The sequence below is a fragment of the Leuresthes tenuis genome, unplaced genomic scaffold, assembly GCF_036924035.1.
Source record: "Leuresthes tenuis unplaced genomic scaffold, fLeuTen1.0.hap1 SCAF_17, whole genome shotgun sequence".
In the NCBI taxonomy this organism is placed as follows: Eukaryota; Metazoa; Chordata; class Actinopteri; order Atheriniformes; family Atherinopsidae; genus Leuresthes; species Leuresthes tenuis.
The window spans coordinates 4,150,009-4,213,103 of NW_027325371.1; the positions used below are offsets into that span (position 1 = coordinate 4,150,009).

The 63,095-nt window shown below is 40.2% G+C and overlaps 2 protein-coding genes across 2 annotated transcripts; one reads left to right on the top strand and one right to left on the bottom strand.

Annotated features, from left to right (window-relative positions):
* Positions 1 to 24,504: 24,504 nt before the first annotated feature.
* pctp (phosphatidylcholine transfer protein) lies at positions 24,505 to 32,679 on the bottom strand. The gene is made up of 6 exons (XM_072368749.1): positions 32,495 to 32,679; positions 30,709 to 30,826; positions 28,907 to 28,986; positions 28,587 to 28,758; positions 27,086 to 27,153; positions 24,505 to 25,496 (listed from the first exon to the last, which is right to left on the bottom strand). Exons 1-6 carry the CDS (start codon positions 32,621 to 32,623, stop codon positions 25,422 to 25,424), a joined length of 642 nt encoding a protein of 213 aa, XP_072224850.1. The 5' UTR covers positions 32,624 to 32,679; the 3' UTR covers positions 24,505 to 25,421.
* Positions 32,680 to 36,988: 4,309 nt separating this feature from the next.
* tmem100a (transmembrane protein 100a) lies at positions 36,989 to 40,993 on the top strand. The gene is made up of 2 exons (XM_072368627.1): positions 36,989 to 37,174; positions 39,835 to 40,993. The coding sequence occupies exon 2, from the start codon at positions 39,924 to 39,926 to the stop codon at positions 40,326 to 40,328; it is 405 nt and encodes a 134-aa protein (XP_072224728.1). The 5' UTR covers positions 36,989 to 37,174; positions 39,835 to 39,923; the 3' UTR covers positions 40,329 to 40,993.
* The last annotated feature ends 22,102 nt before the right edge of the window (positions 40,994 to 63,095 follow it).

Consider the following 63,095-nt stretch of genomic DNA (forward strand, 5'->3'; position numbering starts at 1 on the left):
TGTTGTCTAGTAGCCTCGGTTGGGCCATCGGAAATCAATCAGGGGCTGTGAATGGGCGGTCACTCCCCTCTCTGAAACCACTTGTTGGTTTGACTCAGTGGGCGGTCCTCTCACTAAAGCAAGAGCTTTAAAAACTCACTACAGCACATTGAAAGTATTGGAACTATACGGAAAGAGCCTTGTGTGTCTGCTAGTGTACGGTTTTCTAAGCTTCTTCGCTAAAATCAACATCTGCTTTTGAGCAAGTGTTCGAAACCCATCCTTGGGTAAAACCTGTTGTCTAGTAGCCTCGGTTGGGCCATCGGAAATCAATCAGGGGCTGTGAATGGGCGGTCACTCCCCTCTCTGAAACCACTTCTTGGTTTGACTCAGTGGGCGGTCCTCTCACTAAAGCAAGAGCTTTAAAAACTCACTGCAGCACACTGAAAGTATTGGAACGGCAGGAAAAGAGCCTTGTGTGTCTTCTAGTGTACGGTTTTCTAAGCTTCTTTGCTAAAGTCAACATCTGCTGTTGTGCAAGTGTTCGAAACCCATCCGTGGGTAAAACCTGTTGTCTAGTAGCCTCGGTTGGGCCATCGGAAATCAATAAGGGGCTGTGAATGGGCGGTCACTCCCCTCTCTGAAACCACTTCTTGGTTTAACACAAGGCTTTCAGCTATTACCAAATGCTTTAGCTTTTTCAAATATTAATCTAATTTTAAAATATGACAGTTTCAAAAACATGAACAAATTTCAAACGTTACTCCTCTTTTCAACCCAACTACTTCTACATACTTTCAACTAAAGACACCATTCAAACTTTAAACTGGTCACAAGACATTCAGCTTATTACCAAATGGTGCAGCTTTTTAAAATATTAATCCAGTTTTAAAATATGACAGTTTCCAAAACATGAAACAATTTAAAACGTTACTCCTCTTTTCAACCCAAATACTTCTACATACTATCAGCTCAAGACACCATTCAAACTTTAAACGGGTCACAAGACATTCAGCTATTACCAAATGGTGCAGCTTTTTAAAATATTAATCCAGTTTTAAAATATGACAGTTTCCAAAACATGAAACAATTTCAACCGTTTCTCCTCTTTTCAACCCAAATACTTCTACATACTATCAGCTCAAGACACCATTCATACTTTAAACGGGTCACAAGACATTCAGCTATTACCAAATGGTGCAGCTTTTTCAAATATCAAGCCAATTTCAAAATATGACAGTTTTCAAAACATGAACAAATTTCAAACGTTACTCCTCTTTTCAACCCAACTACTTCTACATACTTTCAACTAAAGACACCATTCAAACTTTGAACGGGTCACAAGACATTCAGCTTATTACCAAATGGTGCAGCTTTTTAAAATATTAATCCAGTTTTAAAATATGACAGTTTCCAAAACATGAAACAATTTCAAACGTTACTCCTCTTTTCAACCCAAATACTTCTACATACTATCAGCTCAAGACACCATTCAAACTTTAAACTGGTCACAAGACATTCAGCTATTACCAAATGGTGCAGCTTTTTAAAATATTAATCCAGTTTTAAAATATGACAGTTTCCAAAACATGAAACAATTTCAAACGTTACTCCTCTTTTCAACCCAAATACGTCTACATACTATCAGCTCAAGACACCATTCAAACTTTAAACGGGTCACAAGACATTCAGCTATTACCAAATGGTGCAGCTTTTTCAAATATCAAGCCAATTTCAAAATATGACAGTTTTCAAAACATGAAACAATTTCAAACGTTACTCCTCTTTTCAACCCAACTACTTCTACATACTTTCAACTAAAGACACCATTCAAACTTTAAACGGGTCACAAGACATTCAGCTTATTACCAAATGGTGCAGCTTTTTAAAATATTAATCCAGTTTTAAAATATGACAGTTTCCAAAACATGAAACAATTTCAAACGTTACTCCTCTTTTCAACCCAAATACTTCTACATACTATCAGCTCAAGATACCATTCAAACTTTAAACTGGTCACAAGACATTCAGCTATTACCAAATGGTGCAGCTTTTTAAAATATTAATCCAGTTTTAAAATATGACAGTTTCCAAAACATGAAACAATTTAAAACGTTACTCCTCTTTTCAACCCAAATACTTCTACATACTATCAGCTCAAGATACCATTCAAACTTTAAACGGGTCACAAGACATTCAGCTATTACCAAATGGTGCAGCTTTTTAAAATATTAATCCAGTTTTAAAATATGACAGTTTCCAAAACATGAAACAATTTCAACCGTTTCTCCTCTTTTCAACCCAAATACTTCTACATACTATCAGCTCAAGACACCATTCAAACTTTAAACGGGTCACAAGACATTCAGCTATTACCAAATGGTGCAGCTTTTTAAAATATTAATCCAGTTTTAAAATATGACAGTTTCCAAAACATGAAACAATTTCAAACGTTACTCCTCTTTTCAACCCAAATACTTCTACATACTATCAGCTCAAGACACCATTCAAACTTTAAACTGGTCACAAGACATTCAGCTATTACCAAATGGTGCAGCTTTTTAAAATATTAATCCAGTTTTAAAATATGACAGTTTCCAAAACATGAAACAATTTAAAACGTTACTCCTCTTTTCAACCCAAATACTTCTACATACTATCAGCTCAAGATACCATTCAAACTTTAAACGGGTCACAAGACATTCAGCTATTACCAAATGGTGCAGCTTTTTAAAATATTAATCCAGTTTTAAAATATGACAGTTTCCAAAACATGAAACAATTTCAACCGTTTCTCCTCTTTTCAACCCAAATACTTCTACATACTATCAGCTCAAGACACCATTCAAACTTTAAACGGGTCACAAGACATTCAGCTATTACCAAATGGTGCAGCTTTTTAAAATATTAATCCAGTTTTAAAATATGACAGTTTCCAAAACATGAAACAATTTCAAACGTTACTCCTCTTTTCAACCCAAATACTTCTACATACTATCAGCTCAAGACACCATTCAAACTTTAAACTGGTCACAAGACATTCAGCTATTACCAAATGGTGCAGCTTTTTAAAATATTAATCCAGTTTTAAAATATGACAGTTTCCAAAACATGAAACAATTTCAAACGTTACTCCTCTTTTCAACCCAAATACTTCTACATACTATCAGCTCAAGACACCATTCAAACTTTAAACTGGTCACAAGACATTCAGCTATTACCAAATGGTGCAGCTTTTTAAAATATTAATCCAGTTTTATGATGGGAAAAAGGAAGCTGTATGGGCCTTTTAACAGACCTACAGCCAGTAAGACGACTTTAACGTCTTCTTTTAAAACTTAGTCTTCACAAAGAAATAGGAAGCTGTATGGGCCTTTTAACAGACCTACAGCCAGTAAGACAACGCAACTATGTCGTCCTTAAAATGTATCTTCATGAAGCGATAGGAGCCTTGTGTGTTTGCTCGTGTACGGTTTTCTAAGCTTCTTTGCTAAAATCAACATCTGCTTTTCAGCAAGTGATCGAAACCCAAACTTTAAACGGGTCACAAGACATTCAGCTTATTACCAAAGGGTGCAGCTTTTTAGAATATTAAGCCAATTTTAAAATATGACAGTTTCCAAAACATGAACAAATTTCAACCGTTTCTCCTCTTTTCAACCCAACTACTTCTACATACTTTCAACTAAAGACACCATTCAAACTTTAAACTGGTCACAAGACATTCAGTAATTACCAAATGGTGCAGCTTTTTAAAATATTAATCCAGTTTTAAAATATGACAGTTTCCAAAACATGAAACAATTTCAAACGTTACTCCTCTTTTCAACCCAAATACTTCTACATACTATCAGCTCAAGACACCATTCAAACTTTAAACTGGTCACAAGACATTCAGCTTATTACCAAATGGTGCAGCTTTTTTAAATTAATCCAATTTTAAAATATGACAGTTTGAAAAACATGTACAAATTTCAAATGTTTGTCCTCTTTTCAACCCAACTACTTCTACATACTTTCTGCTCAAGACACCATTCAAACTTTAAACGGGTCACAAGACATTCAGCTTATTACCAAATGGTGCAGCTTTTTAAAATTAATCCAATTTTAAAATATGACAGTTTGAAAAACATGTACAAATTTCAAATGTTTGTCCTCTTTTCAACCCAACTACTTCTACATACTATCAGCTCAAGACACCATTCAAACTTTAAACTGGTCACAAGACATTCAGCTATTACCAAATGGTGCAGCTTTTAAAAATATTAATCCAATTTTAAAATATGACAGTTTGAAAAACATGTACAAATTTAAAATGTTTGTCCTCTTTTCAACCCAACTACTTCTACATACTTTCTGCTCAAGACACCATTCAAACTTTAAACGGGTCACAAGACATTCAGCTTATTACCAAATGGTGCAGCTTTTTCAAATATTAAGTCGATTTCAAATATGGCAGTTTCCAAAACCTGAACAAATTTAAACTTTTTATCTGCTTTTCAACCTAACTACTTCTACATAATTACACAGATTTCAATATTTTGGTCTCAAAACATTCAGCTCTTTCTGGAGATTACAGCTTTAAATAGTTGTTTCTGACTTTTATACTTATTTAAAATATTGAACATTTTATTAAAATTTTCTGCAATTTTTATGCAAATTTCACATTTCAATTGTTTCTCCTCATTCCAACCGAACTACTTTTATATAGTTTCAGCTAGAGACACCATTTAAACTTTTAAAGGGGTCAAGACATTCGGCTATTACCAAATTAAATATTAAGCCAATTTTAAAATATGAGTTTCAAAAACATGAACACATTTAAACAGTTTCTCCTCTTTCCAACCTACTTCTAGAGACACCTTTCAAATTTTAAACGGGTCACAAGACATTCAGCTATTACCAAATGACTCAGCTTTTTCAAATTTGGGTACGCCAGGTTCAATGTTGATGAACGTAAATTGTCCGCTAAGGCTTTATATAATATAATATATATTATATAGTTTTCGTGTGTGTTTGTATGTGTATGTATATGTATACTTACAGGGTTTTCCCTAATTTTCTAGTGTGAATTTCTTTTTTTCAATTTGAGATGGTTTGTACAATGTAATATAATAGTTTGTGCAATGTGGTTTTTGTATTACTAAAAGACTCATTGTATGTTATTTATACATGTTGTAATACAGTTGTGTATAGGTTGCATTTGAGTTAGAGATGCAAGAAATATAATTCTGTACAGAAATTGATTGATAACTTTATATTCTGCTATGCAGATTATTTTTTTTTAAGAAAACATTATTTATTGAGTCAAAGAGGATGCACAATCCTCCATCCTCCTCATCTTTGTGAAAATCTACCACACACAAACTGGGGAGCATATACATTGAATGGACTTTGATGGACATGGACAATAACTGACTTTTGACTGAACTTTTTTGAACTTTGCTATCAGAACAGCTATCAGCTGAAAAGGACACTTTGTTTTGTTTGTTGTTGTCAAACCTGTTTTGTTGTTTATTATGGGGACTTTTGAGTCTGAATGGATTTCACTTTTTGTTGTGTAGATAAATATTTGTTTGCCTTGAACATTTGCCTTCCCTCGCTGCTTGAGTTTAACCACGGTACAGTATTTATCCAACTATCTAACTTACTTGGTTATACACTCCAGGTTACACTTCTATTTCAGGAGCTCGGTAAGTAAAGGTTTGAGCCTCACAGCTGATATGAATCAATGAAACATTTACATGTTGTTGTTTTTTTTAGAGCTGGATGAACTGATGCAGCTGCTGCTACATCTCAGATGTTGATGAACCAAAAACAAACTTATTTCTACAGTCCGATGCTTCTAAAATGGTAAAGGTGCCCCGCCGATCAGCTGCCGATCATCCAGACTTCTTCAGGGTAAAGATGCTTTCAGCAGGGCTGGACTCCCGTTGATGCTGTCGTGGTTGTGAGGACGCCGCTGCTGCTGGGTGTAAGTTTTCTACCGCTCTCAAGAGCTTAATTTCTATTGAAGAACAAATAATCAGCGTCAACCTTTTTAATTAGCTGGGTTAGTACCATATGAAATTAGCTAAATGGGATCTGGCCCACATACCTCAAAGAATGACGGCCCATTACTGACCCAGATCCTGTTTGCCAGAGTTGGTCCACACATGGGCCAGCTGCAGGCCACCATTGCCCGATCTTGCCACATCCGGTTCACTTACCACTTGCCATGCCAGCAGTAAGCCAGAAGCGCCGGCTTGATCCCAGATCTGGCCCAGACCCGTCGGCTATGTGGGGTCCACAACACAAAACTTTGCAGTTTCACTAAAAAGGCTTCAAATCTTTAAAATTACTCCTTTGGAGTTACAAATCCAATGCATATGTCTGCCTTTCAGAATTGTAACCTTTTACTTTTTTTGTACTATGTAAATGCAAACATGCTAAAAACTTTTGTAAAATGTTAATGCTTACGTCATTTTGCTTCTTTTCTTAAGCAATTCATATTATTTGCAGAATTCATCATCCTGGTGTTAAAAAAAATGGTGGAGAAGCAACTCTGGACATGTCTGTTCATCCTGAAGTGTTCTCGCGCTGGCAGACTGAAACCATACCAACGATTACAGACGCACTGATTTTGCTGAAGCAGGTGAGCAGGGCTCTAGCCAATCATGTGAAGCGTGAGGTGGTGGGTCAGTTTGATTTATACAGCACTCATTAACAACAAAAGCCATTTGAGGGAAATTTATAGAGAAAGTAGTCCTTTAATTTTTTTCCTCATTGATTTAATGACACTTTGGGGATGGTATAATTTCCTTTGCATTCATACTGGCCAGTTCAATGTATCCTTTATTAACAATTATAACAAAGACAGCAGTGAAGCTTTTTTTTTTATACGTTGGGCTCTTATCAGAGTGATCACTAACATCCTTTCAGTCAGTAAGAAACTTTGCTCAGTAACTTGCCCAAGAACACTTCAACACATGTACCGAGTTTCATTTAAGTCCCGTCCTGCTGGTATACGGCATACTGATGGTTTTTGTTTGTCTGTCAGGTGATGATCGTAACCTGGCTGGTGCAGAGGCCGTTTAGGTCCGCCTACCCCGATGCCAGTTTTCTCCTTGGCTTCCACCGCAGCTTCTTTGCTGTTTTCTTTCCCGTTTCTTACCTTTGACATGTGCAGACAAGACAAGATCCTTCATGGACCATTGCAGCCACACATTTACACACACCACTGATACTGACACTTCATTATTTTCCCAATATTTGATTTAATAAAATAAGTCTGAACTTTAATCAGTGTGTGTGCATCTCCCTTTTTATTGTGGCTCTTGAGCCGGTCGTAACAGAAGTCGACATCAATTATTATTTTACATTCAATTTACTTGAAGGATTTCGCAGTAAACATGCTGTGTGTCTTTAATCCTCTTTGTATTTTTAACGCTATTAGGTCTTGTGTTTTCATATGTGTTGTAGTTATTATCTTGACTTTATCCATCTTATTCTGCAACTAAGTTTGAGAAAAAACTCTAAACAGACAGTGAATAAACTAAGCTGCTCATTTTGAACCTACTTTATTCAATTAAACCATTCTGACAGATTCAGGCACCTTTGGGTGTCTGTACTTTTTGGTGTAAACACAGATCGTCTTTAAACTGGAATTAGTGCATTTTAAACAAGTCAGTCTAATTATAATTGAACGCGTTTCTCATCACCTTTTTTAAGAGGCAAATTAATTCTTGCTGTGTTTACAGTCGTATACAGAATCGATGTAACTGAATCACAAAGAAATCTCAAATGCTGCCTAATTTTAATTCTTTATGTATGTGTATATATATATATAAATAAATTGGTCTACTAAGATAATACATTGTGAATGGTTTTCTTTAGAATTTAATCATCTTTGTTCGATTATAGTTTTATGAAATCTTCCAACAGTCTTTTCCAAATTCTAATTTTATTCTTAATCACTAAATGTTTGGTTTTTTTTTGTATCACTAAAGTGGTAAAGTCAGAGTTACAGGAATTTCTTGCAGAAATGTACAACTACTGGAGTTTTGTTAATAACTTCCCTTTATAAAGCTTCAACTAATTTATCAAAATTCACACTAAATACTTAGTCATTAGTAAAAAGTATATTTTTGGTATCCAGAGGAGTTCATGGTGGACTCAATGACTGCAAGGTGCCCAGGTCCTGTGGCTGCAGAACCAGCCCAGATCATCAGCCCTCCACCACCGTGCTTGACAGCTGGTATGAGGTGTTTGTGCTGATATGCTGTGTTTGGTTTCCTCCAAACGTGCTGCTGTGCATTAGGACCAAACATCTCCACTTTGCTCTGGTCTGTCCAAAGGACATTGTTCCAGAAGTCTTGAGCTTTGTTCAGATGCAGCTTTGCAAACCTAAGCTGTGCTGCCATGTTCTTTTTAGAGAGAAGAGGCTTTCCATCTGTCCATATTGTCTGAAAGTTGAATAGATGACTCTCAGTTCACGACTTAAATCAGAAACAGCCACATCGGTCAAGCTTTTGCATTCAGATTAGACTTATTTGACATAAATAATGATGGAACCATAGTTTCACATGACATAATGCCTCAGGAAAGATGGTAAAGGTTCATCAGACAGATTAAATCGGCTTCCATTAAAATAAAAAAATAGCAGGAATAACAAATTAAATGGTTGTGGTTAGAATTTCTGGGTTTGAATTACAGATGCTGTCCTTTTTATCATGTCATAACTGATAAATCACCAGGACTCACACGAGCTAAAAGTAACGAATCTTCATTTGAATACGGGCATGATAAAGTGTACTTTTTACAGTGTCCAATGATGACCGAACACTAAGGCCTCCTTTAAGCAACAGAATTAAAATAATGCACCAAAGTTTTGTCTAAATTCCTGCAGAAAGTCACCTCACAATAGGTTGATGGTATTTTAATGTTCTCTGGTCATATAAAATGATGGAGCGCCTGGAGAGTACTTAAATTGACTGGAACAACGATGTGTCTTTATGATAAATATGACATCCATCCCTTTCCATCAGCTGCATCTGTTTTTACACTCAACCCACCGTCACTATGCTGTGTCCAGCTGCTCTGACCGATCCTTAACAGTGCCGTGAAAATCCATCATACCGTCTACGAACATTTATTGCTCCAAATCAGCTTCCCAGACACTGAAGTATGAAAACAGTGGCTCAGAGACAGAGGCCCGGTACCCGACCCTGAGAATGACTCACAATTTTCTTTTTCCTCGCCTTCTTTGAATTTCAGTCCGACGCCAACTAAAGTCTGCAAGTGAAGGCAGGGGACTCCTATTTGCCATGCTGTACCAATTAATTAGGAGACACTCAAATTACCTGGATGATCTCGAGACATTCAACTGAGAAGCTCCCACGAAGAGAAAAGAAACTCGGACCACCCAGATCCACATTTTTAAAATAACAGTTAATAGAAATGACCGTGTCGACAGAAGGTGAAGCAAAGCTAAAATCCCCTAAAGCAGAAAAGAATTAGACACCAGCTGATTGGGGCATCAGAATTAAAGTTTCAGAGCCCTGACGGGGCAAAATGTTTAAAAGTAAGAGTCATGAATCCCGATATCCATTATTTTCCCTGTGGAGTTTTTTTTTTTTTAAATAACGCCGGTACTCGGTGTGCAGAAGCAGACAGCAGACCAGAGTTATGGCAGTCACAGCTTGACAGGCAGCAGGTCGACATCCTGTACCCCCGCACAGCTGATTTATTTAATATTTCAACCCATTTCACAGAATTCTCTGCAGAAACAAAACGACTGAGCTGGTGAGGACAGACAGGAGACTGTTGACTGTGAAAGCCGAGGAGTCTGTGGTCAGCTTGTTTTTATTGTGTTTCTGATCCAGTTTGGCAGGAAGCCTGCGTCTGCACCGCTTCATACATCTTCCACAGTACGGTCCACGCTTACTGCTGAACTGCGACACCGATGACAAATCTTACAGAAGCTACAAGCTGAGGCTCGGCTGCTTTTCGCTCCAGCAGATAAGGTATCAATCATTCGCTGCTGCATGTCAGCACTGCTTGCTTCGGGACCTCAATAAGTGTGAGAAAAATGCTATGCACATACTTTAAATATGCACTTATCTGACAGGGTTTATGAAGGATGATTCCACACAACTATTCTCCCTCTATTACCTCATGAGTCCAGGTCAGCCTTTAAAGATTATGGGGCTAAACCCTCATCCACATCAAAACTATGTTCTATTCAAAGCCTCTGCATTGGTCTGCAACTGAATAATCTACAATATATGCCAATTATCTTTGAGTTATTACACAGATAAGCCTGTTCCGAGAGGAAGCAACCGTTGGACTTTTGATGAAATTATTTACTTCGAAGGTGAGAATTCATCCTACTTTGTTGCCATCAGTTTCACTAAGAACCTTCTGTGGAGTAAAAAGGTATTTAGTTCGGCTGCGTTACAACATTTACTTTAAAATAAAAAGACTGAGGCAGTTACTGAGAAGCTGAGGTTACACTGTAAAAGAAGGACATTCAATTTGTTCCTTTTAACATAATTTGTAAACGAACTGAACTCAAAATATTCAACTGCATCAGAAACAAACTTTAATAACTTCTTTGTGTTGGTCTCAGTATATAATTTAAGTTATAATTAGCCTTCAGTCAACCCCAGAAGAGGCTGGGATAAACACTTTTTAACCTTTTTTTGTTTTATTTCCACCTATTATGGGATTCAATTTCATTCTAAAAAGAAAAGAAAGAAAAGAAAATGACAAAAAAAAACCTGATTTTATGCTTTAAATCATTTACTTTGCCTTCGTGTTCATGAATAATTTAAAAATGTGTAATTGTAGGTCTTGAAAGTGTTGATGTGACACAAAACACCAGGTTTAATTAAAAATAATACATATTATAGATCAGATCATACTGGGGTGACTTAATGTGTCGTATTGTTATATCAAAACATTTTATTTGTCTTTACAACTAAAAGCCTGAATGTGGAGCTCCAGAATATGAAGAATCTGGCACAAAAACTAGAATGCTGCTTGTTGTAAGGTTTTACGGGGATGTAACTGATTCTGGACTTTATCTAATTAAGTAATAGTTGCTTTTTTTGCAGTTTCCCATCCACTGATGGATGTCGTCTCCATCTTTCCTAAACTGAGCGCCAGAATCCAGCAACATAATGAAGGATTTCCAAATAAAAATTAGGTGCAATGCTCTGGAATAACTCTAATATTTTTTTTCCACATCTGCTTTACTGATAAATAGTTTTAAAATAAACCAAAAATTTACAAAAAAATGACAAACTTCTGATTTATAACAAATAGGCACAACTGAGCCCTGAGCTGCTGCTAAACTAAACCTGTAGTAGATCATGTTAAATCATATTATTGCTGATATTTGACAGAAAATACATCTTAAGTCGAATCAAAATGTTGAGTTTTTCACTTGTGTAAAGGAAAACTTCTACGATCCAGCCTCAGACGGTGGAAGACCAATTCAGGAGGCTCCATAACTGATCAGGACACAATACGAGGACTTGAGTGAGCGGCTGACTCAGGCAAAGAGGATGAAGCCCACATCTCAAAGCCTCACAACAACCAAGGACCAGATTTACACTGAGAAGAACATGGATTCCAGCACGATCTCCTCCGCTGACCGAGATATTTCAGATATTTTCCTGGTCATTCTTGATGCTAATCTCCGGTAATTCATCCTAACACAGTTCTCCGTCCACCTCCTTTTTATGCAGTCCCATGACAGGCATAATATAACCAGCTGAGCTTTTTTCTTTTGACATTTTGACACAATGACAACAATATGTTATTTTCTTTAAAACTTTGGAGCTCCAGTTGGCCTCAAGACTCAAACTTGTGCAGTAATTTGCCTTTTTGAGTTTTCCAAACCTCTTCTTTTCTCTTTTACTGTGTATGGGTAGTAGGTGAAGCTGAGAACTGACAGTGACTGATGTGCTGCTGGACATTCAGACACTCAGATTGGCGTCTCCAGAGGCTTTGGGGAGCAGAGGAAGCATGCTGAGGGCAGACTAAACAAAGACCCTGTCCATCCTGGACTACAAAGGGCAAAGCTGCTCTTCTCAATCCACTCTGTAGCCTGACCACAGCTCAAAGTAAGCAGCAGGTAAACTACTTAGAGATCAAACACCACGGCGCACATACTGACAATGGTCCAAAGTGCAGACCTCAGCCTGATTGAGAGCTGTGCATAAACAAATGCAGCAAACCTTAAACCGGCCAAAAGTCCTCCACAACCATGTGGGAGACTGATAGCATCACACAGAAAACAATTATTCCAACTTAGCGCTGCTAAAGATGGCTCCAGAGGCTGTTGGATCGGACTTAGTTTTTCCCACAGTTCTTTGTTCAATAAATAATAAAACAGCAAAATATGTCAGGTTCTGTGATTCCACTGAGGTTGGATTTACCTCCTTTTAAGATCTTGTAAAATTACGTCTATGTGATTGTTGTGAATGAAGAGATTTCATGTCCACAATATTATTTGGACAGATATACAATATTGTCAAGTGAATGGAAAGTATATACAGATGTGGGTGAAAGATTCTTCAGCATACAGCATAAAGTAAAGTCTTTACATTGGAATATCTAAAGCTTCTGACAAGATCATGTTCACTTCAACTCTGAGCTGGCAGGTCCCGATTTAAATACAATTTTCAGCTAACTTGTGGATTTGTTTGTGTTTCAGTGATTGAAAACATGGCCAACTTGGCAGGAATTAAAAAAAAAAAAGCAGGTTCATTCCTCTTGCATAAATCAACACTTGTTTGGCTGAAGAAAGGAGCATGTGGAAATAAATGGGCTGGTCTGGATCTGTGTTATAACACGCAACAGAGAACATGGAAGGGCCTGGTTCTATTACACTTCAGTGCAGAGGGCCCAAACCAAAGCCTGCATACATGTGACAGTTTAGAGCAAAAACAAACCACAACATGTGGAATCATCCCACCTAAGAACGACGGCACCAGACTCATCCAGTTGAGACTGAGTGGCAGCGCTCTGTGAGAATCTAGTCTGCAGCTCGAATTCCTGCCAGTATTTTTAGGCAGCTTAATGACTGTATAAAATTAAACTAATTACAAACACAAAGTTAACTGCGGTACAGTTGATACGTGCAAAGCTCAGGAAACCCTAAGAGTCTGGACCTCAGCCTATCTCCTGCTTCCAAAAACACGCTGACAAAATAACCAAATTAAATTGAGAAAGATTGAATAATTCGTATATACATATCCAACTCTGTTAAGCGCTTTGTTTGTGGATGCAGGAGGTTCCGGTTCTTTGCTGAGAAAATGCAAAATCAGTAAGAAAAACAGAAGATCGAGGGGATATAATTCTACTCTGGCTACAACATTAAACTCCAATGTGCAGTGCAGTCGATAAAGATCAATTTTTCCTGGAAAAAGCTACAGCAACGGAGTCTCTGTTGCCATGGCTGCAGCCATGAAACACTTTCGATTACTGCCGGCGTGTGTGGATCCAAGGACGAAGCCATAATAAGCAGTGGCATTAATGTTACTGCAAGATGTGCTCCCGCCACGGCGCGGATTACCGCAGCTAACTGGGCTTCTAATGGGGTAGTTTTTCAGGCACGTGTCTAAAAGGAGCCGACGAAGAGCAGGATTCAATCACATCCAAGTGCATTACTGGAAATCAGGGAGAGGATGTGCAGTCATTACTTCACATATTGAGAATGAAATCGGTTCAGGCGAGGTGGAGGACAGGTTCATTTTTCAAATTTTCTGGCTTTTACTTGGACGAATCTCCGACATTCCCCCTTGGCTTCTCCCATAAAACATTGTTATGTCCATAATGAGACAACTTAAAGAGGGATTTCCACAGCAACTTTGCAGCAGAACAAGAATTACATCCATTACCAGTGATTTGATAGCGTGGAGTGAACAACAGCGGAATGATAATAACAGTAATATGGCCTTAGCCATTGTGCGTGCTCCCACGACTCCCAATGTGGCTGTGAAAAGGGACATTATAAGGGTGACTGGTCTTTGATTGTGGAAACTAGTAAATCAGTCTGCAGACTACAATCAGACATCCCATTTGAGGTATTTGTGTATTTTGGATTTATTGCTCCCACATCACCCCCCTACCCATCTCTGACCAACTCTGCATTTTCTTTACTGGGGAATACACTGTTGAGAAGTTTATAGAGGAGCACTTAAGTCCACAGACGGGTTTACTGCTGGCTCCATGAGCTCGGTGTGAAATAACAAACACTTCTCTTAAAACACTTTCACTGCTCTATAGAAAATGAGGGGTTATTGAAACCTAAAGAGGAGTGGAGACAGATTCATATCTGCACAAAAATCCCTCCTTCTTTGGGACCGTAGAGGTAAGTTAATGCGTACACCATCACCTTGGAGCAAGGTCGGCCGCAGAATGCTAACTTGCAGAAGCATCAGTTTGTGGGATTCTAGCCATAAAAAGCTCATTTACTACCATGGATGTGAGATTATTAAAGGTTGGTTAATGGAAATAAACAGTGCTTTGAGCCATTTTTAAAGTTATAAGTATTCGAAGAAGAGGCTGAGGTAATTAAAAGGAAGGATGCACCTCGAACAGCCTTTTGAACCACTGATATTACAGCTATATGTTGTTTAATGAGTTCTGGTAACATTTCTGTTCACTGCGGTACAGTTTATCCATGCAAAACGTATCCAATTCATTGGATTATGACTCCAATGAATTGAATTCCAATTGGCTTGAATTGGACTATATTATTTAAGTGCCTTGAGAGGACAATTGTTGTAATTTGGCGCTTTATAAATAAAACTGAATTGAATCGAATAGAAGATTCTGGCTATTGAAAATCTAAATAAGACCACTCAGATTACAGCCTTTATTCTATATTCCTATAACACAGTTTGACTCATGCCCACGTTACGTCCCCCGAAGCAGGTGCACGTTTGATTATATCCATCCAATATAAAGCATTAGCCTGCTCCTCCCAAAAGCGTGCCGTCTTTCAACCACAGCGTTCCTGTTCCTGACTGAACTCCACCGGAGCCTGTGTTGCCAGGTCCTGTGACAGAAATCAGCAACGCGATTGATAAAAACAAGTCTAAAAATCAAAATAAGCAAACCTGGCAACACAGGGGGCCAGGATAGTGCAGCAAAGCAGCAGCGTCTGTTGCAAGATGCCGTGAAAACTCGCCTACATAGAGTAAGATCAGCATAATTCACATAGTTTAATCCCATTTCCCCCCCCCCGACTCTGAATATGACTTCTTTTCACTTGGGCAGTGTCTCATTCAGAGTAGGTTCTTCACCAGGTTGCTGTCCATGTAAATATCAGTGCAACTGCCATCTTCGAGCCACTGTCGCAATCTGATGTAAAGGAGAGACAATGAAAGATTTCCTTTTGATCATTTCAAAATGGTCCCATCTGAGCTGGTTTTGGGTTTTTTATTTTTATTTATTATTATTCAGAAATGAGGGCAGAGAAGAAAAATCAAGACATGCACTAAAGGGTCAGAACCGGGACTGCTGCAATGAGAACTTTCACCCTCTTTAAATGGGGCCCCCGCTGGACCAGTTAAGCTTCCCTGCACCCCAGAATTTAAGTGTCTAACTGGCTTATGGTTAAAGTATTCGATTATCACAGTTCACTTAAAATAAAATAGAGGTTGTAGAGTTTTTCTTTGTCTTTTTTTGATGGAAATAAATGGATGAAACGCGTGAGAAACCTATTTTTCATGGATTAATTTAAATGTGATCATGCACGACCGTTTGAGTGTTACAGTTAATTCGCTGGAAAATCTATGACCTGATTTCTAAACTACGTGAATGAACTTCGTCCTTCTCCGTGTTCTGAACAGGAAAAACACTGATGCAGATCAGTCCGGAATAATCCAATATGGGCCGATAGCATCATCCAATAAATCGGCCATGAATAGCAAATAATTGTTTAGTAACAGCTGCAACTTCTGCTTAGTAAACCTGCTAAAATAAAGCAAAATAATAGAAAATAAGTCTCAAGTTCTCCTGCATGTTTCATATTTCTCTGCCATTTACTGACTGGCATTCGTATGATTTAGTCTGATCCAAATAATCGCTGAAGGTAAAACGCAGCTCCAAGAAAAGCACTCGGATGGTGCCAACACAAATCACACTACTTATCATTCCACAGCAAACATGTCTCTGCATTACATGCATTTTTAACCAACACCCTCATTTTCTGCATGCTTTACATCCTCTGCCATTTAAATAACATATTTTGCATATCAGCACATACATAGTTAGAGGTAATGACATAATTTAAAGAGTGGGATCCTGGAAGTCAGAGTGATGGCTGTAGACAAACAGCTCGTGAAAAAAGAAATCCTGACATTTTAAAGATAGAGTTAAAACACACTATAATTATGATGCATTAACTTTCCTTACTGAGATGCATGACCCAGTTTGGCTTATCATAAAACAGAGCAATAATTCTCTAGTGAGGAAGAGTGGAAACCTGACAGAGCTGAGAGAAAACAGATTCTAACCTTCAGCATCCAAAAAGAAACGCTTCACCTATTTTATGTTCAGTCGTTCATGCTGCTTTGTTTCAAGCTGCTTGGCTGACTGTGGGTCTGGCCTGCTGATTGCACTGATAGACATGGAGGAATCTGACGCTGGCTGCCAGAAACCACAGAAGAAAGAGGATAGGACCCTCAGTCTGTTGCTGGTCTGTGTCGGTAGGGAGAGGTAGACACGAGTAGTCCCGCTCCTTGGTATGCAGGGCTTATGTTGGCCTGGAGAAGAACTGCAGCTCAAAAGGAGGTGCCAGTCTGTGGTCGGCTCGGTAGAAAACACAATTATTTTTAATGAACACCCAGGAAAACAAATAGCTGGCATTAGCCATGCAGTCTGCAACGCAGCCCATGAGCATTAGTTATGCAATCAAATCTCCACCAGCACAGACAAGCAGCAAATGTCAGTATTTAGAAAAGCATTCAGTGCAAGCGTACGATAAAGAGGTGGTTGTCTTTAATTGCAAGGTGTATCTCCATCTCCAGTTTTCAAACCTAAAGAAAAACAGCGGCTGCTCCCTTACATTCCTGGTGATAAGCGATGAAAACATGCACAAAGAATTCTCTCGTTCAGGCTATTTTTTTTAAATACACACCAGAAAAATTGGCTTTAGGAAAGGAAACGACTCCTGTAAAAGCGAAACCTACAACAAAGAAGAGCGGTAGTCGGTGGTTTGATCCCCGAGATGTCCTTGGGCAAGATCCTGAACCCCACAAAGCCTCATCGGTGTGTGCTATGAAGCGCTGCACATTTACCAATGTTAGAAATGCAGAGAAACGGGGATAAAGGTCTCTATTTCTGCTCAGTTGTCTGATAATATCAGAATAACACTTTATGAACAGCACCAGTAAAAGTTTGGATGCTTCTAATCTTCTGGAAATCTTTTGAAAACTTCCCATTTGAAGAATAAAGTCCAAGCATTGAGTGTAAAATTCTTTAGTTTTTGCAGGCCAACTTCCTGCCAGCTGCCAACATCTGCACATCCACATGATGTGTGCATGTTTAGTTTACAACACCACCGTCGACCAATGCTTTCCATGCCTTCAGAATCCATAGAAAGCAGAGCATCAGGGCATTTTTTGTGGGTATATCCGTCTCAGACGCTGAGCTCCACACCTTCAATCAACCATCTCACCTTTTCTTGTGGTGCAACATATATTCTCTGGATTATGGGCAGATGCAACCTTCATTAATCCATGAACGACGACTTCAGCTTGCAGGAATATCACCATATCTTCCATGCACTAATGCTGCTTTTTTCCAGTTTCAACTTGATCCCAACTTTGCTGTCGAAGTCAAATTAACATTCTTTATTTGGCAGTCTATGTTTGAAAGTTGGGACCAATTTATGTGGCGCTAATACTTTTTGCTGCAGTACACAGAACCAAACATACCCAAAATTAACCGAAACAGTGCATAAAAAGCCTCCAGTTGTACGAGTCTCTCAAAGCAGTCAATTTTCTATGTTTGTTATTCAAACGAGAAGAAAATAGGAGTAAAATTCAGAGGTTTAAAAGGAGGTTTGTCAGCTTTAAGGTTTAAGAACGGCCATTTAGAAATGTAAACACCAGCTGGATCCCCTAAGCAACAGATCATCGTTTGCATCTTTTAAAGAAACAAAAATTAAGCAGAATCCAAAGTTATTTCATGTAGTTTCCTAAATGCACACATAGATCACATCTAAATTACAGCACCTAAGGGCAACTTCCTCTTTTATAGGAAACTAGTCATCTGAGTAATGCACTTAAGCGTAGTACAGTTTGATGGATTATCATTCACTGAGGTAGAGTTACCTCAAAATGTTCAGTGTTTGATTTACTCGACTGAAAATTGGCAGGAGAAACACAGCTGCGCTCGAGTTAAAAATGGAGAGTATTATGTAACTCACAGCCTGAAGGTGAGCGTTATCAGCCGATCTATCGGATCCGGGCCCTTTCTGTTTGTAAAAACAGCGCTTTATCAAATCAGTGCTGATCTCTGGGCAGTCTGAGTATTTAGCATTTTCACAGAGCTGGACACAATCTGCAGCTCATGGAAGCAAAAGGCTGAAGGTTTTCACAAGCTCATTTAGTCAGAAATACCCCCGAAATGACCCGAATACCGTAAAGACGCTTCAGGTTTCAATCTGCAGGATTCTCATCGACACCTCTCGGTGTTTGGATGGTTGACAGCTCGTGCGGTTCTTCTGCGGAATCCATTCCTCACACACCTACCTTCATGGGTTCATCCCAAAACACTCGCTCTTCATTGCATGAGAGCGTCACTTATGTACTGGGCACAAATGTTAGTTATTTCTGTCAGGATTAAAGGAGGCAGCTGCAGAATTAAACAGAAAGCCTCACAAATGAGTACATCTGCCTTTTCCACTGAATGCATATGAAGAATAGACGCGTGTAAAAGCCCGTTCAACATTAAGAATGTCCTCGAGTGCACCAATATCTCTAATAGCTGTATAAATAAAGAAAGATATTCGCAAAAAAAAGCAGGACGTTGAAAAATAAGCTTCCGAGTGGAGCCATTATTTCGTTACCTCTGGCAGACAGCGAGGCACCTGGGAAATCTGAGCTGATTTTAACGGGCAGCAGCAGCAGGCCAGCAGAAAAACTAGATCACTTTCTTTAGCTAATTAGCCCTTTATAATACCAATCAAAAGAACCCCACTCTGAAACACAATGGCCGGCCAAGAAATATATTTGTCTTCCATTTGTAAGAAACTGGCAGCGGAGAGACTCCAGGACTGAATATTATTCAACTAAGACATTCCAGGGGATAAAATGTTGCATTAAACCAAGATCTAAGAGTCTGGTTTAGTCAGTGCAACCGATTTTATTCCCAAACAAACAGATGAGAAGATGAAACTCTTCAGATGCTTCAGACTGACTCAGTCAGTTAGCATCAAAAGCTGAAATGAGGTCATTAGGACACTTTTTTAACGTTTCAGAGGCACTGTGTCGAATATGTCTGATCTTCGGTATACTTAAATGTTCCTGCTGTGTTCTGATCATACTGCATCGTTCTTTGTCCCGTCTTGTGGTTTAAAAACCACGTTTAGTCGTTCCGCTTAATATACGTGATGTAATCCATGTTCCATTTGTGTTTAGTGAGTTGTGATATGCTGAGGTTCAATGATCGCATTACCGCATCTACCGTTTGCTTTTTATTCGCTCACATAAAACCACGCGAGCCAAAAATAGATTGAAACCTTATTTAAAATGTTATTAAAGCATAGTTTTTCAGTGTAAAATCACAGCGTTTGCAGATTGTAATCATCTTAGAGGTCCTCAACGAAAGCTGAGCCAGCTTCACTCCAGCTGTGCGGCGTGTGCGCGGTCGTGCGCGGCCGTGCGCTTTGAACTGCTGCGGTGTCGGCTGCTTCTGTGGATTTTCACCACTTTCTGCTGCTGCAGAGCAGCTCCGATATAATGGGCATGAACACAGTTTTGTATAATCCACGATTCACGTGATTTGTAAAATGAAGACGTAAATGTTTGCTTAGCTGTAATTTGAGACCAGTCGCATGCAAATGCTGTAATTAAAGTAAAATCATAATCATTACATGCAATAACATATTCTTTATGTCTGTAACACACTGCCCACACACTAAAACTACAGTGAGATGTGTACCGTTGCTAAAAATTAGGTCACGGTGATGACCAGTAAATGTTTCAGCTGTGTTTTTAAGCTGAAAATCGCACCGCAGCTAAATTCTAGATGGCAAAAGGCTGCAATCCGGGCGATAAATCAATTTTCTCTTTAACTTCTGGGCTACTTTTACATGCCAAAATGGGAAATTTGATGATATTCATGTTAGCAAATGAGAAGATTGTCGATTTCTGTAATTGCATCTAATCTCGCATGTTAACTTTGTTTTTTCTCCCCTTTGATTCCATCTTGAAACGGGTTATTGTGTCACATCTCTAGAAAATATGGGAGAGATTATCTGAGGTATGTTTTCAGGGTTGTTTGCAATCACATGGCTTGTGTAGTTCCTTTGCTTTTCTTTCTTAAAAAGCATATACTCTGGGTTTATGTGTAGCTTTTTACTACTAAACTGTCAAAATAAAAGCAAGCGAGCTGCGCAGCTGCAGTAGAGAGCTGTGTTTTAATCCAAAAACATGGAAGATTACATAAAAAACATGCATTTCCACACTCAGAACACAGCTAGTGTGAACCCAGCTTTGAAACTCTACCGTGGAAAGAAAAAACACGACAAAGAAAATCAAAATCCAGACTCTCTGAGTCCGAGTTCCTTTGGAGGTGAAGAGGAGAGGAACCATCAGCTTGTTATCATCACAGTTTAAAAGCCAGCCTCTGCAACTGCATGGAGGTGCACGTGGTCAGGTTAACCTGCATATATAAAGCAACTTTAATGCAGACTGATAAGGTGTGAGAGCAACATATCGCTGACATCTCAGGGCCCGTTTATGCTTGGAAGGTTTTTTCCAGCGTCGCTCTCAGCCCCTGCAAAGTAAAAGTTTTGGGGCTTTTCTTTTCAATGCAGACAAACAGCGTTTGGGCTTCTGATTGGCTGGAAGTTAGCTCCATCAGCATATAAACATCTGTGTTCTCTGCAGCAGAGCAGGGCTAATGAACCAGCAACACAAGCAATTGATAGCTCAGATATTTCTTCATATCTCTGAGAGCGCCCCCGAGTGGTCAGAAAACGCCACGAGGAATTATATCCACAGCATTAACAACATTAACTTAGGCATTTTTCACAGAAGTCATCGTGTTGTTTGTAGCTAGATTCACTCCCTCTGGTCAGTGTAATGGTGGTCTTTATGAAAATAAGCCTTAAATTCTTAATATTCATGTTTTTGTCCAATCAGCATCACTGAATGTCTCACTTACCACCTTCTTGTCCAAATATGGTGACCACTGATGGGAGGCTTTAAAAAGGGAAGTTCACAACGCAATGAGCAATCTATAAAACAATCAATCTATAAAACAATCAATCTATAAGAGTCCAGAGTCGTTTTGTTGCACTGGAAACTGTTGAGCAGCAGGCTTACAGAGTGTTAAAAGAGAAAATTAAAGAAAAATTAGCATATTCATCGTAAATCATGACTAATCATTTACACGGATGACACATACTTTAAATAATATTTCCATGTTTGTGTATTAAAACGACCAGAAGAGCCAAAATATTGCCTGCAAACAGCTGCATGGCTTTCAGTCAGTGTTCCTGTTTCAACAGCAGAGGGAGTAAAGGCATCAGATATGGGACAGAGCTGATCGAAGGATGCACACAGAGCAGCTTTGGGCTTCAGAGATAAACAGCATCAAATTCACAAAATATGACTGCAATATAAACTGTGAAAGACAACAAACCTGGGCTTTGTCATGTGGCTTTTTGCTTCTTTCAACTAGCTCAGCAGCAAAGCCAGGCCCGTAAAAGAGCTCTTAAGACAAGTTAGTGCCAAAAATATTCCATTTGGAGATTAATTTAACATCATAGAGCCGAGATGTCTTTAGTAAATATAATTATAATACAGCTTGAATCAAAACATGGAGCCATTATCGATTTGGTCTGATTTTAAACAGTATTTATAAGTAATAAAACCAAGAATCCCACTAAAAGCATCCCTGCATCACCAGCTGAGTGACCTCATAGGAAACCACAACCATCTTCTTCCTTCAGGAAACATCTGGGCCAACACTTCACAACTCATCCACAAAGAAAGAATCAGGGGTGGGGAAGCAGGGGGATGAAGGCTCTTAGCTTGGTTTCGCTTTCAACTGAGGGGCAATAAGAAGAATTATAGGGGTCAATACAAGTCATTGTTTCCACTGACCCAGCACGGCGTGGGCTTACGTTTTTTATCTTTCTGCAATAATAAGTCGCAGCTTTTAGAGATTGCTGCAAACATTGATGAAGAATAATGCAAAATTTAATTCTAAAAAGCACATTTATATATCTAACAGTGTTTCTGGGTTCTCATACAACAGCAGCCTTTACCAACCTTCTGAGGATCCAGACTTAGTTTCAGTGGAGAAAACATCGAAAGAACCCCTGATGGAAAATGAAGCCACATCTCGGCGCACTTATCAGGGAGATATTTCCTTCAGAGACTCCTATGAGAGAAGACAACACTGAGGAAGGTCTGCAGAACTCTGGTTTGGGAACAGAAGAGTTATGACGATGCATTCAGGCCTGACACTTCTTCTTTTGTCCAGTTTCCTCAAATGTTTTAAGGACACACTGCACACCATGCTGAGATATGCCAAGTTTTCAGCTAATAGCTCTTTGGGAATCACCTTGTTGCTGCAGAAATCCTATTTTCTGTCTGTCAAACTGTGTTTTCTTTGCTGTTTTTCATAGATGCAACTAAAGAAATGGGAACAAATTAGGTATTTTGAAAGCTTGGAGAACTGGTGTGATATTTCAAGAAAGTCTGGTTGCTTGCAAGCAAAATGTAAAGAAATTAGGGTGATCAAGACTTTTGAATAAATTAAAATCAGCGGCACACATCTGTTCGACCCCCTGTGGTTTTCTCACTGATAGATTTTTTTTGTTGTTGTCAGAGACGCAAACAAATCTCACCTGAAGCAGCCAGGGAGAGTCACGTGGCTTTAGCCAACTTTAGTTTTATAACAAGAATCAGAAACGCAAATCCTACTCGAACTTTTAACGCAATTAATTTAAATATCCTAAATAAAAGTTCTTACCGACTGCAGCGCCGCTAGTTTAAACGCCCGGGCAGTGCGCATGCGCGAGCGCAATTCAGCTTGACACGGCTGAAACCAATTCGCAACTGATTAGATAGACATATATATTTATATACATAGATATATATATATGTATATATGTAGAGAGAGAGAGAGACAGATAAACAGACAGATGGAGAGAGCTCGATAGAGGGCTGACCGGTGGTCTGGTGGTTCGCACCGTCGCCTTCCTTTCTGTGTGGAGTTTGCATGTTTGCATACATCTCCCCGTGCATGCGTGGGTTCTCTCCGGGTACTCCGGCTTCCTCCCACCGTCCAACATAATTGGGGTCTCTAAAATAGTCCTGAAGCAGAGTAGTGAGTGTTAAGTCGTTTGTTATGACCTCCATCTGACCCGACCCGACGGATTAAGCGGGTATAGAAAATGGATGGATGGAGATAGATAGAGAGATAAACAAACAAACAGACAGACAGATATAATCCATCCATTCTTCCATGTTCTATTCTCACGTGATCTAAAACGTAGAATGTGACATAAGGTGTTGGTTGCTCCCATCGGAAGGTTTTAAAAGGGAAACACACAGTTTGACCAAGTAAAGCATCATAAGTACATCAAAGTCTTTGGGCAGAAATATAGAAAGCACAACAAAAGCAAAACAGATGGGCAGAAAGGGAGATTCAGAGATGAATCACCACTCCAATAAAACAAAGAAAGTTGACTGGCTGAAGAAAACAAGCACATTTCCACAGGGGTTGACATCAGGTAAAGGACCAGTGGAGATGGCAGCCATTAACTCTGCAGTGAATCCACAGGTGGACACCAACATTTAAGGATGATACAGCATCTTGCCACAGAGCAAAGAGCACACAGTCCAATCTTCAATCTGATAGAAAACTGCTCCTTTACAAAAAAAAGTTGGAACCTAATCCATAAAGAATACGAACACTTAGGCATGCATTAAGTCCTTAATTCAAGTAGTCAGAAAAGCCAGAGGATGGAGATTTTTCTGGTCCATGATCCTTTTATTTCTCTCTCTGCTTGACTTAAAATAAATGGTCTATTTGTAGGTGTGTTTGCCTGTTAAATTAAATAGTTTAAATAGACTTGTTTAGTTTTCTACAAGATAAAACCATCATTGTACTCCATAATTTTTGCCTGGAGTACACCCCCCACATACACACCCAGCAGGACAGCAGTGGGCCCCGCTAAAAAGGTCCAAAAATGTACCAATATTCAAGCTAAAATGCTTCCAATCTTCTACACTACAGCTGGAGCGACAAAGCATATATAAAATAAAGACATTAGTGCACGAGTGTCAATCAAGATCTGAGTTTATTTGTGTCATTAACACAATTATATTACACGGTAATAGTCCATTCGTGGTCAGAGCAAACCACAATCACCAGAGGTACTGAGGTACGGCCTATATCAATACATCATCCGTGACATTATTGTAAATTTCACTTTATGCACCCCTTGCATACGTTTTGAACCCATAAATCCTAGCAAAATTTCGTAATGTTCACTTCATTGTGACAAATGAGAGAATTCCCGAGATTCTAGTGCAGGGATGTCAAACTCCGGTCCTCGAGGGCCGTTGTCCTGCAGGTTTTAGATATTTCCTGCTCCAACACACCTGATTGAGATCAATGCCTCATGAGCTGGTTTGTGCAGAATGTAACAATCTTTTGAAGAGATTCAATTAAGTGTTGAAGCAGGGAAACATCTAAAACCTGCAGGACAGCGGCCCTCGAGGACCGGAGTTTGACATCCCTGATCTAGTGCGATTAAACCCACAACGAACAAAAATATTTCATCCATTTCGTTTAACACGTCCATTAAATGTACACAAAACAAAGTAAAAAGGGTCAAATTCAGTGCAGGAAAGAGGCAGATTCTGTGGAAACATTTGATTAGAAATTATCCAGCGATAGCTCCGACATCCTGGAAGGACTGGAGCGCATGATTGCACAAACGAGACACCACAGTTCTGGTTAACACAGCACAATGGAACAGAAATGATTCACACCAGCCTTTTAATGAGGGCGGCCGGTCATGCACGTCATGCCTGAGTAAACAGCCAGCTACGAAAACAAGTGGCAGCCCACACCATGCCACATTAACCTCCATGCAGCCGTAAAATCCATACAGCCTCCCAAAAGAAAATAAAACAACAGCAGTAAAAGTGATGAAAGCCCTTGAGTGTCAGCCTCCTTTCCATCAGTTGCATTCATTTCTTCTGGCAGTAGTTTTTGTAATTGCTGCAGGCCTTCTGCATGTCTGTTAAGAAACCCGGGACCCCGCTCTGTGTAAAACACACACACACACACACAAAAAGGCATCTCAGTCAGTGAGCGTCATGAACACATGTGCCAAGAGGACCCACCTAGGAGGGGCAACATAAAGGGAACTGTTGACGTCACCCTGCAATACATCTGCAAACAATAACGATGGAAAAGTGCCAAGCAGGCAGAGGGATGGAGCTCTCTGAGCCCTGAGAGTGAACCCTTTTAACACCCTCTCCCACACCATCAAAGGTCCTTTAAAGCCGGTCAACACAGAACACATGTACATTTCAGAGACTGTGAAGTGTTAGTGGGAAATAATTCCTTCAAGATTTCCATGTCTGGGAAAGTAAAAGTGTCTCTTTTAATAAACGAGTATATGTCAAGTCTGAATATATTCAAACTGATGAGGAGCAGATAGAAGCTGAGACTTGTTTTGATGGATGTTCAACGCTTAGATTCTCGTGTGAATTTTATTTCACTGTCCAAGAAACAACAATCTTCACAAGAAGTCCCTCAAAACCTCCACATGAGGCCATTTTACATCAATTAAAACCATGTTTTTGCACATTTTAATGCCCTGAGGACCCCTGAGGGATTGTATTTCAGTGTAATCTACATGTGCAGCTTGTTTGGAGAAGACTTTTAACTCACAGCCAAGTTAGCTTTTGTACGGGACCTCAACGAGTGGACCAAGTTCAGCTGAAATTCAAACCTCTTGTGCGACAATCACTGTTATAATTCTGTGGATTCTTGCAGGGTGGCTGAGAAAACATCATTAAAAGTCACGAGGAGATTGCCACCTGATTGGCCGGCGAGTTAAGACTGAGGAGTGAGATTGGTTAGGGAAACATCTGGATATAACTGCAACATATGCAAAGACACATCCTCACAAAGCATACAGTAAATATGGAGCAAAGTGCACAGATGACAGCAGAAGTGTTTCCACTGACAAAAAGAAGGGGTTGAACCAGACAGAGATACACTTATTCTTCAACATTCGGTGTTAAAAAGGTTTAATTCTGACCACTTCTGCAAATTAGCTGAAACTTTTCTAAAATCTAAAATCTTAAATGACGTAATTAAGACATTGCAGCAGTTCAACTTGCTCAACTCAGCTCAGTCTTTTGATTACCTTCAGTCTGCCAACTCAAATCCTCTGAGGAATCAGCCCATGCACGAGCTGTGTTGCACAACCTAAAAACTGTTTAGTTTTTGCAATCTTTTTGCATTCATTGTATGCATTTGCAGCACGCTTTGTCAAACCGATGATGTGTTCTACATTTGCAGCACAGCCGTATTTTTCACTCATCGGACTAACCTGCACGATGACAAATGATGCAAAAGGGTTAATGAGCTCACGGAAATGCGACACCGAGGGGTTCTGCTCCATTTTGATGGGAGGGAGGACATGTTGCATTCAATTCTGCACTTTAAATATCTGACCTGAGTGGTTAAGCTGCTTAATCTAGTTTAAAATGTCTGAGTGTTGTTGTCCTTTATGTAAAGCTCTTAATGTTTTATGCCTGCACGGTTTGTGTTCACTGCAGGGAAATTAATTAGCTGACAAGATGTGCAAATCATAACATTACAGCATAAATTCACTCACCTTTGCAGCCCAGTTCACCAGCCAAGTAGGAATCATACCCCCAGGGTTGTCAAAGTAATTCATGAAAACTGAAATGCAATATTTGGTCAGTCTGAATACAAGAGAAAGTATCAACTGATTAATGTTCAGACAAACATCTCAAAGTGAGATAAATGCAACCTCAGATTAACAAAACATGACATAGTACACTGTGTCATTGTTTATGTAACAAAAACTAAGACAAAAAGCAGACGCAGTGCATAAAAAAAACTAAGTGAACCCTTACTGCTCCCATAGGAATTAAGAGTGTAAGTAGCAGCCAGGAGCTGTTGAGCAATGCACTGATTAATTGATCATCAGACAGTGTGAGCAGCTCTATAAAAGCAGAAGTTCTGTCAGTTTAACACGATGCCAAGGAGGAAAGACATCAGCAATGATCTTAGAGAAGCTGCCCATCAATCTGGGAAGGATTATAAGGCCATTTCTAAACTATCTGGAGTCCATCATTCTACAGAGAGAAAGATTATTCACAAGTGGAAAACATTCAGGACAGCTGTCAATCTTCCCAGGAGTGGACGTCCCAGCAAGTTCACCCCAAGGTGAAGAAGCCCAGAGCTACATCTCAGACTCTACAGGCCTCAGTTAGCATATTAAAGGTTAAAGGTCATGACAGCACAGTTAGAAAAAGACTGAACAAGGATGGCTTGTTTGGAAGGGCTGCAGGAGAAAGCCTCTTCTCTCTAAAAAGAACATGGCAGCACAGCTTAGGTTTGCAAAGCTGCATCTGAACAAAGCTCAAGACTTCTGGAACAATGTCCTTTGGACAGACCAGAGCAAAGTGGAGATGTTTGGTCATAATGCACAGCAGCACGTTTGGAGGAAACCAAACACAGCATATCAGCACAAACACCTCATACCAGCTGTCAAGCACGGTGGTGGAGGGCTGATGATCTGGGCTGGTTCTGCAGCCACAGGACCTGGGCACCTTGCAGTCATTGAGTCCACCATGAACTCCTCTGGATACCAAAGTATTCTAGAGTCAAATGTGAGGCCATCTGTCCCACAGCTAAAGCTGGGCTGAAACTGGCTCATCAACAGGACAAAGATCCCAAACACAGCAGCAGATCTACAGCAGAATGTGTGAAAAAGAAAAGAATCAAGGTGTTGCAATGGTCCAGTCAGAGTCCAAACCTCAGCCTGACTGAAATGCTGTGGTGGGACCTTAAGAGAGCTGTGCAGAAACCAATGCTGCAAACCTCAATGAGCTGAAGCAACGCTGGAGAGAAGAGTGGCCGAGATTCCTCCAGAACCATGAGAGAGACTGATAACGTCCCACAGGAAACCATTACTGCACCTTACTGCTGCTGGATCAGGGGTTCACTTAGTTTTTTCCAAAAAGCAACATATTATATCTGAGAAGTTGCAACAGGAGAATGTCCAAATTCTTTCTCCATTCATTCTTTTTATGACTAATCCTTTAATTTGTGACAGTTAATATGTTGAAATTGTTTAATCATTTCACCTTTAGTCCCGCAGGCTGCGTCGCCCTCCAGAGCGACGCTCTGTTTGTAGTCTTTGACCCGCAGCACGCTGCTCTTCTCTGCACACGGTGCCTCCTGGGAGCTCCTGGCCAGGATCACCCAGATCTTCCTGCCATCCACGTCCAGGTCTCTCCGCTCCCTCACATACACGTACTGAAGTTTGAGCTGTTAGGGAACATGTCCCGTGAGAGAATACTGGCCTCTTTGTAGCTCCAGCAACTAAATCCGAAGTTCAGAGAGAAGAGACAGCTTGTGTGCACGTTTGAGAGCTGAATGCATTTCTTGTGGACCAGAAGGATACATCTCTGTTCGACAGAGGGAATGGATACTTCACTTCCCAGTAGATCGCCGACTGTCCACCAAAGTCTTTCTCATAGAGCTCTGAATAAACAAAAATGACAAAAACATTCAATACAACGACATTCGTGATATTTCCAGAGGGGGAAACATCTCTAAAGCTACGGTGGGAGGTGACATCAGCTGAAACAAAGAATCGACCTGGTTGATCAATCAAGATTTAACTGATAAGATGAAGCAACTAAATCTGTTTGCAAGCTAGCAAACAAACAACAAACTGATCCACCAGCTTTACCAGGAACCGTTTTCTGACATTTCGTCCAATGGAGTGAAGACAACTGTTGCTGACTGAATAGTTTTGGTTTTGTTTGGCCAAAAGCAGTCAAATATGGTGGCAAACGTGTCTAATTTATCAAAGTAGGCCATAAATGATACTTTCAGAGGTATGTAGTGGCTTTTTAAGTTACTATGTTGAAAATAAAGATGTTTTAATATTGAAACTTGAAGTACACAGATGTGTTCAGTTGAAATTTGGAGGCCAATTCTTCAGTTTGAGTGTAGAAACACGACTGAAACCAGCAATGGCGAAGAACTTGATCACATTGTATGAGGGGCTGCATTCAAATAGATGGTTTACATGCTAACCATATGGAAAATTATGTATGAGAGACCACAGCGGCACCCATTTTCACTGCATCTGTTGATGGGGTGTCCCTTTCCTTACAGGAACATTTCCATCTCTATTCCCTGAATATCAATTTCAAGAAGTAAGGGCGCAGTTGAAATTAAGGGGAAGGGGTGACACTGTGAAATGGGACTGAGCCTTGGTCATTATTCGAGGAACAAAGTCATTTCTCATGATAACGGCTTTCAGGGTCTCTTCATTTCCATCACGTATAACTGAAATGGGATATTGTGTCTGCCTTAAAGGGGAACTCCGGTATTTTTAAACCTTATTTATGGCATGAAATACGTTCATCTACTCATAGTTTGGTGAAAGTCGCCGTCCTTTGGAAGATATTTAGATTCCTCGAGATCCATATAACAGAGTGAACGGGGCTTAGACGATGCAGCCTCTAAATAAGGCATTATCTGTCTTTATTTCACCAATACTTTAAGAAGAATGAATGAATGAACGTGTGCTATAGCTCTGTTATATGGATCTTGAGTTATCTAAATATCTTCCAAAGGACGCCGACTTTCGCCAAACTGTGAGTAGATGAACGTATTTCATGCCAGAAATAAGGTCTAGGTTTAAAAATACCGGAGTTCCCCTTTAAGACGGCTGATTTCTAACTTGTAGAATCAGTGTCTTAAAATAAAAAGACTGAAATCTGTAACCGATAGGTCTGCAGCTGAGCTGCACTGTAGGAAATACAGGCAAAAATGCTAAGAATTTAGGTAGAAAACAATTAAAACATGATGCTGGTTTCATTGACCTCTAACTAAAGGCTATGTGGTCCCACTTGGATGTTAAACAGCTGGAATGAAATTATCTCCACAAATCTTTGTGAAAGAACACAACAAATTAATAGGAAATACTCTCTTATTCCTACAGACTACATGACAATCTGAAAAATGCTTCAAACTACAACAAAAACCCATTGTTCTTACTTCACTACAGACTGGAGCTAAAACACGTTACCTGCTTGTTACTGCAGATGTGCATGAAAACAAAGGCAATTAAATGGAAAGGGTTAAAAACGCAAAGGTTATGGCAGCTCGTGGCTTTTATCAACATGGAGAATGATTCCGGGGGAAGTTAATGAAATGAGGGATGGGAAGGATCAGTATCTGTTCTTTTACCTTTCACATATCCATCCCAATGCTTCCGATACGCCAAGTCCATGTAGACGTCTGCACACAGCTCTGGAGTGCAGGTGGTGAGCACACCAAAGACTTTGTACTCGTAAAGTCCGGTTTCCTGAAAACAGCACATGAAAGCTCTTTTTTTTCCAACTGCAGGCCAAACACCACACCCACCCTTGCCTTGCTAATCCCAAACCACACAACTCTGATTAGAGCCAGCCAGGGACACACCCTCACAGCGAGGAAGAGTTTGGGACTGGATTCAAACCCGAGATTCTTCTCATGCAATAAGTACATAAAATGCACACTTATTTGGGGGGAAGATTTCCAATGGAGCGGGTGCTGGAGAATAAAGGTGCTCAGACCAAATATTCACTTTAAAGCTCCTTAGAATTGTACAAACTCTGTTTTTGTCTCCTATACTGTGTTAAGTTTGTACCTTTTTCCCCCATTTTCCTTGCATAATAAAGGTACTCAGACCAAATATTCACTTTAAAGCTCCTTAGAATTGTACAAACTCTGTTTTTGTCTCCTATACTGTGTTAAGTTTGTACCTTTTCCCCCATTTTCCTTGCATAATAAAGGTACTCAGACCAAATATTCACTTTAAAGCTCCTTAGAATTGTACAAACTCTGTTTTTGTCTCATATACTGTGTTAAATTTGTACCTTTTTCCCCCCATTTTCCTTGCATAATAAAGGTACTCAGACCAAATATTCACTTTAAAGCTCCTTAGAATTGTACAAACTCTGTTTTTGTCTCATATACTGTGTTAAGTTTGTACCTTTTTCCCCCATTTTCCTTGCATAATAAAGGTACTCAGACCAAATATTCACTTTAAAGCTCCTTAGAATTGAACAAACTCTGTTTTTGTCTCCTATACTGTGTTCAATTTGTACCTTTTTTCCCCATTTTCCTTGCATAAAAAAGGCGCTCAGACCAAATATTCACTTTAAAGCTCCTTAGAATTGAACAAACTCTGTTTTTGTCTCCTATACTGTGTTAAGTTTGTACCTTTTCCCCCATTTTCCTTGCATAATAAAGGTACTCAGACCAAATATTCACTTTAAAGCTCCTTAGAATTGTACAAACTCTGTTTTTGTCTCATATACTGTGTTAAATTTGTACCTTTTTTCCCCATTTTCCTTGCATAATAAAGGTACTCAGACCAAATATTCACTTTAAAGCTCCTTAGAATTGTACAAACTCTGTTTTTGTCTCATATACTGTGTTAAATTTGTACCTTTTTTCCCCCCATTTTCCTTGCATAATAAAGGTACTCAGACCAAATATTCACTTTAAAGATCCTTAGAATTGTACAAACTCTGTTTTTGTCTCATATACTGTGTTAAATTTGTACCTTTTTTCCCATTTTCCTTGCAATCTAAAAAGAAATGACGGGTGTCTGAATACTTTTGCACTGTAATGTACATTAAAAAGCTCACTGCATTCGTTCAAACTCCCTGGTTTCATAAATCATTGAAACTAAACAGAGGCGAGAGGTTGACCAGTGAAGCCGGTTTCTGGGTCAAGAGAAACAACAGTTTCCGGATATTTCCCAAACTGGCCGCCAGGGTGTCACTGCTGCTGTGATTGTTGCTGATAAATATATAATACAAGACATAACTTGACATTCTGGGGAACTTGGGGAGGTATGAGTGAAGATCTGTGATAACTCAGGCGCTATCGGCGCTGCAGAGGAAACCCGCAGCCGCAGAAACTCATTCATCTGTCAGTGTTGCTCAGCTTTTCCTGCAGCAGCAGCTGTTCTCGGATCTCCCACCTTGTCGTAGAGCCGGTAGATTTTCACGCCCATCGTCTCAGTGAAGAGCTCCCATCCTCCGTCCAGCTGCGGCTCGTCCAGCTCCTTCCAGGCGCTCTGGAACTCCTCATCCGTAAATTGCAGCGACATGACGGCTCTGCTCGCCTCACACCAAATGTCAGCTGACAGCGAGAGTCAAACGCTGGGCTTCCGGCTGGAGCTTTCAAAACAAAAGCTCAATGAATTACGTTATTTTAAGGAGCTTGAATTTCGATATCTGGTCTGAGCTCCTTTATTCTCCAACACAGCCTGAACCCTCTGAGACAAGCTTTCTGTCATTTCTTTAAGGAGTCTTCAGGAATAGTTCTCCAGGCTTCTTGAAGGACATCCCAAAGCTCTTCTTTGGATGTGGGCTGCCTTTTGTTCCGTTCTCTGTCAGATGATCCCACACTGCTTCAATAATGTTGAGGTCCGGGCTCTGGGGAGGATTCATCCCTCCATAAGACCTGTTGCCACTGATTTTCAGTCCACTTCTTGTGTCATTTGGCACAGCTCAGCCTTTTCTCCCTGTTTCCCTTCCTTAAGAATGGCTTCTTGACAGCCACCCTTCCATGGAGACCATTTCTGATGAGGCTTGGGCCAACAGTAGATGGATCAGCTGAAGGTCCAGATGCATCTCTCAGGTCCTGTCAGGTCACAGCTGGATTTTTTCCTCTTTCTTAAGGACATCACTTTCAGATCCTGTTCATCTGCTGTAGATAGTTTTTTAGGCCTGACACTTCTTCTTTTGTCCTCCACTTGTCCAGTTTCCTCAAATGTTTTAAGGACACACTGCACACCATGCTGAGATATGCCAAGTTTTCAGCTAATAGCTCTTTGGGAATCACCTTGTTGCTGCAGAAATCCTATTTTCTGTCCGTCAAACTGTGTTTTCTTTGCTGTTTTTCATAGATGCAACGAAAGAAATCGGAACAAATGTTGTGTCTTTGCAAGAAGTTGTCTTAAAAATGCAATTTAAAAATGGCTTAACTACCAAAAAAAAAAAAAAAGCACTTTATGATAATGATTATGTGGAAGAACTGGACTGAAAATGTGTGTAAAAGCAGCCAATAATCACAGAAAAGCCTGGAGAACTATTGCTCAAGAACATTTCTAAAGATAACAAGAAAGCCTGGCTGTTAGGAAGCAAAATGTGAAGAAATGAGGGCCGGAACAGTGCAAAATACTTCATTCTATTTACTCCAGATACCTACACGTTAACATGGTGATAGGTCACGTTGCAGTTTAAGAATTTGAATTAAAATATAAACAATATCGCAGGAAATCGTTTGAGAACATGACCTTCACCTCAGTAAGTTGCAGCCCCAAAATCAGGATCTGTTCCCAGAAAACAGACACATTTTCCAAGTTTGGTCACTTTCAGCACTTGCAGCTCTGGAAAGTGTTATGTGAGCGTGACCTGTAGCTGAGTTTAGACAAACACATTCCCTGAATCACTTTAGAGCCAAATGTCGGCCCTATTTGAGCCAAACTGTCTCGTTCGTCTCGGTTGATTGATGTAGTCATAACGACCGTCAGCTTATCATTACACATGAGGCGTAAACAAATTTGATTTAATCTCATTTTATTTGGACCGAACTATTATGACACCCTGCTGTTTCCTGCAGATAACACAATGTTATGTGGAGAAGACACAATTTGGCAGATTTAAACACACTCCATATATGCAGAAATCAGGCAGGTGTCATATAGAAAGTTGTGATCATGCGCTAATAAAGTTGTTTCAAAGCTTTATGTCTCATTAACACAACTTAGAAACTCTGGAATAACATCATATGTTACCAGAGCAATGAAATGCTGCTTATACAATAATACAAAAACGTCTTTGTATAAAGCATAGGGGGCATTTTTCCCCTTTGAATGTCTTTTTAGAGCATATTTTGACGCTCTATTTAAGAACATATGCATAATTGTAGCATTTTCTGAGCTTTTTTTACATGTGAACACTTTTACTTTACTACAGAATGTCAATAAAATGTCCATCCATCTCTTCACAACTGAAGATCAACTCTCTTTTAATCTCACCTTCATATGAACATGTTTGTTGTCTTTTTAAAATGAAGATTTGCTATAATTGAAAGCGGTTTTTCCCTTTCAGAATCCACGTGTTTGTGAAGAAATCTCATGCTGATGCAGTTTATTAGGCCAAAAGAGTTGAGTGCAACAGGCACGGAAAATAAATACATTACTAGAGACACAAAATACCACAAAACATGAAGAAACTTGGTTGTATTGTGTGCTTTGGACATGGTTTTTTTATTTGTGAAACAATTGTGTGGGCTCTAATTCTGGAGTCCACACAACTCTGATTATGGTCTGGTACACCTCACCTCCACCTATACACCCGTCGTTCAGCAGCAACCTGTCATCTAAAAGAAGGAGAAGAGATGGTCTCAGGAAGCTGAACAAACTCTGAAGAAGAGCTATTTTCACGGACTGAAATGCAACCTGTGAGCCACATGAGGACGATATCAGTGTCATGAAAGGCTTAATGTTTGTTTATGCATTTAGCAGACGCTTTTATCCAAAACAGATAGGATAAGGAGGTCTTGCCTAAGGACCCCTAATGGAGATAGTACCTTTCATGCAGGGGATTTTAACCCAGATCTCACACACTAAAGGTGGCAATCATACCACAACACTATCCAGTCCATTAATCAATTTCTGTGTGAAAACCAGAATCTAGATTCATCCAGATGAAGACAGTGAGGTTTTTCCCCAATGACAAACCCTGGATCCATCCTACAGAGGGCAAGGAGTAAAGAAAGTAAGCTTTAGCAGAACAGTGTGAGAGTTGTAAAAGATCACAGGTTTTAAGGTGAAAGAGGATCAGACTGATGGAAGCCTGAACGTGTTTTTCAAAAGGTTCAGTTAGAAACAACAGCCAGCTTTCCCCTCACCGGCCTCCAGCTTCACACCCTCCCAGGACCCATAGACTGCCTCACAGCCTGCAGCCCAGTAACGGATCTTAACACAGCCTCACCAAAACCTTATCAAAATAACCGCATTCGGACAGAGACATTCTAAGAACTGTCCACCTCGAATTTAGTTATAAGACCTGCCCTTCCCCAGGGGAACTGTTTCATTTTGCATTCGCACATGAGTCAGGAACCTCGACAGGGACTGATGTGACTTTAGCGCCACTCAACAACAGAACAAAACCCGGGAAAAGTAAGGAGAGAAGAAAACAACAGCACCAAGAAGCTAACATGGAGAGCGAGGAGGCCACCGTGTTCATGGTCTGCATGGCGGTGATATTAATCATGGACGATCACATCAGGCGTCTAAGATCCGTGTCGTATGAGTAAACATTTCAGACAAGGGGCGGAGCTACCAGCCACCAAACACCTACATCATATGTGTTGCTATGGAACCCAGAAAAGACCTCGGAGAAGGAGCTAAAATGGTTCCAGGAACTGAGGGCCGTGGTCCCGAGTTCCTACAGTGGGAATGCGCCTAATGAGACCTCCACTGCCCATCCCCTCCAGCCTGTCTGTCTTCAGCAGTCAGGTGAAGATACACCTGAAAGGACAAAACCAGAACGATCATGTGGGATTTTAAAGCACCTCTTCAACTGTAGTCTGAGTCAGGAAAATTCCAGTAAATGTTGCAGGGCGGAAGCATTAAAGCATCCTGAAGAATTACGAGTCTGATTGTCTCTGTTAACCTTCAACTATAAACAGAAACAGTCGGTTTTTCTTTTCATATAGACACCACAGTCCAGACAGATATTGTTCAGGCTTCCTATATTTATGTATACATTGCTTCCATGTACTACATATAATCATATCTGGGTGATATGCATAGATTAGAAGTTTTCATTCAAGTGGAAGTGCAGAAATATTTCCATTAGTCTCTCCACAAACACTCAGGATTGCAGATAAATTCTATTTCTGACGTTAAATCATTGATTCGGGTTGCTCTGTTTCTAATTTGTTAAACAATAAAAGATGAACTGTGTTTGTCAGCAGTGGTTGTAATCACATTTAATAGATGAGTGAGCTGTTGCGCTAAAAACGTGTTGCCGATCTTGGGAAAGAAGAGATAAACGGTGTTGTGCAACACAGAGAGAAAAGTAGTGTCCTGAGAACTGAAATACGAGCCTCGCAGATATCATGACGTGATTGGTCGCGTGTAAATGATGAAAAATAACAATAAACAGCCATGAAATGTATTTATCTGTTCAGTGTGGATTATCTGCTTGTTCTGCATCTTGTGTGTCTGAGTAAAATGCTTCTTGAGTGGATTTCTGTCCTCTGAACTGAGGAAATGTATTTATGCAGAGCTGTGCAGCGTCAATGCGTGAAACTGTCGTTTTATTTTGAAGAAACCAGAAGGATCTGCCAGTTTCCTTGATCACGTGCAGCTTCACGCCGCACTCATCGATACTTGAGGCGGTCGCGCTCCTTGAGGATGGCAGTCTTTCAGCTCTTAACCTGAGGGCTTGTCAGGGAGACGTCTGTTATGAATGGAAGTCAGATTTCATGCGCTTTGTTTTGAGCTGCAACTCTGAGAAAAACAGCGTTCTCTGTTCATCAGAGGAGTGTGTCTGAGCTCCTCAGCGGGTTTCACTTACAGACGCGTTTCAGAGCCGCAGGGTGGACACTTTGGAGACTGTCCGGCATGGAAAACGGCTGTGAGGTAACGGACCTTCCCTCTCTCTGCTCGGACCTTTGTCGACCACGTCAACCAGATTTATGACCTTAAAAAAGTGTATTCTTACGTGTAACTTTTCCAACTTTCTCGTTTAAAGTTTAAAGTAAAAATTATACTCATTAAGTTGATGAAAAATCGGGAAAGAACTCTTTATTTTGTGCTTAAAAACCATTTCAAAGCTTAGTTTTTGACATAATAAACCTTAAAGACTCTTATGTTGCATGTTTTAAGATCATGGCTTCAGATCTGGGGGCTTTTCCACTTTTCTATCCGTCCCATTCTTTAAATGGACACAGATTACACTTAATTTCTTCAGTCTGTCCTGATGCTTTTTTCTTATCCTAATAATCTTTGCAGCTATAGTTGATCAAAGATTTGCCGCATCAGCTGCAATTTGTTTGATTTTCTTACAGAATTTTTTTTTTATGATGCTTTTGGCCACTTTTGAACCCTTCCTGTTCTTCAGTAAAGTTATCAATTTAGCTAATTTATAAAACGGATACAGAGATGAAAGTAAAGGGAACATATCTGTCCATGACATTTAGACGGTTGAAGCAGTTGTTTTGTGGTATTTAGAAAATCAAATGTGTCCAATCAGGAGTTTATTTCTAATTTCTTTTTTTTAATTGTGACTCTAAGATCGTCATAACCAACTAAAGTCTACATATGATCTCATTCCAGGTCGGGTCTGTTCTTTGTGGGAGTTGTTGGATCATTTAGCAAAATTAAAGATTAAATAACTCACAAAAACAGCTTTGAGACAATGAATAATCTGATTTTTTTTCATTTTTTCACTCATTTATGTGGTGCAGGTGTTGAAAAAGTGACATCAGGAAGAAAGTCTGTGAATTTTTATATTTTTCTTTTGTATCTTATTAACAGTTTATTACCTAAATTCCTTTCACCATGTTGATAAGAATTCCCCCGACTGGAAAAAGACCATTTTTGTATCAAATTTTAATCAAACAAATTAAAACCTGAAGGATTTTTCCCACGTCGCTCCAATAGCAAAATACTGAGTTGAATTTTCTTAACTAAAGAAAATCCTCAGTTTCACTGAAACAAACTCGATTGTTTGATTGTTCTGTTCATCGGATCATTTGAAGAGGAGTGAATGCTTTTACATGAACCTTGTTCAAAGTCTCAGTCTGAGAGAACAGAGGCTATGTTGGGAGCTCACCCGGGTATTTTATATATATTAATATCTGCTCCCAGGTATCTCATTATCTTCATTCGGTTGAGCAACAGAGGAAGTCCTGGCTCTGTTTTGACCCTTGTATAAATTCAGAGAGTTATTTGTGACATTTCTGCTGGTGTCGGTACCAGCATGTCCAATCAGGATCTAACTGAAGTATTTTGTCAGACATCTGTTGGTTTGTTCCAAACCAGAAAGCTGAGCTGCAAATGTAAACACACCCTCAAACACCAGCTGTGTTTAACCTCTTTAAAGGAGCAGTCTGTGGGGTTCAGTGACACCTAGTGGTGAAGTTATGAACCGCAATCAACTGAATACCTCATCCATTGCACTGAAAGGCCCTCTCCGGAGTCAGCGTTTGTTTTATCTGCGCTGGGTGTTTGTCGATAGATGGAGAAGTGGATACACATCATCTGACAGCTGTCTTGTCATTTTCTATCACAGCACCCCAAGCGGGAGGTGATCGATGGCACGCTACAGTTCTTGAAACAGTCCTTGTGTTCAAGCATCATCACTCCTGACCAACATCCTGCTTCTACACGCTGTAGCAGGGCCTCTCCTGTTCATCCCGTGTTTTGTTGCAGGGTTTTCTCGTACCAAAAGTATTTGTAAAATGAGGAAAGATCTGAGTTCAACAAGTATCGTGACGCAAAATCTCTCGAAACATGAAGAACTGCTCAGAAGATTGATTGTATCCAGTAAACGACTGTTCGGCTATGTTTGTTCTGCTGCTTTCAAGACATAAATCGATAAAAATCTGATTTTTTTTTCAGGTTAGCAATTAGAAACGGGCAACAACTAATGGTTAAAGTCGCCATAGCGCACAGTTTGTGTGTGTTCAGGTTCGTGCTGCAGTGGCACTTATCTGGTGTAACAAAAGCAACAATTCTTACTTTAACACTTTATGAAAACATACTCATTTCTCAGTATGGATAAAGTGAAATCCTTCATGATTCAGAGGGCACAGTACCGAATGGGAGCTGTAGCTTTTCTCCCACGATGGGGGCTCGAGTCAGAATTCTGGTTTTGTAATTAAAAGATGAACCGCAACATCTGGCAGGCTTGAAGCATAAGTGACGGTGTGCTTCTCGTCGACTGTTGCTCAGCATCTGAATCACAGCCTTCCGCCCAGCAGATGTGAGGGGAGAAGAATGAGCAGTTGTGAAATTGCTTGTGATTTCAAAGCTCCTTGCATTTCACAGAGCAGTTTGTAATGTCATATCTGCGCTCTCCAGGGAATGTCTCAGCTCGTGCTGGGCCGAGTGGACCTGCGTCATTCTCCTCTGGCTGGGTGAGGAGCCGGGTGGGGATTGTGCAAAGAGGTTACTTGGGTTTATTAAAGCAGCGTGTGCTGGTCAGAGCCTGGTGGTGAATTGTGAAATGTGGTGTTGAATTATAACCAAAAGCATCTGCTTGGCCTCTTTTTCTTTTGTGCTGTGTTTGTTCACAGACTGGACGACCCTGAAGAGGAATAGAGGGGAAAGGGCAACGAAGAGGGACCATCTGCGGTTGGTTAACAGAAAGCTGCTGCATCCTGCAATGCCAGAAGAAGCCAATAAGGACGCCATGAGAACACCAGCGACCTCAGAGAAGGCCAACAGCACCGAGCGCCCTGCAGCTGCCATGGCGACGGTAAACATCCCCCTGGTTAATGAAGTCCAGCTGACCGCGGCCACTGGTGGCGCAGAGCTCTCCTGCTACCGCTGCACCGTTCCATTTGGTGTGGTGGTTCTTATCGCTGGCATTGTGGTCACCGCAGTGGCGTACAGCTTCAACTCCCACGGATCCACGATCTCCTACTTCGGCTTGGTGCTCCTCTCGGCCGGACTGGTGCTTTTAGTGTCCAGCGCCGTCTGCTGGAAGGTGAGGCTGGAGAGGAAGAAGGAGAGGCGACGGGAGAGTCAAACCGCCTTGGTGGCACACCGGAGGAGCATTTTTACCTGAACTTCCAGCTTCAACTATCGCAAATCCTGGTTTTCTGAGTCTGTGAAGGATCTATCTTGATCTTAAGAAGACTGTGACAGAGAACCAGCTGTAATCAGATGTCATCCAGCATGTGTTGGATTTCCGATCTGACCGCAGACTCTCAAAGCCCAGAACTCAAAGCTTTGAACACAGTGTAGGGGATTTATTTGTCAAACAGACGTCCAGCATCTGGTGAGCTGGGAACCCAGCCAGGAGGAAAGTATCACAATTAAGATGAATTACCACTGTGTGCGGCGGCGTAGAGGAAGTCTCTCATTAATACGCTGTTGCATGTGGCAGCTTTGATTGTAATGCAAGAAATAGCCAGGAAGGAGAAAGTGGAAAATCCAGGAAAAACTATTCACACCTCATTTACTAAACCTTCTTTTGCACATATCTCTTTATAAACCGTCACAGTTCATCTTACAGGGAAGGGTTGCCTGTTATGAAAGTATGGTACGTGGTATCAGCATGTCTAATCGGCCGTTATGAACAGAGAGGACTATGTAACCTTTAATACATATTCTCTTACAGCACTTTCCTTTCATCTGTTAACAAAGTCAACATATGACACAAACTTGAGTATTATTGCTTATTATGGAAGATTTGTAACATTTAAATCGTCTTGTCCACAGTCCATATTGTAAAAAATAAAAAAGTAGTGTATGTTTTCTTTAATGTTGCATGTATTAATTGTTAACAAGACCTTATGAGTTTTAATAAAGTCGTTATTACTCAAACCTGTGTTCACTTTCAGAACAAATGAGTAGTTCTTTTGAGTTCTTTTGGAAATATCCAAGAGGGGATGTGAGAGATGAGATGAAGATGAAGTTGGCCTTGCTTTGCTCTCATGTTATCACACCCAAAAAGTGTCTAAATAACCTGAGAAATCAGCTGCATTTCTTTTATTGCAGCAGTTTGTCTGTTGGTCAGAGTTGGGTGTTTACTTGGTATCAGCCAGGCTTTGAGTAATCAAAGGAAATGTGAGGAACAGTGCGTTGGTGTGACGCTTCGTATTCCTCAGAGACGGTTTATGAGTTAGAGAAGTGATGAGCTTGCTTCCTCAAACACTTGATCAGAATAATTTCTAATCTTTATTCAACCATGAGACGAGTGGCCAAGACTGCAGCCACAGCACAGAGAGAGGCTCTAAAGAATCATAAAATCACAAGATAAATGGAATCGGTGTTGGTTGTCACAAAATGCCGAGTTAGAAAACATAAAAGTCACATAAAATGACCTGGAATTGATTCCACAAAATCAGTTCTGTGGTTTTTTATATTATTTAATTCACAGGAAGCATCCATCCGTCCATTTTCTACACCCACTTATTCCAATTTAGAGTCGCGGTGGGGCTGGAGCCTACCCCAGCTGCCAATTCAACACAAGCTCATTCAATATCAGGAATAAATCATTTATCTGAAGACTTGCTGAGCTTTTTTCTGGAAAAATGTAGCCTTGTAAGTAAGTAAGTACACCCCACCTGAGCGTACAACAAGCTGTAAGAGGTTTAGAGTTAGAGACAAACCTCAGAAGTTCATGTTAGACTGCATTTTGCACATGTTGCACATGCATCTTGTGAGTTTTGCTTTAAGTTGGAAAATGCTGAGGTTTCTGTTACACCCTGATACAGAGAGAGCTTCACTTTTAAAACCCATCCTTTGGCGAGCCCCTGAGTCAGAGTAAGCAATGCCAGATTTTTCCCTGCTTCTCTTTCTATAATAGCTGATTCACAACTGCTGATGCAACCTTTAACTTCTCCTATGGGAAGATTAAACTCAATTCAGACTTACTGAAGCAGCAACAGGTAAATCACAGCAGTTTGGATTTAGAAAAACGCACCCATCAACAGACAGATCGAAAGTAAATCATCATCTTTTCTCCTGAACTGATTCAATGATTCATTTCAAGTCAAATATTTCTTTATTAGTTGGAGCTCAACTTCCTCCGATTGTTCCCAAAAGGCATTTGTTTATCTCAGTGGTCGATACTTTGTCTAAGTGATTATCAGCCTTCCTTTCTGGCATCTTTACATAATTAAACATTTCAGGATATAAATTCTCAAATGTAAAAGGGAAGTTGAACTCTCCTGTTTGACCCTATTGGTTTTAAAATAGCCTGGACATGGAAGCATATTTATAGGCTGCATTGGCGTTGCTACGCGTCTGTGTGACACCAGACACTACAACTAAATGGTTTCCTTGCGTCAGAGGAGAACCTACAACACACTTTGTCACTTTTGGGAGATCACCGCCGCACACGCAGTCAGATCTGTAACACTTTTATGGGACACTTGACACACTAAGGCGTCTCCTCCTTGTTTGTCGGGTCGGAGGAAGCCAGACTAGAGCTGGAAAAATGGGAGACTTGATATGAAGTTTGACAGCTGCTCACCATCAGCGTCTTTAGCCTCCTGGCTGCAGAGTCTGTGTGCGTCACTTTTTGTGCCTCACACGGTTGTCATTCCACCCACTGCCACGCTGCCGGGTTAGTTTATCAATAAACAGGAGGTACTCAAGTGGAGTTGAGTTACCACAACAGAGTATTACTCAGTTACAAGTAAAGTCTTCAGCACAAGAATGAGAAAGTGCTTTAAAAGCCTTGCTCCTCTGGATTGATCATTTCTTTATTCCTTCAGTTTAGTCAAAGAAAATGTGGAAGGAGATAAAGAAAAGGATAAAAAAGGAAGAGAAAATAGTGCCAACCTGGATGGGTTAAATGCGGAGGAGTAATTTTGTGTATTTCATGCATCTACATGACAATAAAGTCTAAATCTAATCTAAGAAGAGCACCTCAGGACAGCTGTTTATTCACATTCTTGTCACCCTTCATTAGCTATTTACTTCAGTTTTGCCCATTCTGGTAACATTTAGGCATCACAACTACTTGGTTAGGTTTAGGAAAAGATTGTGGTTGGGTTCAGGAAATGATACACAGTCACAGTTTGCAAAGGCAACATTCATACTTTGATCATCCTCCTTTGCACTGCCGCGGTGTTCAGAAAGATGAAGACGAAGTTACGATGCATCCAAGAGCAAAGCAAGTAAATCAGATAAATTAAAGGGAATTTACCGGTTATGTCCTGAAGTGGAAATAAACAAATCCTCTGCACATCCTTTCATAAACTCACTGTTACAGGTTATTTGAAACCCTGTGCTCTGAAGCTGTGGAGCATGAAAGTTGGAGTGTGTGCGTTTCAAAGATTTCTTCAAAGAAAACAAGGAGATTTGAGAGGATTTGAACCGATCGCTGTGTTTTTTTATAGTCATCAGATGTAGACAAACTGTTGTTGGCTGGTGTTATGCCTTTAAATAACACTGCGATATCACATCAATCCAACCTGCACAAGAAAGAAAGGAAGAAGGAAGCAATACCAAGCGAAAAAAAGATTGAATAGAGAGGGAAACATAATTCACATTCCTCCCCTTTCACCACAGAAAAACCAACTGTTCTGTGAAATTCCAGCCTTCAACACACCTGACTGCACATGGTTCAAATCCTGGACAATTAAACATAATGAGCTGAGCTTTGCAGGCATCCTGCACCGTCCACTCCTCTCCGATAAAACAGCTGTGCAGCCGGAGCGTGAAGAGGCCGAGACAGACTCCCTGAACCAGCCGACATGACCGAGGTGTCATTTTCTAGAACAATACGTTGCACAGAGAGGCCAAATGTTTGTTTAATTAGACTGGCTCAGGTTATTCCTCAGTGTTACAGGAAGAGGAACGAATCTCTTCCAAGAGAAGGAAGGAGTCTTCTCCTGCTGACCATTCCTCCGGTTTTCATATCTGCTCCCAAGTGTTCTCACCATCTTAACATTTGCCAGGTCACAGCTGTCTTAACACTAGTCTGTGGAAGGGATTCTCTTGTAAAAAAAACTGTCCAAAAGGAAGTCTGAAACTCAATCATTTAAACGTAGTGAGCTCAGCATTAGATTAGATTAGATTAGATTAGATTAGATTAGATTCCCTTTGTTACAGCAGCAAGAAAGATAAAGATAAAGAAACACACAACAGCAGATAGTATCAGCAATAGCAGCAGTTGTACTTGGGTAGTGAATTGCACAGTGGAATGGTGGTTATTGCACATTAATCATTGCATATCTTATTTCACAGTATTTGAGTGAGTATTTGAGACACTGTCCATCATTGATGATAGTTCTGTTATCATCCTCCTCTTTCCCACCACCTGCACTGAGTCAAGGGGGCAACCCAAGACAGAGCTGGCCTTCCTGATCAGTGTATCGAGTCTCTTCCTGTCAGCGGCTGAGATGCTGCTGCTCCAGCAGACCACTCCAGAGACAATGGCTGATGCCTCAAAGAAGGTCCTCAGAGGGCTCCCTGCACTCCAAAGGACTTGAGTTTCCTCAGCAGATAGTCTGCTTTGGGCTCTCTTATAAAGTGCACGGGTGTTATGAGTCCCATCCAGTTTATTGTTCTGGTGAACACTGAGGTACTTATAAGAGTCCACTCTCTCTATGCCCATTACAAAGCACGCCCGAAGCTAAATTTGAAGTCATAGTGGAGTTTGACGCCACATTATGGAGAGTTGCTGTTTGGTTAGGTTCAGGCAACACGAATCCTTGGTCGGGTTTAGTTACTCCTCGATTACTTCACAACAATAAGTATGTTGGAAAGCGACACAGAGAGTTTCACTGTGTTTTAGGGGTGCAACGGATCAAAAAACTCATGGTTCGGATCGTTTTGCGGATCAGCAAAGAAAAGAAATAAACATAACTTTGGTCTTTTTGTTTATTAACACTTTTAAATTATTAAATCAAAATATATCAAATAATCTCGATGTGCACAAGACATAATATCTTCTTTTTAACATAATTAATGAAAAACAACTTAAAGTGCAACATAAAAATGCGCATTTCCTTCCTTTAACCGAATTTGGCCTTATGTCTGCACCTATAAACATAAACATAATTGTGCGGTGATATGAGCAGCCTTCGTTTTCACTCCTGTCAGTGAAACCGGGGCGATGTTGCTTCAAATACGTGCTTCGTGTGTTTCCTGTCATTTGACTTTTTGTGCTACAGTTCCTACAAACCGTCACGGTTTTATCCACTAACCTCTTTTCCCCATACAGGTGAGTTAAATGACGCGGGGCCATGACCACGCTGTGAGTGGACTGAGCATGCGCACAACTTTTTTTTTTCATTAATCAATCCGCGGATCACGTGCGTGCCGAACCGAAGATATTGATCCGAACGGATCAATGATGATCCGTTGCACCACTACTATGTTTACCTGCTCATTTGAGAACTTGTGCCAGAGGCTTTCTTCTTTATTGATTTGTAACACCTGACAAAACAGCAGTACGTGACTGTGTCATAGTGAGAACCGGCTAAGGACAGAGCATCAGGAGTGTAAAGTAACTTGTTTCTGTGAGGAGTCTTCATGCACTAATTTATTCAAGACAGAACTCAAGAGAATCGTTCAAAGTCCCAGAGCTGTGGAGAGTCGGGCTGACAGGGCGGCGGCAGAATGTCACACAATTTTAAGTGATGAGACAAGAGTTTGAGAGCAATTTGTGGCATTTATTTTTCACTTCCTTGTTTTCCATTTCACTGTTTTACTCATATTAGACTCTGATATATAGCTGTTTTTACCCAGAAACTGAATATGTTATCGTTGAGGAAAATACCAAAGTTTGGTTTTAAACACATCACTGAAGAACTAAAGGCATCATTTCAAGCCTCTTCTCTTCCTCTTCTAATTCTAAACTCTGTCAGACACACACGAGCATCAGTTATTTTACTTTAAAGATCTTTGAATGCCTCTGCTGCTTTTCATTCCACCAAATTATCATTGGGCAGGACCCCACCCACTGGAAGGAAGTCCAGAACCAGAGCTGGGCATAAAGGTGAGCCAAACTGTGTCTTTGAAACTCAGTCTCACGCTTCAGCTCAGCTCCTTCCTGCCCAGAGAGGTGTGTCTGCTCCATGATTCCATGGCTTGTTTGGATTTAATCTGAGATTTATGATCCTGGGACAGCTTTGGGAATATAAGAGATGCAGTACGGGCACTGCAAGCGTTAACCTGTTAAAGGGGAACTCCGGTATTTTTAAACCTAGACCTTATTTCTGGCATGAAATACATTCATCTACTCACAGAGAATAGTTTGGTGAAAGTCGGCGTCCTTCGGAAGATATTTAGATAACTCGAGATCCATATAACGGAGAGAACGGGGCTTAGACGATGCAGCCTCTAAATAAGGCATTATCCGTCTTTATTTCACCAATACTTTAAGAAGAATGAATGAATGAACATGTACTATAGCTCTGTTAGCTCATAGCTGCTGTTATGTGGCTACTTGCAGCTATAGGAGAGCTAACGGAGGGATTTCTACACAGGCACTCTACTGGGACCACTTCATCCACACGCCCCCCTGCAGCACAGTTTATTCACTCCGTGCTCTGTGACAGTCGGCTAACTTCACACAGAGTTTGCTGCTGATAGTTTTGTGCAACATGGCAGGATATTTATAAAATGTTGACAACGTGAACAACGACTTTGAGTAAGATGGACGTTCTTACCGGAGTGAATGAGCTGTGCTGCAGCCATGCCTGTGGATGAAGTGGTCCCAGTAGAGTGCCTGTGTAGAAATCCCTCCGTTAGCTCTCCTATAGCTGCAAGTAGCCACATAACAGCAGCTATGAGCTAACAGAGCTATAGCACACGTTCATTCATTCATTCTTCTTAAAGTATTGGTGAAATAAAGACAGATAATGCCTTATTTAGAGGCTGCATCGTCTAAGCCCCGTTCACTCCGTTATATGGATCTCGAGGAATCTAGATATCTTCCGAAGGACGCCGACTTTCCCCAAACTGTTCTCTGTGAGTAGATGAATGTATTTCATGCCAGAAATAAGATCTAGGCTTAAAAATACCAGAGTTCTCCTTTAACTTTGACAGTCTGTATCCACATTTTGAAACCCTGCTGCATCTGCTGATCTGTTTCGTGCTGAAGAGTCATTCCTTAAGGAACGAAAACCCTCAGATGCATGCAAAGTTATTGGTTGTGTAGCAGCACTGACTGCAGTTTTGGTTTGGTTCAAATATCTCAAAAGATCCAACTTAAATGGTAGAAACATTTCATTTTCTTGTCCTGAATCAATGCCTCTTGACAAACGTTTCCCACATGAAACTGGCCCGAAGACATAATTTATATCTAACATTTAATATACCAAATCTGTGCATGCACAACAGAAGAGGGCAATATTTTATGTGGCAGTTGTGTCAGAAACTCTGCATGACATGCTCATTCTGTGGTCCTTTCATGAGCTGCCAGGGTTTCTTGGAGTGTCTGACATGTTGGCTGCCCACAGTCCCAGAGGTGCTGCTGGCTGGGTCACTGTCATTTTACCACATAATAAAGAGAAAGCTCTTCCTGGCCGTTTCCTCCCATTTTTACAGCAAATCCCACATCAACAGGACTACAGCATCATCTCCAGTGAAAGATGCCAAAACAGCGTCACATTTACTGCCCCCAAACGCAGAGTTTTATAGATTCTGAGCTATAAAAATGTATGTAATAGCTGCCATATTAATTATCTTATATATATAAGGGGCCCTTTCAGCTGAGTTTATTCTCATACTTTCATCAGTCTTGTGTTCAGCAACAGTAGATGTTTGGAACAACTTCTTAATACTCAAATTTGTCCAACACGCTCCGAATCTTATAAAGAATCTACCACTGACCAGATTTAGTCCATTTTGATCCAGCAGACCAATAGCAGGTACTAAGATGTCAATTGTAGCGTTTGTGATCTGTGAGCTCACAAAGCGCTGAGTTAGTACACACATTTTTACATAAAATGATTCAATCTAGGTGCTTTTGTCCTCTTTCATGCAGTGAGCTTTCACTTTCTAACCCTCCATAAAAACAAAGCTACAGAGAAGCTACATTTACTCACATCTGACTTCAAGAGGAGTTTTCTGCTCCGATGTTCGACTCTGAACCACATCTGCATGCCTTTTCTTCAGTTTAAAGTTTGGGGTGAACAGCAGGAGACAAGCGCCTCCCTCAGGGGACAAAACAGAACAAAAGGAAAGTTGATATCCAAGAAGCTGGATTATTATGCCATGTGCATCAGGGAAAAAGATTTTGAAACACATAATCTTCTCTGGGCACCAGTCCGGCTCATTTTGTTCCTGACGTATCTGGTGAGAGCGTGATGGTGAGGTACACTACTGTGTAAAAAGTCTTATTTCTTCAGAAAATGTGGTTCTTTGCAAAGTTTTCTGTTATAAAGGCTGGTTTATCAGTTGAGCTCCGTGTCTTTTTTATGCTTTAATGATTCATAGGTCAGAGTCAAGTGGCTTAACAAAGAAAAAAACCTGAGGCCTGGACAGAAAATGAGTGAAAAAGCAGCCAATGTCCAAAGAACCACTTAGAAAGACGCCCTGTTGCATAATCTAACAGACAACCACAGGAATACGTTGCTACATGAGGCTGTCATGAAAGGAGTGTCAGCTTTAACAGGCAAAGCACCCAGTAAGAGGTTCAGTGGTGTATTAACGGCCAAGATCCACTGATTTCAGTGTTTAAGATGTAACATACTGACCCCTGGATTCAATTAAATGTACCAGAAACCCACTGATGGTCAGTCTACGGTTAAAAGTGGATTGAAAAAGTTTTATCTGTGCACAGACACACTGACAGTGTTTACAAACCTTCTCATAAGAAAAGGTTTCTAAGTGTGGATGTTAAAAAACGTCTGGTAGGTATCAGGGTTTGAAAATCTCTCCTAAACACAAATTAATGCCTCCATGATGTGGTTTAGCAACAGATATACTTATTTTTTAGACATAAGAGTCAGAATCTAACTTCAGTTTAAGCAAACAAGACCAAGAAAAGATGCTGAAGTGTGACTATTACGATTTTATTTACAGTATTTACAATATTTGAATGTAAGAAATTGGTTCTCAAGAAATTAGAGACATTACAATAGAGGCAATGAGTGCAAGAAAAATAGTTTTAGGTAATAACAAGACTTTTATTGACCCTTTAAAGAATTAAATATGCATTAATCTGCCTGCAGCGCTTCATTAAAAGGCGAATCTGTTTCCGGAACAATCATTTCAAACAAAGTTTGCTCATTAGTAAATGAAGCACATCATTTGAATGGCTCGGGGAGGAAATGAGAAGGTGTGTCTGATACACCCAGAGGTCAGTTAACAAACACACTGATGTCATGGGAAGCAGCTTCTTCACAGTCCTTGGTTTCCTTTTCATCTGAACAGCTGAGACACTTTGTAGGCTGAAATGTTTTTTCCCCAAACTATTTCCACATCCACCTCCACTGCTGCAGTCATTTTCCACCATTATAAACAACTAGATGAGCTAAAGAAGTTTGTTATTGCACCGTTTTCTAGCTTCTGGACTTAAATCCTCTTATTTTTATTATGTTTCTCCTTTGCAGGATTTCTTTTTGTCTAAAATTCTTCCGGTTCCTGAGTTAAAATGTTTGAGTACAGGCCTTAAATCAGATGTAAGTTGTATGTCTCTGTAGCTTGTAGTTTAAAGTTAAACATGCTGCACACAGATTATTACAGGTTTCATCGCCTCGTTCCTGTAGTTTTATACATGTTTCTGAAAAAAAAAAGCAACTTAGATGCATGGAAACCATGAGAGAAGTGTTAGCTCATCACCTTTTTAAAGAATCGAAGCCTTACTCTGTTCCAAACGCAGCTCGTTTGCTATGTTTTGCTAAGTTGTGTTCACAGCTTATAGGTACACAGTGTTGTCGCTCCCAAATCCATTTTTCCCAGCATCCGCTGACATCACAAATCAATCCAGAGGGCAGATTTAGTGACAGACGCATTGTGAAACTGGGTGTAACATGTTCAGAAGCAGCATGTTCTAAACCCTCAATCTGATCCAGTAACTCAGATTCAGATAAGAACTTTATTACTCCAGTAACTGCAAATTAAATAAAGTTATTATTAGAAAAATGGACGGTTGTGGAGATGCTGGGCGTACTGGTGGATAAACTGTTTTCTATGTGTTACAGTAGCTATCATGAGCTAAATCAGACGTCAGTGCTCCAGCTGAGGAACCTGCAGAGCTCCACCTTCAGCCTCAGAAAGGTGAGGACAGACAGGATGTATGAGCCACTCAAATCGCTGATTTGGGCCTCGGACAGTCAAGTGATAGGCTGCTGGCAGGCTGGATACAGAGCTGCTGCCCATCTATAGATTCCTTAACGAGGCATAGAGTCATACTCCAAGACATTTTAAGGTTATCCACATCCAAAAGTTCATAAACTCCAGAACACAGATGCATTTAAAAGGAATTAACAGCTGCTGGAATGGGAACCATTACTCGTCCGATACTTTGATTTTTGACCAAATATCCGACAAGCAGACTTAGCTCTGTGTGTGTTCTCTTATGAGAACTGTTACGAAATGCCAAGAGAAGAACACTGAAGTTTGGGGAGGAAATTAAATACAACAATGAGTATCTTGTCACTGACATGGAAAACCATTTCAGCTGTAAAACCTCGGGAAGTTCCACTCCCTCATTTCTCCTGTCATAAAGTGAACAAAACTACACCGCACAAGGTCACTGTTGGCTGTGGAGTATAATTACAGAAATATACGGCACAGTCATGACGGAATCATCCATCTGGAAAACATATCCGAGTCTCATGATGATAAATCTTTTAATTTATGGAACATCAAACCAGCAACAAACCGGGTTTTATCCGCAGTCTTCACACTGGACCACCCTGAATCCAGATCCAACCAACCACAGCCCCCCTCCTTTATCCACAGGCAAACAAACCCCGGCAGGGGACGAATGTTTTCATGAAGTCTCAGGGTGCTTCTCTGTTTTTATCAGCTGTGGACATACCTCTGAGACCTGTCCAGGGTGCACCCCGCGTCACGCCCGATGACCGCTGGGATAGGCTCCGCCCCCCCGCCACCCGACAGACGGATTAAGCGGGTATAGAAGATGGATGAATGGGTGGACCCTTTGGTTTTATGAAGCTCAGATGAAAACTATCAGAATAAATGTCATTCCTTCTGTTTCATGTCAGAGAATTATAATTCTGAAGCCCTTGTGAGTCGGTTCTGTCTCATGTAAACTCCTTTCTAAGGTGATTAAAACTGACGTATTCCATTATCAGCTACGAGGAGGCCTGTCATTACAGTTTTGATTCTTTATTTCCTCTTTCTTTATCAACAATTTGAGTAATTATGGCTCTGTTATGGCTGTGTTTGTGTAATTCTTTGCATGTCTCATCAGTAAAAACACAAACTCCCTTGTGACGCGGGCCGTGACGCAAACGCAATGAATGCGATCAGGGGAAACTCAAACTTCTCAGTTATTTTGGCAGTGTTCTTTGGATTATTATCATACTGGAATATTTTCCCCTGCTGCCAAAGTATTGAGGCAGAGTCATCTTGTCAGCCAGGATTTGATATTTTTTCCCATGCATTCGTGTTGCGTTCTGAAAATGTCTCGTCTCTGTTGGCCTGATTCATGTCAAACGTGCTGAACAGCATCTGAGCTAAATATTTATTGTTTAGTGCTAAATCATAGATGTTTTAACCCTCTGATAAGCTTTTATTTGTCTGTTTTTCAAAGTAAACCATCAGATGAGGTCGTTCTCTTTTTGCTGTGACTTTTCCCATCTTTGTAAAGTCTCATATTCGGTTAATTTCAGTCACTTTGGTGATTATTTTCCACCTTGTGAGGCCTTGTTTCAGACATGCAATCCGAGGATCCAAAAAATATTCCTATTCATACAATTACATCACTGGGAAATTGTAGTATTTAAGATTTAGTTGATGTGATCCCACGTTTTTCTGTATTTTTGGTGATATCAGATTTTTGGACCTGAATTTTCAATATATTCTTCAAAAAGTGTTATTATTCATTCAAAAATCAGGTACTAATGCACAGGTTTATTCTCACTTTTGCTAAAAATTGTAAGTTCAACATTTATTCCACTGAATATTGTCACTTTAGTGCACCAACTTTGCTCGTTACAGGTTACAGTAAGTGCTATAAACTCTATAGTAATCCCTCTGTAAGCACCCGTCGAAATCAAAGCCGTGGTTTTAGTTGTACTTATACATTTTGCACATGCACAAGGCAAATTGCTAAAAGGAACAAACAATATCTGCATATACTGTATTTCACTCTGTTACAGGTGCAAATAAAGAGCTCAAAAAACATGGAAACAGGCTATTTAACCGTTATTCAGACCATCAATACTCACAAGTTAAAACTGTCACATGAGCAGGCTTTTAGTGGTGTTCACAAACTTTTCAGCCAGTCTTGGCTGACAGTGACACACACACACTCACACACACAGACGCAGCCTGGTTGATGGCAGGTCCTTGGCGAGAGGAAACCATGAACTCTGGGAGGAGCAGGTTCCCACACCCAGAAGAAGAGACGCAGATCGCTCTAACACAAACAGTCCACCACTCAGGAAGGAAAGGGCTCTCTTTGGGCCTTTATCAGATCTGCGAGCTCCTCGGCCTGTCCATCACCCACTGCTGTCCGCGAGGTGCGACCACACCCTCCCCCGCTCCTCGCTCTGTTCACATCTTCACTGGAGTCAGAAAGGAATAGCTGAACCGATCTGATAGCTCAACACTTTTGTCGTCTCTTATTCAAAGGTTAATGTTTGATCTGTTAAAGATTTCTCAGTTTTTCCTCTGAAGTCATTTTACTTTGCATCCGGAGGTCCCTTCTGTCCTCCAGCTGGCTGCTTCAGAGGCTATTGGTTTACACGATCTGCATTATTCATGGTTAGCTCTGGCTGTGCACGTTGTCATGAATAAAACTTCATTGTAGTGGTCTACCAAGAGGAGGCTGATCCCAGAGGAGGAGCAGAGCCGGCAGAATGTTTAATCATGGCCTAAATCACCAACAAAGTCAGACCTCATTGTTTGAGAAAGAAGGCGTCTGTGGCAGTATCCAACTCCACCGAAGACTAGTATTACCATAAGGCGATAAATACTGCAATATAGTATTTAACTAATAAACTGATACAACCAATCATTACATATATTAGCCAATCTTTAAAAATAAGTAAGAACAAGCATCCAGGAAGGAGAATGTTTCAGATAACTTTTAAGAGCTTTTGTTCAAAGAAATTCACATATATTCTAAATTAAATCAAGAAATGTGAACGAAAACCACTTATATTGATTGCAGCATCAATTATTGGCTATAAAAACACATATTTGGTTGGAACAATTGATTCTGAATTAACTCTAAACTCTAAATAAGAGACCAGTTCACGTGCCTCTAACCTGCATTAATGTCACTCACATCAGTTCAAAGTGTGAAACGAACAGCTTCGCAAATATGATGAGAATTTAAATTATGTAGAAAATAAAAGAATAACTGTTAACCAAATACAAAGAAAAAAGTTAACTGCACTAATTCCTCTGAACTATTTTGTGTGGAATGTGGAAAACGACAAAAAATGTTATGCAAACATCTTGATTTCATAACAGTAAAAAGCAACTTGTAAGTCAACAGCTGCTCATATGTCGACTTTCACAGGCAACAGGACAGTGATAAAAGAGGAGAAAAACCAGATCACTGCCTTTGACTATTAACTCTTCATCTAGATTAAGTTTTACAAGGTCTCAGACTGTCCTCCTCCCACATACGACCCCTCGGGTTGTTCATTTATCCAGGTCATAATGACTTAAAATTCCTCAAAAGAATATGAGGCATTATCTGTCTTTATTTCACCAATGAGCCAATTAGCTCATAGCTGCTGCACAAAACTATCAGGTCTTTAAGCTCTGCAGAAGGCTGAGGACGACCCAGTCATTTGAATCAGGTGTGCTGGAGCAGGGAAACATGGAAAACATGCAGGACGGGGTGCCTTGAGGACCAGGATTGAGCCAACCAAGTTTCAGCCATTGCTCTGATTTAAGGGCTATCTTGTCTAGAGGTCCTTGATCTGTGAAAAAGGAGAACCTTACCCTGAGAGTGAACCTTTACACACCGTGTTATTTACAGTATACAGTCAGCACAGCACTTGGTTGAATGTGAGCTTATTTTTAAGTCTCAAGCTCATTTGATTTGACTTTTTGGTGTGTGACATAACAATGGATACCGCTCTGAAAGCACATGATCCGTTTATGAATGTTAAATAACTTTGAAAGAGCAAGTAGATGGAATTTGGTAGTTTTTAAAGGTCTACAAATATAAAATATAAGCAGGTTTGGATCCTACCTGTGAATATTACTGCAATGGACACAGGAAATAAGTTGGGACAGTAGAATAAGACCTTAGGATGGTTCCACAAGACAGACGATAAATGACAAAATGGTACCGTTACAAACAACTTGAACCAGTTTAAAGTGCATTGAGACATACGGAGAATCTCTAATGGGAAACGCTCAGTTTTTGCAGCAGACTGCTCACACAGTGCCAGCGATTAGGAGCAGCGCAGCAGGAGCTTCCCTCAGCTGTCTCCTGGTTGTGTAACAGCACCTCCTTGCTGACCTCATGGAACGTCTCTGCAGTAACTCAGGCTGAGGACACAAAGGAGACCGAGGATCACGTTCATCACTGCCCTCTGCCCTACAAACCAGTTCATGCTTAAGAAAATGTTCCCCCCCAGGCTCAGTAAAGGAGCCCATTTCAAACAAATGAATGGTGGACGTAACCTGAGCTGTTCTGTTGTGCAACTGTAAGCAAGAAGCTTAAAATGTTCGTCTCTCCAGCCTGTAATCGTAGCTTTTACAGCATTTTTTACAAGGTAGAAACCAAGAGTTGATGTTGGTGGGAACATGGATTAATTAATAGTGTTGATACAACCGGAAGGCTATTAGATGGCAAACCAAACTCAGAAAGAAGGAAGCTTATGATTTAGAAAGACGATGTATAGAGGGAATCCACATGACGTCATAAGACTGTACTCGGGTTACGCCCACTTTTAGCCACCGAGTGGCACAAAGACAGCTGACAAATTCTTATTCTGCAATATTATTACAAACCACAGATGTTCCTCAGATAAAATGTGTACAGAAAAGGACTTGAGGTTTAAAGTTTTCCCCAAATATGTGACGTTTTGATGGAGGGTTTAATCGCACGGCCTGTATTTCTGATTCCTTGGTTCACAAGTCTGTTGTTTTGTCAGCATTATAAGTGGTTAACTGGTTAAAAGCTAAACCAAACGGCTGCTGCAGAGCAGAATCTACACTATAACTTCATCAACCATGCTGTAAGTCATAGGTGCAGATCCTCTATCCAAGATGTAGCAAAGCAAATCAAAGAGGACATTTGAGTTTGTCCCTTTCTCTCACTGTGTTATACAGCCTTTGGTTGATGGAAATAAGCTGGTTTAGTTACAGAAGTCTACACCAATGGGATTTATTCTCACCCACAGAAGATTCTGCTTCTTGTTCCAGCTTCGAAGACAAGACATTAGCGTACTGCTCGCTAAGCTCAAACAAAGAATGACCAGCAGGCTTGTAGCTTTGTCACCCAAACCCACCCAGGTCTCATGAAACAGGCAGCTGGATAAAACTAAAGACCTTAATGAAACGTAGGCAGGTTCACAGAGAGTCCAGCAACATAAAATCTGAATCCAGGTGTGAATGATTGAGGTTAAACTGGAGATGAACACAGAGAAACAAAGTGCTCAGTGAGTTTCCATGTTTCCATCGTCGGTTTTTGAATGTAGAAGTTGTGAAAAAGTGAATCGAAACTGTAAGAATTGAAAAAAAAAACTTCCATAAAGCACTCTGGATTGAGAGTCTGTCTGTTTTAAAGTCGTCTTGATTCACATAACAGGAGCAAAAATGGAGCATTTCTGCATTTCTTCACTTTAAAGCACTTAATTGTGAACTTTGAAACAACATTAAGAAGCAGTAAATTACCATAATGTGTCCTTTAAAAGACAAATGACATACAAAGACCCTTTAGATTGTAAGTAAACTGCGTTACCATTCAAAAATGTAAGCTTTAGAAGGATAGAAGATGTATTTTGACGTCTGTCCTTACGATCGCTTTAATGTACGTGATAAGATCAAATCCCACGGAAAATGTAGCAGTTTAATTTTCTTGTGGTTTATTTGTACATGTGCTGCATATTCTAGTGCATTTTAAAGACTTATTTCTTACGTTAATTAGGTTTAGAAAAGAGTAAAAGTGATTTACTCGAGCCCACAATCTTTGGCAAAAGAAGCAAAGTAAAACAAGCGTTTGAGAGAAATGTTTTCCTCTCTCTGTGAGGTCACAGTTATCTGACACAGTGGGTGTTTTCTCTGACTGAGCTCGCATTGTAAGGTCAGGAGAACCTGCTGGGATTCTTGCTCCTCGTTTGTGTTTGGGATGATCCATAATTGGAGAGGAGGGGCTGAGGTCAGTGAGTGTCGGATCACCGCAGGGAGATCCTGAATCACGCAGTGAAAACCCAACAAACAGCCAGAGTCATGGGGAGAATATAAAATTACTGACCCACTCCTGACAACCTCGCCTCGCAGACAGCTGTCCTGCAGAATTTGGCAGCACAACCCTCTCTCCCAGATCTCCCTGCTGTCTGTCGTCAGGTCCCACAGGAGCCGCCGGACTCCCTGGCACCAGACCCTGCCGCTGGGGGAGATCGAGCTCACAGATAGGGGCAGGAGAAACTCCACCCAAGGGTCTGGTGTACACACAGACAAACCTTTTACATCCTCTGAGCTGGACCAAAACAACACAAACATCCCCATGACAGAAGCACCTCTCTTCCTCTGACTCGCTGCTGTTTTTAGAGCTTGCAATCTTTTCTTTAAGAGCTTTGCTGTCTCTGGAAATAACCGATTCATTGGACTGATTTATGTTTTAAACATTACTGACATAAACAACATCCGGGATGGAATAAATTCAAAGACTAGGACAAAAAAGGAGGTTTAATTCCCTTCATTATTTAGATTTTTTTTTTAAATTTATTTTACAAATTAAGCTTGAGCTATCAGAATATGCCACATTAATGTTTAAATTGCCTTTTGGTCATGAACGCCACAGCAAACACAAGCAGAAACTCTCACAGCTCGATTAAATTCAGAAAGCCAATAATATTTGGAGTAAATCCCAAGCTGACGAGATTCAGATCGTAGCCATATGCTTCGTTTCCACACAGCTCTGCATCTACGACCAACTTTTCACCTGAAAATGTATCAGTTAAGTATCATCCAGTCCGTTTTTAACCAGGCGACCAGTTTCTTGGCCCATAAGCAAACTTTTCTCCCAACTTATTGGGATGGAATCCTCCACCGATTCATTGTGATGAAATCCAGAGGTTGATACAGATGTTTGAAATCTCTAAGATTTCTAGAAGAACTGATGGATTACTGACTTTTAACGCGAGGTATTTCATTAGGAATCTGGAGCTTGGCCAATGTGTTTTGTGTGCCGATTTGAGGAAGCCGGATTCGGCACCAAATACTCCAGGAAAAGAACATTTTGATGTCTTAATGGAACCCTTGATGAATCTTTTCTGAACCTAAACCAAGTGCCTTTTACTTTGTAATGTGCAAAACAGCAATGATACAGTGACTGAAGACACAAGATAACAGCGACTTAATTAAAGAAATTAAACCTTAGGGGTCAAAACACAACCTCGGATTGATGGTCATGTGTGGCTCCACCAACCAACCCCTCCAACCTCCAAACAGTCGTTTCATGGCTGTTTCAGGTGAGAAAGAGTTCCTCTGTTTAGTTATTTTTGCATCTTTGTCAACCAGGATACTCACCTAGTACAGCTCTTTGGTTTGGTTTATCGACTTGCCTTGAAAGACACTTTTACAGCATCTAAAACAGATAAATCTCCATTGTTTTTTGCCTTGTCTATACTAGCGATGAACCCCTCTTTGCAAAACACTCTAAATGTGGTGCAACCACAAAAGAAACATCCCACAGAGGCGCATCACTTTGAAAACCAGACACCAGGTCACAAAATTATACAAATTTGAGTTATAAAGATGTGTTGAATTGAAATATACACGGTTCTTGAAGTAATGTCTCTCTTTTATTTGGACAAATGTGAATCCCTCCTGAATCAGTAATGCCAACTATTCAAAATCATCTAAAACAGCTGGAATTAGCTGGGAAAGAATCTGCATTAAATTAGCTTTGCAGGAGAGCTTTAACATCATTATGAGGGATGAGATTTCAGTTTTTAACCCTCTAACTTCAGCACTGATACAAAAAATGTTTAAAGAAAGGGGGTTGGGGTGACACTTTATGGGAAAAGCATGCAATTTGCCACAAGTAATGTCATAACAGATACTTTCTTTTAGTATTACATACCCAAATGGGTGGATTTACTTCCACTGATCTTTAATCAAACTGTCTAGTCAGCGAACAGCAAAGGTTTAACCCACATCAGGGCATTTATCTGCGTTATAAGTCATATTCCTGTATAGTTTAATATATGCAAGACAGAAAGATAAGATTCTATCCCATTTAAGCTCTTTATCAGATATGTGGAATGCATAAAACAGTTTTCTGATCAGTGAGCAGTGTTTTTCCAGACATCATCTCATTAAATGTATATAGACATATTTAATTAATCCTGTTTTTGAGGCTGTAACAAACGAGGTGAAGAAATTATCCGACGCATGCGTCGTGGATAAAGTATCCAAAACAGATTTAAGCGCACGGCATCACCGACAAAGAGTGGAAACAAGGAAATTAATTGCGTCATTCGTCCTTTGTGGTCTCTGAGGTGAGCTTTCCTCTTTAAAAGAACATTGATCTTAAATGCATCCCCTGAAGTTCCAGATTTCTGTGATATAAATCATCTTAAAACACCCCAATTCTGCTCAACTGCAGCATGTCATATTATCAAAACTTTCTGTACGATTGTAGCTGAAGTCCTCCCTGGTTCCAGGACGCAGGGGGCACTTTGACTGTTTCCAGATGCAAACTTCTGGACCTGGATCCATGACGCACAAAGGTCATTGTTGTTCACAGACAAATGATCCCCCAGTTCCCATCCTGAGGAGCCAGAGTGGAAGTCGGGCAGGATTGAGGTCAAGCCTTTTGCCTCCGACATCAGTTTCCTGAACATATAGAGGGATTACATGCCTGAACGTCAGCAGAGCAGTGAGGTCATGGTGTGCTCTGCAGATGTAAGTGTGTGCATCTGCCGCTAACCCTCAGCGTTCACACCAGGAGGCAGGACACATGAGGACTGTCTGGATTTGTTCTGCAGCAGGGCTGGGGCAGATTAGCAGCAGATTTCATGCTTCTCTTGTTTATGTTATACTTTTTTGTGAGGGAAAAATCCAGAGTGCTGCCATGTTCATTCTGTTCTCCAGTGCAGCTGTTGAAGTTTCTAAGCCCGTTTCTTCAGTTAACATGTAAACTATTAGTGAGATATAATTTAATTAGCACATTTCAACAAATAAGTCATTTAAAGTGCTTTACGCAGAACATAAAAGCATCAAAAATTAAGTTTGAGGTAAAGTGCAGCGAAACTTATTCATCAAAGTCCTTCAATTCAGTCAAATAAATTAATTAAATCCAGTGGTTAAGATTAAACTCTTATGTTTTTATTTAAAATAAACATGAGGTGACACAGACATGCAGGTCTCTGACAGTTTGCTCCACATATAAAGTGCATAAAAACTAAAAGAAGCTTTTCCATGTTCCCAACAATCAGATGTCAGAGGATTTTTTTCTACATGCTTAATATTTCTTATTGTCTACATTAAGAAGAACTTCTGGATAAAGCTAAATGAATCTCTAAATCTTTAAGGTTTGCCTCTATGCCATCACATCTGTTGTTTTCTGCATAGGATTAAGGCCTGGATTCCATCTCAAATGTTTACGTTGTTCTCTGTTAATCATCTCTTGACCAGCGTGGCCGTTTAGCTGCACTTTAGTGGCAGGAAGCTTTTCCAGGAAACAGAGTTTTCACATGGTGATTTCTCTGAATCCCTCTGTTTCCACAGCAGGAATTAAGGGCTAAACGGAGAGATTTTACCTGCAAAAACGATTTGAATAGGGAGGTAGTACGTTTGAAATTTCCCTGAACCTCTTGGATCCGACCTGCTTTACTGAAGTAAAGTATTTTAAGAGGTTTGTTTTTTCCTAAACTTGAGAATAACGGGTTGTTATACGATTGTTTTACAGCCGTTATTCTCACATGAACATACCCACAACCTGTGGAAAAACGTCCCATTAACATTTTTTAGCGAGTGTGACTGAAGCACACTTCTTTATTCTTCTTATTTTATCCATGCAAACGTGTAACATGAGCAAATTTAGCATTTTTACAGCTGAAGAGTGTATTCAAAAGCTTAAATGCTGTCATTTTCAGTGGGGAGTCAACATTTCACTTGATTCATTACCTTTTTCTGGCCTCTATCCATAGTAACCTTTAGCATGAATGCTAAAAAGGTCCACATTTACAGTATGTAGCACAGTTTAAAGTATTGGTGATACTTTTTGTAAGATTGATCAAGTTTTTTGGGGGGGGTTTTCATAACTGTGAATCAACGTGTTCGTGCAGGTTTAACAGACTCCAGTCGTTCTGGAAACCAGGATCCATTGTTTTTCTGAGTTAAAGGAGCTTGGAGGAGTTAGCCTTCCTGCCTTCTGCAGGTGAGGAGACTTCACTTCACTAATGCAGCTACAACAACAACAAAAACACTGTAAGAGACACTCATTTTAGATCAGAAGGATGGAGAATTGATTCCAGATTGTGCCGCAGCTGCTTCTGTCAATACACCCATACAACAGACAGTAGGACTGATACTGAGAGATGCAAACTGCTCATTCTGAGTCTTGTTTTCTGATTTGACAGTTTGTCTTTCATGTCTCTCGTAATTCCTGACGTCTCTGGCATCGTAGTCTCATAAAGGTAGCTTTGTGTTGCACCCCCAGCTCTCTTGGGGAAAAGGGGAGGTAACATAAAGGAAAAATAAAAAAAGATTCAGAAAAGTAACCAGGATTTAATGGACAAAATTAAACACAGAACAAACCAACTCTTAAAGTACCAAAATCTGACTTAACAACCAAAATTAAGAAGGATCTAACAAAAGAAAACTCAACAATTCACACAAAGTTCTCTCTCTCTTAACAAGTGAGACACATACAATATCTCCAAGTGCCTATCAATCAATCAGGAACAATCAGGTTCGAATAATCCTGGCTGGCTCCAGGATTGGTGCATCTGTAGAGGAGCTGGACCAATCCCGGACAGGCAATGGCACAGCCTCCGATGAAGAAGGAACGAACCAGATGGGTAACCACACAGCGGCGGAAACTTCCTCGTAACACTTTGTTAGACAATTTGCAACCGATGACCAGCTGATCCTTTGGATTTAAGCTTGGTTTAATACTCCAGTAGTGAATTACCACCTTTATTTATTCCAACTTGTGCAAAATGCTGCTGCTGCCCGTCTTTAAACCAACACTAGCAGACGTGTGCACATCACTCCTGTTCTTAACTCCCTTCATTGGCTTCCTGTCCTTTATAGAACTGATTTTAAACTTTTAATGTTTGTTTTTAAAGCTCTTAACGGCCTCACCCCATCGTATTTATCTGAGCTTTTAACTGTCCGTTACCCTGGCAGAGCTCTGAGGTCAACAAATCAATTTTTGTTGGAAGTGTTCAGGTCAAAATACAAGCCCTGGGGTGACCGAGCCTTTTCTGCTGCTGCCCCCAGGCTCTGGAATAAGCTCCCCCCCGAGATGAGTCTTATTTCTGACCTGGGCCTCTTTAAATCTAGGCTAAAAACATTTATTTCAGATGGCTTTTAATACCCAGTAGTATGGTGACTCTTTTATATTATCTTATTCAATTTTGCTGTATTTTATTGCGTTTACTGTTATTTTATTGTTTTGTACCAATTCTTTTCTTTATTTATTATCTGCTGTAAAGCACTTTGGTACCGAAATGGATTGTTGTAAAGGGCTGTATAAATAAATTACATTTTCTATACCCTCTTCATCTAATTCAGGGTCACCGGGGGGCTGGAGCCCATCCAAGCGGTCATTCGGTGAGAGTCAGGGTGCCGGCTGGACAGGCTGCCGGTCCATCGCAGCTGTACTGTGTTATGTGATGTCAGCTTATACAGAACTATAAAAACAACACCAATCACTGGCCAGCATCACTAACTCAGCAGTACTCGGGCTCAATTCTCCTCTCATAACAAAGTGATTTCTCTCTGAAAGACCCCTTTCCTGGGGTCTTGTACAGCATTGGGCTTATAATTCTAAGGCTATCATCGGTCATGTGGTTGTATATTTGCATTTTTCATCTCCTCAGTATCAAATCTCTTGTGTGGATCCATATTTCTTATTGTTAAATGAGTCCTACTTCTTGCTCTGTCACTGCTGAGTTTTGTATCTTTTTAACAGGTCAAAAAATGACTGAAACAGTTCTAGATGTTGTTGCAGTGCAGATAAAAACTACTTTTGTTACATGTTCTTAGTCACAGGGGTTTCTACCTTCTAATTAACATTAACTTTATCTAAATTCTTGTGTAATTTGTCTAACAAGCAGATTTAGTGTGTAGCTATACAAAACATTGCGATGTAAAAAGGTACAAAAAGGGCCACGCATGAAAAATGCTGCTATAATCAAGCTGTTTATCATTTCAAAGTCCTTCAATTCAGTCAAATAAATGAATTAAATCCAGTGGTTAAGATTAAAGTCTTATGTTTTTATTTGAAATAAGCATGAGTTGACACAGACCTGCAGGTCTCTGACAGTTCTTAGTCACAGGGGTTTCTACCTTCTAATTAACACTA

Excerpts from the sequence above, each read along its gene's own strand:
- pctp (XM_072368749.1), bottom strand. The coding sequence starts at position 32,623 with ATGTCGCTGCAATTTACGGATGAGGAGTTCCAGAGCGCCTGGAAGGAG. Across the intron at positions 28,987-30,708 it reads TTGGGATGGATATGTGAAAG|AGCTCTATGAGAAAGACTTT; the intron begins GTAAAAGAACAG and ends TTGTTTATTCAG. Across the intron at positions 28,759-28,906 it reads TCCCTCTGTCGAACAGAGAT|TACGTGTATGTGAGGGAGCG; the intron begins GTATCCTTCTGG and ends CTCAAACTTCAG.
- tmem100a (XM_072368627.1), top strand. The coding sequence starts at position 39,924 with ATGCCAGAAGAAGCCAATAAGGACGCCATGAGAACACCAGCGACCTCA.